The sequence below is a fragment of the Grampus griseus genome, assembly GCF_964374135.1.
Source record: "Grampus griseus genome assembly, chromosome: 8".
Lineage (NCBI taxonomy): Eukaryota > Metazoa > Chordata > Mammalia > Artiodactyla > Delphinidae > Grampus > Grampus griseus.
This window is the reverse complement of record NC_139002.1, coordinates 104,985,478-105,053,779: the sequence shown is the minus strand read 5'-3', so window position 1 is coordinate 105,053,779 and position 68,302 is coordinate 104,985,478. Positions and strand designations below refer to the sequence as shown.

The window sequence follows — 68,302 nt, the reverse complement described above, 5'->3', positions numbered from 1 at the left end:
CCTGTGATAACCTGGTTATATTTTATTATAGCACGTCACATTGCTGCAACAATACATTTCATTGTCTCCACTGCTGGAGGGTATTTTATCCTTGTCACCAGTGTAACTAGCACAGGGATTGCTACATAGTAATAAGCACTCAAAGCTGAAAGAACCTTCCCACTTCACTCACACCTACTGTTTGATTGGTTGGTCCTGTCCAGCCTGTGAGAACCATTTATGTACCAGTTATGAAGGTCAGGCCTAAACTCCAGTGAAATTTGATCTCCATCTAAGTCACTTCTGGGGGTTGTGTGGCCTTGATGGCAGGAGCCATCTTTTCCTAGAGCCTTCTCGTCAAGGAAGGCATCAAGGCTGTCTGTCAACTTCAGAAGCAGGATCCTGTTCCATTCCTATTTTGAAGCCTGTGCCGCCACTGGGCCAGCCTGCTGAGCGTTTATCTGAGGTCCTCTCACATGAGAGTGGAGACAGTCATCCTATCCAGAGTGTGGAGGAGAATCCAGCCAACTTTTCTACATGCTCTCAAGAGCATGGCCGCCCAGGATCCTACATTACCTCCCACAATACTGGCGTGTAAACTGGTACAATCCCAAAGACACCAATTTGGCATTATTTACCAAAATTACAAATGCACATATCCCTTTCAGTTCCTATGTAGAAATGTATCCTACAGATACTCTTGTATGTATAAAATAACATTATAGCACTGTTTGTAATAGCAAAGACTATAAATAGCCTAAATGTCTCTCAGTAAGGCAACCAGAACGTAAGTTGTAGTAAATGATGGATGCTGTGCTGTGAAAAAGTTTGAGGAAGCTCTTTATGTATTGGTGCAGAATGGGATGACCTGTGAAATATACAGTTAAGTGTAAAAAAGGATTCACAGAACACTGTGCACACTCTGCTATAACTTAGGTTAAAAGGTGTGTATTCACTTGTTTCATGCATACAATATCTCTGAAAAGACACCCAAGAACTTGATACCACCAGTTGCCTTTGAGAGGAAGGTAACTTGGTGGCTTGGAAATAGGAATGAGGGGAAATTTTTCATTGAATAAGACTTTTGAACTTTGAACTATGTAACTATATTACCTATTTAATCAATCAATAAGAAAAAAACTCTCATCCATGTTGATGCACTTATTTAACAAGTATTAAAAATAATAGAAACAATACCACTAGGGTATTGGATTATTGTATCATGCATCGCGATGGCTTTGTGCATATCCCTGCACTCATGATGCTGCACTCTTTTTACTATATTCCTCTGGGAGAAAAGGGTCTTCTACCTGTCTGTATGGTGGAATCCTGGCAGTGGGAAAGTCCAGGACTCATTCCCTCTAGAAGGCCCATCTCCTCTTTTACTAGACCTCTGCCAGGCCCCTGGCACTGCCCTACACTGGGACAAGAGTCAACTTGTCACAGGGACAGGTTTCACAAGAGTGCAAACATGATGAGTCCAGTATAAAAGTCCAACCAGTTCATTCATTTATTCATCTAACAAATACAGATGGGGCATCTGTTACTGTGAGTAGTATGTGGAATATATGGCTTGGGTCGCAAACCTTAAAGTTTTTCCAGTCTACCCTTAAATACATGAAAAGTTGCACAACTTCACTCCAAATAAGACTGGCAAATGCTAAAACATTTGGACAGTACACTCTGTTGGCAAGGCTTGGGGGAAACATGCAGGAGTACAGAATGGCACAGCCTCTATGGAGAGGAATTGGTGACACTGATAAGATGACAGCATTTACTTTTGACCCAGCAATCCCACTGCTAGGAATTTACCCTGAAAATTTACTTCCACAAACATAAAACAACATATGCATAAGTGTATTCACTGTGGCATTATTTGTAAAAGCAGAATATTGGAAACACCCTAAATTCTTGTCCACGGATTAAATAAACCTGCCCAAGGGAATACTGTGTAGCCATTTTTAAAAATGAGGAAGATTTCCATTAGCTGATATGGAGCGATTACCAGGACAAATTGTTAAGTACGTAGTATACTACCTTTGTGTAAGAAAGAAGGGGAAATGAGATATATATTCCAAAAAGGGAACACTGGGAAGAATAAACTAGAAACGAATAAAACGGTTACTGTTGGGGGTAGGTAAGAACGGAGTGGATGAGACAGGATAGGAAGGATATTTCTCTAAGTATATTTTCTTATATAGTTTCGGCTCTTGAACCACATAAACATTTTACATATTCAAAAATATATCGAAAGAGATTTTCAAAAATCCTAAAATTGAATATAAACGGTAACAAATCAACCCAACTGTATGTCAAATTAATAATATAACCTCACAGAAAAAGAATATAAGGATTCAAGTAACTTTTGAACACAGTTCATGGACTTCGGAAGAACAAAAGAACCACACACACAAAAAAACTTGAACTTTACTTAGTAGGTTTGTTGTTGATAATGGTATTGGTGTACTAATTCTAAAACTGTTTTGCTGTTTTTGTATTAAAAATAGAAAATAATGAATAAACATATAAATGTTGGGAACCAGAGATTGCACTGTGAAAAAAGGGAGATAAAATATGGAATGGGGGGGAATTCCCTGGAGGTCCAGTGGTTAGGACCCCACGCTTCCACTGCAGGGGACACGGGTTCGATCCCTGGTCAGGGAACTAAGATCCCACAAGCCGCGAGGAGGGGCCAAAAAAAAAAGGAATGGGGGAAGGTGAGGAAGAGTCCTGAAGTGCTGGATTTGAATTAGAGGTATCAGTATGCTGATTTCTTTTTAAATTAACTTTTTGAAGTATCACTTATCTACAATAAAACTACAGATCTTATTTTATTTATTTATTCTGGCCATGCCACCAAAATAATAGTTATACACCAGTGTAACTACCAACCCAATTAAGATCTAGAACATTTCCATCAGCCCAGAAAGTTCCCTCACTCTCCTTTGCATCCAATCTCTCCCTCCTCTCCCATCCTAGGCAATTTGATTCCTATAATCAAAGATTTGTTTTGCCTGTTCTAGAACTCATACAAATGCCACCATTCAGCACATCTGACTTATTTCACTCAGTACAGTGTCTGTGAGATCCATTCATGTTGTATATCAGCACTTCACTCATCTTTGTTGCTGAGTAATATTCCATTGTATGAATATACTAAAATGTAGTTATCCATTTATCAATGGATGAACATCTGGGTTATTTCTAGTTTTGGACTCTAATGAATCAAGCTGTTATGAATATTTAGGTACAAGTCTCTGTGTAGGCATTTAGTTTCATTTCTCTTGTGTAGATGCCAGGGAGTCGAATTGCTGGAAGGTGTAACATAATATACATTCAATTTTACAAGAAACTGCTAATCTGTTTTCCAAAGTGGTTCTACTTTTTCTTTTTTTTGATTATTTAAAGATCATTTTATTGAGGATTGACAACTATGCTATCATCAAAGTGGTTCTACCCTTTTACATTCCCATCAGCAATGCATGAAAGTTTTTGTTGCCCCATATCCTACCAGCACTTGTTATTGTTAGTCTTTTGAATTCTAACCGTTTAATGAGTGTAAAGTGGTACGTCATTGTGGGGTTTTTTTTCCACATCTTTATTGGAGTATAAATGCTTTACAATATTGTGTTAGTTTCTGCTGTACAACAAAGTGAATCAGCTATATGTATACATATATCCCTATATCCCCTCTCTCTTGAGCCTCCCTCCCACCCTCCCAATCTCATCCCTCTAGGTCATCACAAAGCACCGAGCTGATCTCCCTGGTGCTATGCAGCAGCTTCCCACTAGCCATCCATTGTGGTTTTAATTTGCATTTTCCTAATGTTGAGCATCTTTCATGGATTTATTTGCCATTTGTATATTTCCTTTGGTGAAGTGTCTTTTCAAATATTTTGTCCATTTTAACATCAGGTTATTTGGCTTCTTATTATTGAGTGGTAAAAGTTGTTTATATATTCTGGATACATGACTTTTGTTAAATATATGTATTGTGAATATTTTCTCCCAGTTTGTAGCTTGCTTTTTCATTTTCTTAATAGCGTTGTTTGAAGAACCAAAGTTTTTTTTTTTTTTGAACCAAAGTTTTTAATTTGATGAAATTTGATTTATCAATTTTTTCTTTTATGATTAGTGCTTTTTATATCCTAAGAAATATTTACTTACCCCAAAGTAATAAATATCTTCTCCTATGCTTTTTTCTAGATGTTTTATTGTTTTAGTTTTTACTTTAGGTCTAAGATCTATTTTGAATTAATTTTCACCCTTTTGCCCCTGATAATTGGTAATTTGTATCTTCCTTCTTCTTTTCCTTAATCAGTCTTACTAGGGGTTTATCAATTTATTAATATTTTCAAAGAACCAACTTTTGGCTTTGCTAACTTTCTCTGTTCTTTGTATATTTTCTATACAAAAGCATTAGTGAAGAGCATTAATTTCTGCTCTTCACTATCTCTTCCTTCCTTTGGGTTTAACTTGGTCTTTTACTAATTTATTGTTGAGATAGTATTCACATAACATAAAATCCACCACTTAAAAGTGTACAATTCAATGGTTTTTAGTATATTCACTATGTTGTGCAATCACTGCCACCATCTAATTCCAGAACTTTCCCATTACCCTATTATCAGTCAGTCCCAGTTCTCCCCGCCAACCACTAGTCTACTTTCTGTCTCCATGGATTTGCCTATTCTGAATATTTCATGTAAATGGAATCACACAATATGTGGACTTTTGTGTCTGGCTTCTTTCATTTAGCATAAGGTTTTCAAGAATCATACATGCTGTAATTACTTCATTCCTTTTTATGGCTGAATAGTATTCCATTGTGTGGATATATCATATCTTGTTTATCCATTCATTAGTTGGTGGACATTTGAGTTGTTTCTACTTTTTGGCTATATGACTAACGTTGCTATGAACATCCATGTACAACTTTTTATATGAACATATGTGGGGTATATATTTAGGAGTAGGATTGATGGATCATATGGTAATTCTGTTTAACTTTTTGAGACACCACCAAACTTTTTCTGGCGCTTTTTAAAAAAAATATATCTATTTTGGCTGCGTTGGGTCTTCGTTGCTGCATGCGAACTTTCTCTAGTTGTGGCAAGCAGGGGCTACTCTTCATTGCAGTGTGCGGGCTTCTCATTGCAGTGGCTGCTCTTGTTGTGGAGCACGGGCCCTAGGCGCGCAGACTTCAGTAGTTGTGGCTCGCAGGCTCAGTAGTTGTGGCTCGCAGGCTGTAGAGCGCAGGCTCAGTAGTTGTGGCGCACGGGCTTAGTTGCTCCGCAGCATGTGGGAACTTCCTGGACCAGGGCTCGAACCCATGTCCCCTGCTTTAGTAGGTGGATTCTTAACCACTGTACCACCAGGGAAGTCCCTTTTTCTGGCTTCTTAAGGTAGAAATGTAGAATATTGATTTTAAACCTTTGTCTTTTTTTTCTGATATAGGCATTTAAAGTTATATTTTCCTCTAAGTACTTTTTAAAATTTTTATTTATTTATTTTTGGCTGTGTTGGGTCTTTGTTGCTGTGCGCGGGCTTTCTCTAGCTGCGGAGAGCAGGGGCTACTCTTCGTTGCGGTGTGCGGGCTTCTCATTGCGTTGTCTTCTCTTGTTGCAGAGCATGGGCTCTAGGCATGCGGGCTTCAGTAGTTGTGGCACAGGGGCTCTAGAGCACAGGCTAAGTAGTTGTGGCGCACGGGCTTAGCTGCTCCATGGCATGTGGGATCTTCCCAGACCAGGGCTCGAACCCGTGTCCCCTGCATTGGCAGGTGGATTCTTTTTTTTTTTTTTTTTTGCGGTATGCGGGCCTCTCACTGTTGTGGCCTCTTCCGTTGCAGAGCACAGGCTCCGGACGCACAGGCTCAGCGACCATGGCTCACGGGCCCAGCCGCTCCGCGGCATGTGTGATCTTCCCAGACCGGGGCACGAACCCGTGTCCCCTGCATCGGCAGGCAGACACTCAACCACTGCGCCACCAGGGAAGCCCGGCAGGCAGATTCTTAACCTCTGTGCCACCAGGGAAGTCCCTCTCTAAGTACTTCTTTAGCTGCACTACACAAATTTTGATATTCTGTGCTTTCATTGTTGTTCAGCTTAAAATATATTTTCTAATTTCATTTGTTTTCTTCTTTGACTCATTAGTTATATAGAAATACATTCTTTAATTTCTAACCATCTGTGGATTTTCCAGATATATATTTTTTCTAATTTAATTCCATGGTGATTAGAGAGCATATTCTATGAGATTTTAATCTTTTGAAATTTATTGAGATTTATCTTATGGCCCAGGATATAATCTAGCTTAGTGAATATTACATGTGTACTTGAAAAAAAAAAGTTCTGCAATTATGGGGTGGAGTTTTTTAATGTCAATTATATCAAGTTGGTTGATTGTATTCTTCTGATTTTCTAAATCTTATCGCTTTTTTGCCTAGATATTCTACCAATTATCAGTAGAGGAGTTTTCAAATCTCTGACTGTAAGTGTGCATTTGTCTGTTTTTTCCCTTTAGTTCTGTCAGCTTTTTATTGTATTTTATTTATTTTTTATACAGCAGGTTCTTATTAGTCATCCATTTTATACACATCAGTGTATACATGTCAATCCCAATCTCCAAATTCATCCCACCATCCCCCACCCCCTGCCGCTTTCCCCCCTTGGTGTCCATACGTTTGTTCTCTACATCTGTGTCTCTATTTCTGCCCTGCAAACCGGTTCATCTGTACCATTTTCTAGGTTCCACATATATGCGTTAATATACGATATTTGTTTTTCTCTTTCTGACTTACCTCACTCTGTATGACAGTCTCTAGATCTACCCACGTCTCTACAAATGACCCAATTTCGTTCCTTTTTATGGCTGAGTAATACTCCATTGTATGTATGTACCACATCTTCTTTATCCATTCATCTGTCGATGGGCATTTAGGTTGCTTCCATGACCTGGCTATTGTAAACAGTGCTGAAATGAACATTGGGGTGCATGTGTCTTTTTGAATTATGGTTTTATCTGGGTATATGCCCAGTAGTGGGATTGCTGGGTCATATGGTAATTCTATTTTTAGTTTTTTAAGGAACCTCCATATTGTTCTCCATAGTGGCTGTATCAATTTACATTCCCACCAACAATGCAAGAGGGTTCCCTTTTCTCCACACCCTCTCCAGCATTTGTTGTTTGTAGATTTTCTGATGATGTCCATTCTAATCTGTGTGAGGTGATACCTCATTGTAGTTTTGATTTGCATTTCTCTAATAATTAATGATGTTGAGCAGCTTTTCATGTGCTTCTTGGCCATCTGTATGTCTTCTTTGGAGAAATGTCTATTTAGGTCTTCTGCCCATTTTTTTTTTTTTTTAGTAAATTTATTTATTTATTTATTATTTTTGGCTGCGTTGGGTCTTCGTTGCTGTGTGAGGGCTTTCTCTAGTTGTGGTGAGCGGGGGCTATTCTTTGTTGCGGTGCACAGGCTTCTCATTGCGGTGGCTTCTCTTGTTGTGGAGCACGGGCTCTAGGCATGCAGGCTTCAGTAGTTGTGGCATGCAGGCTTGGTAGTTGTGGCGCACGGGCTTAGTTACTCCACGGCATGAGGGATCTTCCTGGACCAGGGCTTGAACCCGTGTCCCCTGCATTGGCAGGTGGATTCCTAACCACTGCACCACCCGGAAAGCCCTTCTGCCCATTTTTTGATTGGATTGTTTATTTTTTTAATATTGAGCTGCATGAGCTGTTTATATATTTTGGAGATTAATTCTTTGTCCGTTGATCCGTTTGCAAATATTTTCTCCCATTCTGACTGTTGTCTTTTCGTCTTGTTTGTGGTTTCCTTTGCTTTGCAAATGCTTTGAAGTTTCATTAGGTCCCATTTGTTTATTTTTGTTTTTATTTCCTTTTCTCTAGGAGGTGGATCTAAAAAGATCTTGCTGTGATTTATGTCAAGGAGTGTTCTTCCTATGTTTTCCTCTAAGTGTTTTATAGTGTCTGGTTTTACATTTAGGTCTCTAATCCATTTTGAGTTTATTTTTGTGTATGATGTTAGGGAGTGTTCTAATTTCATTCTTTTACATGTAGCTGCCCAGTTTTCCCAGCACCACTTATTGAAGAGACTGTCTTTTCTCCATTGTATACCCTTGCCTCCTTTGTCATAGATTAGTTGACCATAGGTGCATGGGTTTATCTCTGGGCTTTCTATCCTGTTCCATTGATCTATATTTCTGTTTTTGTGCCAGTACCATATTGTCTTGATTACTGTACTTCGTAGTATAGTCTGAAGTCAGGGAGTCTGATTCCTTCAGCTCCTTTTTTTTCCCTCAAGACTGCTTTGGCTATTCGGGGTCTTTTGTGTCTCCATACAAATTTTAAGATTTTTTGTTCTAGTTCTGTAAAAAATGCCACTGGTAATTTGATAGGGGTTGCACTGAATCTGTAGATTGCTTTGGGTAGTATAGTCATTTTCACAATATTGATTCTTCCAATCCAAGAACATGGTATATCTCTCCATCTGTTTGTGTCATCTTTGATTTCTTTCATCAGTGTCTTATAGTTTTCTGAGTACAGGTCTTTTGCCTCCTTAGGTAGGTTTATTCCTAGGTATTTTATTCTTTTTGTTGCAAGGGTGAATGGGATTGTTTCCTTAATTTCTCTTTCCGATCTTTCGTTGTTAGTATATAGGAATGATAGAGATTTCTATGCATTAATTTTGTATCCTGCAACTTTACCAGATTCATTGATTAGTTCTAGTAGTTTTTCTGGTGGCATCTTTAGGATTCTCTAGGTATAGTATCATGTCATCTGCAAACGGTGACAGTTTTACTTCTTCTTTTGCAATTTGTATTCCTTTTATTTCTTTTTCTTTTCTGATTGCCGTGGCTAGGACTTCCAAAACCAAGTTGAATAATAGTGGCGAGAGTGGACATCCTTGCCCTATTCCTGATCTTAGAGGAAATGCTTTCAGTTTTTCACCATTGAGAATGATGTTTGCTGTGGGTTTGTCACATATGGCCTTTATTATGTTGAGGTAAGTTCCCTCTATGCTCACTCTCTGGAGAGATTTTTATCATAAATGGGTGTTGAATTTTGTCAAAAGCTTTCTCTGCATCTATGGAGATGATGGTATCGTTTTTATTCTTCAATTTGTTAATATGGTGTATCACACTGATTGATTTGCATATATTGAAGAATCCTTGCATCCCTGGGATAAATCCCACTTGATTGTGGTGTATGATCCTTTTAATGTGTTTTTGGATTCTGTTTGCTAGTATTTTGTTGAGGATTTGTGCATCTATATTCATCAGTGATATTGGTCTGTAATTTTCTTTTTTTGTACTACCTTTGTCTTGTTTTGGTATCAGGGTGATGGTGGCTTCATAGAATGAGTTTGGAGTGTTCCTTCCTCTGCAATTTTTTGGAAGAGTTTGAGAAGGATGTGTGTTAGCTCTTCTCTAAATGTTTGATAGAATTCACGTGTGAAGCCATCTGGTCCTGGACTTTTGTTTGTTGGAAGATTTTTAATCACAGTTTCAATTTCATTACTTGTGATTGGTCTGTTCATATTTTCTATTTCTTCCTGGTTCAGTCTTGGAAGGTTATACCTTTCTAAGAATTTGTCCATTTCTTCCAGGTTGTCCATTTTATTGGCATAGAGTTGCTTGTAGTAGTCTCTTAGGATGCTTTGTATTTCTGTGGTGTCCATTGTAACTTCTCCTTTTCCATTTCTAATTTTATTGATTTGAGCCCTCTCCCTCTTCTTCTTGATGAGTCTGGCTAAAGGTTTATCAATTTTGTTTATCTTCTCAAAGAACCATCTTTTAGTTTCATTGATCTTTGCTATTGTTTTCTTTGTTTCTATTTCATTTATTTCTGCTCTGATCTTTATGATTTCTTTCCTTCTACTAACTTTGGGGGTTTTTTTGTTCTTCTTTCTCTAGTTCCTTTAGGTGTAATGTTAGATTGTTTATTTGAGATTTTTCTTGTTTCTTGAGGTAGGCTTGTATTGCTATAAACTTCCCTCTTAGAACAGCTTTTGCTGCATCCCATAGGTTTTGGATCATCATGTTTTTGTTGTCATTTGTCTCTAGGTATTTTTTGATTTCCTCTTTGATTTCTTCAGTGATCTCTTGGTTATTTAGTAATGTATTGTTTAGCCTCCATGTGTTTATGTTTTTTACGTTTTTTTTCCCTGTAATTGATTTCTAATCTCATGGTGTTGTGGTTGGAAAAGATGCTTGATATGATTTCAATTTTCTTAAATTTACTGAGGCTTGATTTGTGACCCAGGATGTGATCTATCCTGGAGAATGTTCTGTGTGCACTTGAGAAGAAAGTGTAATCTTCTGTTTTTGGATGGAATGTCTTATAAATAGCAGTTAAATCTATCTGGTCTATTGTGTCATTTAAAGCTTGTGTTTCCTTATTAATTTTCTGCCTGGATGATCTGTCCATTGGTGTAAGGAGGTGTTGAAGTCCCCCAGTATTATTGTGTTACTGTCGATTTCCTCTTTTATAGCTGTTAGCAGTTGCCTTATGTATTGAGGTGTTCCTATGTTGGGTGCATATATATTTATAATGTTATATCTTCTTCTTGGATTGATCCCTTGTTTATTATGTAGTGTCCTTCCTTGTCTCTTGTAACATTCTTTATTTTAAAGTCTATTTTATCTGATATGAGTATTGTTACTCCAGTTTTCTTTTGATTACCTTTTGCACAGAATATCTTTTTCCATCCCCTCACTTTCAGTCTGTATGTGTCCCTAGGTCTGAAGTGGGTCTCTGGTAGACAGCATATACATGGGTCTTGTTTTTGTATCCATTCAGCGAGACTGTGTCTTTTGGTTGGAGTATTTAATCCATTCACGTTTAAGGAAATTATCGATATATATGTTCCTATTACCTTTATCTTAATTGTTATGGGTTTGTTTTTGTAGGTCTTTTTCTTCTTCTTTTTTTTTTTTTTTTTTTTTGCGGTACGCGGGCCTCTCACTGTTGTGGCCTCTCTCCCATTGTGGAGCACAGGCTCCGGACACGCAGGCTCAGCGGCCATGGTTCGTGGGCCCAGACACTCTGCAGCATGTGGGATACTCCCGGACGAGAGCACGAACCCATGTCCCCTGCATCGGCAGGTGGACTCTCAACCACTGCACCACCAGGGAAGCCCTGATTGTCTGTAAAGCTTTTGATTTCTCCATCGAATCTGAATGAGATCCTTGCCGGGTAGAGTAATCTTGGTTGTAGTTTCTTCCCTTTCATCACTTTAATTATATCATGCCACTCCCTTCTGGCTTGTAGAGTTTCTGCTGAGAAATCAGCTGTTAACCTTATGGGAGTTCCCTTGTATGTTATTTGTCATTTTTCCCTTGTTGCTTTCAATAATTTTTCTTTGTCTTTAATTTTTGTCAGTTTGATTACTATGTGTCTTGGCATGTTTCTCCTTGGGTTTATCCTGCCTGGGACTCTCTGCTCTTCCTGGACTTGGGTGGCTATTTCCTTTCCCACGTTCGGGAAATTTTCGACTATAATCTCTTCAAATATTTTCTCGGGTGCTTTCTGTCTCTCTTCTCCTTCTGGGACCCCTATAATGTGAATGTTGTTGCATTTAATGTTGTCCCAGAGGTCTCTTAGGCTGTCTTCATTCTTTTCATTCTTTTTTCTTTATTCTGTTCCACAGCAGTGAATTCCACCATTCTGTCTTCCAGGTCACTTATCCATTCTTCTGCCTCAGTTATTCTGCTATTGATTCCTTCTAGTGTATTTTTCATTTCATCTCAGTTATTGTATTGTTCATCTCTGTTTGTTTGTTCTTTGATTCTTCAGGTGTTTGTTCTTTAATTCTTCTAGGTCTTTGTTAAACATTTCTTGCATCTTCTCGATCTTTGCCTCCATTCTTTTTCCGAGGTCCTGGATCATCTTCACTATCATTATTCTGAATTCTTTTTCTGGAAGGTTGCCTATCTCTACTTCATTTAGTTGTTTTTCTGGGGTTTTATCTTGTTCCTTCATCTGGTACAAAGTCCTCTGCCTTTTCATTTTGTCTGTCTTTCTGTGAATGTGGTTTTCCTTCCACAGGCTGCAGAATTGTAGTTCTTCTTGCTTCTGCTGTCTGCCCTCTGGTGGATGAGGCTATCTAAGAGGTTTGTCAGTTCTGTCAGCTTTTATTTCATTTTCTGTAGCTCTGTTATTGGGTGCATATACATTTAGGATTATATCTTCCTTCCTCAATCGACCCTTTTTTGATTATGAAATGTCTCTCTTTTTCTCTGCTAATTCTCCTTGTCGTGACATTTCTTTGTCCAATATTAATATAGCCATACCAGCTTTCTATGTGCATAGAATATCTTTTTTCATCCTTTTACATTGTGTCTATATGTTAAAATTATACCTCTTTTAGATATATACAGGTTGAACAACACAGGTTTGAACTGCAGGTCCATTTATACACGGATTTTTTTTCAATAAATATGTACTACAGTACTAAACGATCATCAGTTGGTTGAATCCGTTGATGCAGAACTGTGGATAGGGAGGGCCAGCTGTAAAGTTATACTCACATTTTCCACTGCAGGGAAGGTTGGTGCCCCTTACCCCTGCATTGTCCAAGGGTCAACTACAGTTGGGTTTTGACTTTTTATTCTGACCAGCTCTGTTTTTTAATTGGAGCATTTCTATTTAATGGAATTATTAATACAGTTGGGTTTAAGTCTGTGTTAGTTTACAAGGGCTGCCATAACAAAGTACCATGGACTGGGTGGCTTAAACAACAGAAATTTATTTACTCATAGTTCTGGAAGGAAGAAGTCTGAGATTATGGTGTTGGCAGGGTTGGTTCCTTCTGAGGGCTATGAGGAAAGGATCTATTCCAGGCCTCAATCTTTGGCTTGCAGACAACCATCTTCTCCCTGTGCCTTCACATCATTTTCTCTCTGTACACGTCTGTGTCCCAATTTCCTCTTCTTATAAGGACACCAGTTATATTGGATTAGGGTCTACCCTAATGACCTCATTTTAACATAATACTTCTGTAAAGACTCTATCTCCTTGGAAAAGTAGGATATAATAACCAAGGACAGCGTTTATTAAAATAAAGATGTAATTAGTATTAAAAAAATTGTTATAACAGCAGAGATTGGCACAACATTGTAAATCAACTATACTTCAATAAAAAGAAAATAAAATCAGAAAAAAGATTATATATCTATCTATATGTATATGTATCTGTATATCTGTATGAAATAAAGGAGCTTATCTTTAATGAAGCTAAAAAAAAAAACAACAACAAAGATTCTATCTCCAAAAAAATAAAATAAAATAAAATTTTAAAGACAAAAAAAACAAGACCTGTCTCCAAATAAGTCACATTCAGAGGTGCAGGATTTCAATATATGCTTTGGTGGGGGACACAATTCAACCCATAACAAAGTCTATCATCTTGCTATTTGTCTTCTATTTGCCCCATATGTTCTTTATTATTATATTTTTAAAATTAATTTATTTATTTACTTTTGGCTGCATTGGTTCTTTGTTGCTGCACGCGGGCTTTCTCTAGTTGCCGCGAGTGGGGGCTACTCTTTGTTGCGGTGCGCGGGCTTCTCATTGCAGTGGCTTCTCTCGTTGCGGAGCACAGGCTCTAGGTGCGTGGGCTTCAGTAGTTGTGGCACGCGGGCTCAGTAGTTGTGGCTCGTGGGCTGTAGAGCATAGGCTCAGTAGTTGTGGAGCACGGGCTTAGCTGCTCCACGGCATGTGGGATCTTCCCAGACCAGGGATCGAATCCATGTGCCCTGCATTGGCAGGCGGATTCTTAACCACTGTGCCACCAGGGAAGGTCTGCCCTATATGTTCTTTTGTTCCTCAGTTCTTTTCCTGACTTCTTTTGAGGAACTGAATATATTTATATTAATATTATAAATGTAATAGTATTAATTATTAATATAGATATAATTGTCACACATTATAATTCAATATTTAATATAATTAATATTATACTTTGTTTCATCTCTTTGCATTTTAGCTATATCTTTTTATTATTTTTAATGCTCTAGAAATTATAAATATGTATCACTAATTTCTCACAGTGTAATTGAACTCCACATTTCACAAAAGAAAAAACTATAATATAATCTACTCTCCCATATTTTGTACTATTATCATATATTTTATTCCTACGTATGTCATAAACTGCATCTTACAATTATATTACTTTCGCTGTAAACAATCATTTGTCTTTTATGGAAATTAAGAGAAGAAAAAAGCCATGCTTTTATAATTACCCAGAATTATCAATTCTGTGGCTCTTCCTTCCTATAGATCCAAGTTTCCAAATTTCCTTTCAGCCTAAATAACTTCATTTAGCATTTCTCACAGTGCAAGTCTGCTGGCAATAAATTCTCTTATCTTTCATTTTTCTGAAAAAGTCTTTATTTCTCTTTCATTTTGAAGGATATTTTCATTGGCTATAGAATTCTGGACTGAAACTCTCCCTTTGTCAGCAATTTAAAGGTGTGATTCCATTATCTTCTATCCCCCTTTTCTTCCTATCGTTGTACCCCTATATGTAAGGTGTCTTAGTGGTTCAGCATCAACACTAATGAGATAAAGCAATATTAAATGATTGAAACAACGCAAGAGAGAGCGTGTCCCTTATGTAGTATTCTTGCAAAAAGGTTTAACCTGAATCTAATTGTGAGGAAACATTCAAAGAAATTCCAACTGAGATATTTTACCAGAAAACTAGCTTGGATTCTTCAAAAGTATCAATGTCATGAAAAACAAAAAGGCAAGAGGACTAGTCTAGATTTTAGGGATATGTAGAGAAATGTAATTATGGTCTAATTATTCTAGATAATAATACTGCACTGTGAAATTTCTTGGTCGCCATGGAAAATAGTTTGCCAGTTCCTCATAAAGTTAAACATAGACTTAGCATATGACCAAGCAATTCCACTTCTAGGTATATACCTGAAAGAATTGAAAGCAGGGACTCAAACAGATACTTGCACACCCGTGCTCCTAGAAGCATTGTTCACAACAGCCAAAAGGTGGAAACAACCCAAGTGTCCATCAACAGATGAGTAGCTAAACAAAATGTGATATATACATACAACAGAATATTATTCAACCTTTAAAAGGAATGAAATTCTGACAATGCTACAACATGGGTGAACCTTGAAGACATTATGCTAAATGAAATAAGCCAGACACAAAAGGACAAATATTGCATGATTCCACTTACATGAACTACCTAGAACAGGCAACTTCATAGAGACAGAAAGTAGAACAGAGGTTACCAGGGGAGGATGGGATATTTACTGGGTACAGTTTCTTTTCAGGATGATGAAAAAGTTCTGGAAGTGGATAGTGGTGATGGTTGCATAACACTGTGAATGTACTTAATGCCACAGTTGTATACATGTTTTTTTTTTTTTAACATCTTTATCGGAGTATAATTGCTTTACAATGTTGTGTTAAGTTTCTGCTGTATAACAAAGTGAATCAGCTATATGCAACGCAACTGTATACTTAAAATGGTTAAAATAGTAAATTTCACGTTATGTATATTTTACCACAAATTTTTAAAAAGGATATTGTGGTTACGTGAGAAAATGTCCTCATTTTTAGGAGATATGGGCCAAAATATTTAGGGGTGAAGTGTCTTAATGCCTGCAACTTATTTTTAGTGGATCTAGGGAAAAAGAGAAAGAAATGTGGCAAAAGGTTAACAACTGGTGAATCTAGATACATGTTCATTGTACTACTCTTTCAACTTTTCTGTAAGTCTGAAGATGTTCAAAATACAAAGAAGGTGCTCAATAAATATTTTAAAATGAGTAAATGAATGTGAGAGAGGACCCTTCCAGATAGAGAGAAAAGCAGGAGCAAAGGTTAAGAGGAAGAAAAAGTGCTTTCAAGAAACACTGAGTAATCTAGTTTGATTTGAGTCAAAGGTGCATGCTAGGACGTTCTGGAAGATAAAGCCAGAAAGGTAGGTAGGCTGTGTGCCAAACTGGGAAAGGTCCTGAGCTAAAGAACAGAGAGGCTGTACTGTTCCTGGCTAGCAACAGAGAGCACCACGGAAGGCAATAAACATGGTGGTAACAATTCTTCTGCAGGATTAATCTAGTCATGATGCCCTGGACAGACCAAAGGGCATCACAGCTAGGAGGCTATTACAGTAGTCTAGGCATGGGAGCAGGGACTTGGGCTAGGTGGAGGAAGTGGGAATAAAAGGCAACTGTTTTATGAAGGACCTTCAGAATCTGATAACTGAGTAAACGTGGAAAGTGCGGGTTATCACCCTGAGGTTTACACCCGGGTGTCGGAGAACACAGGAAATTGGAAAGTCAGCAGGAGAGGCTAGTTTGCAGCTCAAGGCTCAAAGACATGAACTATAAGAAACAGGAGTAGGTTTGGTTTTATCCCTGCCTTCCTGTCAAATGGATCCTTCACAGGCCCTCAGGCTGTCAGACAGGGTCCAATCAGAACCAGAATTCTCCACTGGACCCACCTCACCTGGCCCCACAACCCATGCCCGGGACCAGCAGGCCCTTAGGGCTGACTGGTACCCTGAGTCCTTCTCTGGCAGTGTCTCTTCAGCATCTCCCCTGAAGATCCCCAGCATCTTAGCCCTCACGTAGTTCGGTCTTCTTGCCCTAACTTCCCCTCTTTTCAGAGTCCTTTTTCCTCAGTAAGAGGAGAGGAATCAAGTATCTGCACCAGTCCTGCAGCATGCAGGCCAAGACCGGCACTTCTAAGCAGTTCAGGTGTGGGTGGGCCAGGGGTGGAGGGAGAGATGGAAGAGATGACAGAGCGGGGCTGAGGGAGAGGCCAGCACAGGGTGGTGCTGGGGGCAGCAGGGACCGCCTGCGGCATATCTGGCTGCAGGGAGACCCAGTAGGCCTTGCTCCATCCAGCCCCACCTGCCATACAGGACACCCAGCAGTACTGGGGTTGGCGCAGGGGGGTCTCTGCTTACCAGCTCAGTCATCCCACCAATCCTCAGATAATTCCATTTGTTGCCCCTAAACCACTTACTCTATCCCCATGGCACTCAGCCCTCCTCTCCCAGTTTCCCATTTCTGTGTAGAAAATAAAAGCTCGAGGTCGGCAGGAGTGTGGACATTCTGATGAGGCAGAGCTCAGCCTAGCACGGGAACATTTAGGACATGGAGACAATCAGACTGGGGACAGGGCTGGAGGAGGCATCTAGCTGAGCCACCAGTGAGGGTGGAAGCTGCCAGAAAGTCAGAGGCCTTGGAGTCAGTCCACCAAACCAAGAGGTGAGCTGCACAGCAGAGCGCGGCCCACAGAGGCAGGTGGCTGCTGTCCTGGGCACAGCTGCCCAGCTCCACGCCTTCCCAGGCCGCATGAAGATCAATTACATGGGGTGCATATAATCAGCTCCTTCTCCTTGCCCCAGCCTCCAGGGAGGGGCAGCTTCCTTCACCCAACCTGTCGTCTGCCACCACGGTTATGTCCGGCCTGAGTCAGGCTGGCACGTGGGGTCTTGCGCTAGCCTGGGCTTGCTCTGGGTGACCCTCCCTGCCACACCTGCCTCTGCAGCTCTACCTCCCAGGCTCACTGATCTGCCATCAGGGGTGCCGGGGGCTGGGGGGTGGTGTCACGACCCAGGCCAGGGAATCCCACTGGGCAGCCTTTGCCAACTTGCCTCCCTACCCACTGGGAAAACAGCTTTTGTATTCTTGGTCCTCAAGCCCAGATACAGAATCCCCTAAAGTGTGCCAGCTCTCCAGGGCGTCTGCCTGGGAATGAGCAAACCTGGCAGAGGAAGGGGAGAAGTATCAGCTCTGGTGTGACCTGCTGCCATGGAAACAAGTCAGTGACTAGCAAGGGCGTGAGAGTGAGAGGCTCTGGTCAAATATGTCCAGCGACAGAAAAACTGGGCTGGAAAACTGAGGGAAATGGGCAGGGAAATCTGGCTGAAATGGGAAGGAAGGAAAGTCCTGGTTTAACTGCAGGTTAGCCTTACCGGGAGGCAGATGGCGCACCTTTAGTGACAGCCAAGGCAGTGGAAAAATTACTGGTCTAAGTGCCACCACTGGCTCTTTGACCTAAACCTAAAAATTCATATCTCTCAGAAGGGAAAGTTCAAGTCGCAACATAAGACTTTCCAGCTGTTGTAAATTGCAATGGATCACCACGCCCCTGAAGTAGGCTGATGTAGGCCTCCCCCACAGGCCCTGAGCTGCACCAGGTCTGGAGTAATTAAGGCTTCCCGGGGCACTTCGCTACACAGGAGTCCTGACACACCCAGCAGGCACTTACCTGCAGCCAGTGGAGTAGAAGCAAACTGGAGAGGCAGGACAGAGAAGAAGCGCAGGATTCCGGGGTGGGAGCACAGGCTGCCAGGAAGAGGGTGTAACAGCTCACCTTGGGTCACATCTCCAGGAAAAGGAGCAATTGTGGCCCCCAGAAGTCCTGCACCATCCCACATCTAGGGACAAAATAGACAGTCAGTTGTGTCCCATTCCTTCCTTCGTTGTACTCACTTAACCTCTCCCCAGCTTCCTTGTTCTGAGGATGACTGCACCCTCTGTGAGCAACAGAGGGTCCCAGAGGACGTCTAAACAGGACTTGGGAGGCTTTGCCCTGTCCTCAAGCCACTCTCCCTTCAATCTTCTCTGCTCTGCCTTCCTCAAGTAACAGCTCCGTCCCAGCTCCTAACACTCCCCAGGTCATGGGACAACTGCTCTGAGTGGTCTGCTTCAGCGCTAGCTCCTGGCACAAGTTCAGCCCTAGGCAGGCCTGTGGAAGGGCAGGGCCTCGAAGTCAGCCTGAGGATGGTGCTGCGAGCCAGCTTCATTCCCTTGCAGCAGCTGCAGGCCTCGGCAGTCTGTTGCTGTGGTGCACACAGTTTCCCACTCCCAGGTGGGTCACAGCTGGGACAGAAATGTCTCGGGGGAAGAGTGGGCCATTGAAAAAGAAGAGCCAAGAACAGACACAAATGCCACAACAGCCAGAGGAGTGTCCATCATCGGTCCTCAAGATTGCTTCATGCTCCTGTGCTGTACTTTCCTCCCCCTGCAGCTGTTCAGCTCAGTTCCAGACAAGGAGACTCACAAAACCCTTCTACCCATTCACGAGACCCTGTTCACTCTGCTCCCAGTTGGCTGGTCCTGCACCAAACATGCCAACGATATGGCCCTTGCCCCATAACCATCTGCCTCTTCACATTCTTCCCCTGGAAAAGTGGCTGTAAGAAGCATGTGAGCCTAATAAAAGGGCCTCAGGGTAATAGAGAGACCACATCTCGCTTCCCCTCTGCAGGAAACTCACAGCTCCCGTTCATTCACTATTACTTACTGTGTGCCATCCATGTGCCAAGCTGGGAATAAAAGCACTGACCAAAACCCACTCCCTGTCTTCTAAGAGCTCAGTATCTACAGACATTTCTCCCTCATGTCTCAGGGCTGTGGGGAGGGTGCCCAGAATATCTTTTCCCTACTTCTTAGCATATCCACATTCTCCACATCCTTCACAGCCCAGCACAAATGCTGTCTGCTCCTTGGCTCTCATCATATAGCCACTTCGCAGTGGTGTCTCCTGCCTCTGAATGTTCACAGCACAGTTACCTGCACCTCTCTCAAGACATGTCACTTTCTACTTATATGTGTTTTGTATGCATAGTTGATCTTCTCTACTAGACTCCATGTTTCTTGAGGGCAAATATCATCTTACACATCTTTGTATCCTTGGGAGTCTCCCCCCCCCCAAAATACCACATGCATAACAGGTGCTCAAATAATACTCATGGAATACGGCTTCCACATAAGGATGCCGGTTGGATGAGTGAAGTCTTGTTTGTGAAGCTATTGGGAGTTCTCAGATTTAAAAATAATACATTTTCATCACTAATTAAAAACTCCTTATTAGAATTTTCCCAATTAATAGAAAGCTTGAACTCAATGTAGGTAACATAGGATTCTTATGTATCCCTTATAACTGTATACATATCCAGTCTTATGTAAATGGTATATTATGTAAATATTATAATTCAATAGTCAGCTGTTTCTGCACTATAACATGTAAGTGCTCACATCCTGTGTGTATCTTATGCAAGGGAAAGTATCTTCTGCACTAGGTGGTGTCCAGCTTTTCACTCTTCCTAATGCTGTGTGGTAGTGATATAACCCAGACTACAGCTGAACGGAAGAGATACCCTGGCCATGAGCACCCAGCCTTGGGTAAGCAGGCTCAGGTTTCCCCATCAGAATCAGCCTATAAAACCATCCTTCCTAGGAGGACAGATTTGCCCATCAACAGAGGAAGTGGGGACTTCCCTGGTGGTCCAGTGGGTAAGACTCCGCGCTCCCAATGCAGGGGGCCCCGGTTCTATCCCTGGTCGGGGAACTAGATCCTGCCTGCATGTCACAACTAAGAAGTCCGCATGCCACAACTAAAGATGCTGCATGCCACAACTAAGACATGGTGCAGCCTAAATAAATAAATTAAATAGAGGACGAGACTCCAAAAGTTAAGAAAAGTTCTCACAGTGGCTAAGGGATGTTTTTGAAAATATCAGAACTGATGGCTGGGACTGGGATAGCGCTTATCACGGGCAGGCTAAAAACTTACTCCATTTAACCATCAAAAACCTGAGGTGGTTCTATCATTACCCCCAGCTTTGCAAATGAGGAAACTGAGGCTCAAGAGATGTAATCACTTTGCCCAAAGTCACATACCCAAGTGTCTCTGACTCTAGATCTTGAGCTGAGATTCTTGCTCAAACCATCCAGTTCCCTTTTTTTCTTTTTGCACTTGGTGTGCAATGAGGGACAACGACCCCATATCCCCTAGAAGAGACCTTAGGGATCATCTGCTTCAACCTCCTTACTTTACAGACAGGAAACGTGGGCTCAGAGAGATAAAGGGACATGTCCCTTAGGTCACACAGAGCCAGGGGCTTTTCTGCAACGGAATCGCAAGGTGCACAAGAGTACCAGTCCAAACTCCATTTTACAGAGGAGGAAGTGAAGCCCAGAGCGCTAAGCGCAGGTCCCGGGTCCACCACGGGCAGAGCCGTATCCAACCCTGGGAGCGCTCGTTATCCTGCCCGGCGCTACCAGCACCTTCACCTGGGGCGCCAACCATCAACTCACCGGCCAGCGCCTCGGGAGCACTTGTCGGCGGCGCGCAGGCCCTCGGCCGGGAGTGACAAAGCGCTGACGTGGAACGAGCGGGGCCGCGCAGGCCAGAGCCGGACATGGCCTCGCTAACCCGGGCCTCCCCTGGCCCCTTCGCCTCAGAAGGCCGAGGCCCCAGGAGGGCGCGAACGCCCGGACGCCGAGCAGAATTCGGAAGCGCTAGCCTCGGAGGGAGGCAGGGTCGCCTGGCCTCCTCTCCTCAGGCTCCTACTTTGCCCCCTCAACAGTCTGTAGACCCGGTCCTGGCGCCGGGACACCTGACGGGGAGCAACGGCTCGACCCTCCGCAGGGTCTAGCCACCTGGACCGAGGAGGGCTAGGTTGCCCTGGAAACGGGAAAAAAAAAGCTCTTTGCGCCTGCGCGGACGCGCTAGGCACAATGGGAAATGTGGTTTCCGGGCTGTCATCTGGTGGCCAGAGGAACGGACGCAAGATGGCGCTCCAGCGTCGCGGTCCGTTCAGAGACGCAGGGCTACCCGGCCGCCCTGGGCCCTTTTTGGGCGCTGCCGGCGTAGGAGAGGCCGCCGGGGCCTGAAAGGTAGTTTCTCTTGAGGGGACGCCCTGGCTCGTGACTCGTCCCAGGCCGGGTCGAGCCGGCCCCGACGGAGGGAGAACGTTGTGGAGGTGGGAGCTGGCCCAGGAGGGACCGGCTGCCCGAGGGACCCGAGCTCCTCGTCGCACAAGTGTTCTAGTCGGGCCGGCCCCTAAGAGGCTCCTATATCGGGTGGGAGTTAAACTGGGACCCCGTGAGCAGGGCCTGTCCTGACCATCCCTCCGGCTTCCCCTGCCCAGTGCGTTGACTGACCTGGAACCACCTTCTCCATTCCCGAGTTAGGCCTCTGGACTGAGATCTAGAAACCTAATTCAGGCTCTGTCGTAGACCCAGTTACTTCTCTGAGCCTCAGTTTCCTTATTTCTAAAACGGTAGTAATTGTAATGGCTCCCCTTTCTCCTCTGAGAGTGTTGCAAGGTTCATATGAGGTGACTGATGTGCAGGTTGGACAGTCCTATAAGAACATAAACAGGCATTCCCATTCGTTGTAAATTAGTGCAACTTCTTACAAGGAAATTAGGCAGTGCCCTTCAGAATTAAAAACGAAGAATGAATTTGCTTCGGCAATTCTAGAAATATGTCCTACGGAATTAGTGGCCATGTGTGCACAAGAAAGTATATACAAGGGTACTTAAGCATTACTTGAAATGGAAAAAAAAAAACCAACCCCAGAACAATATAAATGTCCATCAGTAGATGACCACTTAAATCATGATGGGTTCCATAAAAGAGAATATGTGCTTATTTTAAAAATTAGACAGAGCTTTCTGTACTGATGTACAGCTCTTCTGTGATATGAAAAAAATTTTCAAAATGCAGAATAGTACGTTACTATGCTTTAATTTATACTTAAAAAAGAATACACAAATGTATTTGATGACTTAAGCATGGAATGTCTTTGGAGGGCCTTAGAAGAAGCTGGTAACAACGGTTGCCTGTGAAGGATTGGAGGACAAGATCGGAGGGAGACGCTCTTTTCATTTTATATCTTTTTTTTTTAAAACTGTGTTTTTTGCCCCTTTAGCAATTTGTATGAGCTTTGTCTATACATACAGTTCTTTTTCATTTCTTTTCTTTTTTGGCCATGCCACGCCTTGAGGGACCTCAGTTCCCCAACCAGGGATTGAACCCTTGGCCACAGCAGTGAAAGCCCGGAATCCTAACCACTAGGCCACCAGGGAACTCCCAGTGTTCATATAGTTCTTAATCATTTGTCTGTATTTTTTTTTTTTTTTTTTTGCGGTACGCAGGCCTCCTCTCCCATTGCTGAGCACAGGCTCCAGACGCACAGGCTCAGCGGCCATGGCTCACGGGCCCAGCCGCTCCACGGCATGTGGGATCTTCCCGGACCGGGCACGAACCCGTGTCCCCTGCATCGGCAGGCGGACTCTCAACCACTGCGCCACCAGGGAAGCCCCTTGTCTGTATTTTTGATGCAGATAATTTCCCCTCCAATTTTTGTTTTTCCTCGTGCTGAATTCTTCTCAGAATACTCCGTAGATTCTAGTGGGCCCCACAGCTCTGAGTTCATGATTGGATCCTGCCTTCCCAGCTGCACGGACTGCAGGAGGGCAGGGCCCGACCTTGGCTTCCCTCCTGACAGTCACCGCCACTGTCCCCAAGCCCCGGCCCAGAACTGCTGAAAGGGCAGTCTGGGTGGGACTCATGGGTGGCTGTAGATGGCAGGCAGCCCTCTCGCTGCTCAGCAGGGTGGACCAGCCAAATGGATCAAGAATCACATCTGGCTTCTCTGTACCCCACCTTGTGATCCTGGGCCTGCTATCCACAGACAGGTACAAATGATTCCTCTTCTAGAGAGCATGTTGAGGCTGAATTCTGTCAGTGTACAGAGGACACATACTGTTAAAATATCAAAGCAGGAGGTGGGGTCTAGGGATTTCCTGGTTTAATCCTTTTGTCTTACAGAAAGAAACAGAGACTTAAGATGAAGTAACTTGTAAGTGATACAGCTGGGGCTAGAACCCAAGTGTCCTGCTCCTCCGTCCACTAGGGTTAGAGCAGTGCTGGGGGTCCCACCAGGGTCTGGGTGAGAGATTCATTCCTAAAACTGAGCGTGAGGTCTCAATCAACAAGAACATTTGCTGCCAGCTCCTATCTGAGGCCTGCTTTGAGGGAAGGAGCTGCACTCACCCACTCCCAACCCCCAACCAAACTAGAGTGTTACAGGGCAGAGCATATGATCTTGGGAAGAGGGGAGAGAAGTGACAAAGATGGACCCACTTACTCTTCTTGAACATTGTAACTGAGCAGAAGGAACCCCTAGGCAGAGGGGAGGGCCCACCGAGGGTCCTTCCCTGGCAGTGATAGGCTGGCTTGGAAAGTCAGGCTGTCTTGCGTTGCAGCAAGAAGATTCTTGGGACCCAAAGTGTGCTCAAGAACTAGCATCAAGTGCCCAAAAGGAGAATTAGCTTCTGGGACGGGCTTGGTCCTGTCCACATAGGCATCGACAGCTTCCATTTCCTCATGGGTAACTCCCTTCCGCTGCCCCGACAGAGCCCAGCACCTGCTGTCCAGTGTAGACTTGTTCCCCTGCCGACCTGCCTGAGGGGGGCGGGGCAGCTAGCATTTACCCAGGCCCTGCCCCTGGAGATGAGGGAGATAGCGCCCACCTCCCCTCTTCTCTTCCCCATTCTTCCTCCCACCCCACCCCAAACACACCACTCCCCAATCGGGCCTGTCGCAAGATAACCTGGGAACTATGAAGAGACTGGAAGGGGTAAGGAGAGGCCACACTCCTTGTGCAACCAGAGAAAGAGTGGACCGACAAGCTTTATCATAAAATTGAAAACAATATGAAAATGTTTTTTCTTTCTAAGTACAAAGCCAGACACTATTAAGACTATGAAAAACTGGCCAGAGGCCATGAAGCTGAGAAAGAAGACTCTTTGGCGTAGTGCCCTGTGCTCCAGTGCAGTGCAGGTGGAGGGTGCTGGGGGCAGCAGCAGAAGACTCAGGCTGCTTATGGGGGGTGTGAGGGAGGCTGACCGGCCAGCCCCATCAGAGGGCTCTGGCTCCCCACTCCTCAGAAACTCCCACGTTTGGGGACAGAGGTTACTCTCGGCCTTTGGGGGCCACTGGTTCTCTGCAGAGCCCCAGGAGTGAAATGGGGTCGGGGGGATGAGGCAGACAGGAGTAGGGGAGGGAGGGAGCATTAGCCTTTCTGCACTGAGAAACTCTGTTTTTTATTCCATGGCTGCAAGTGTGTGTTTCAGGCAGCAGGTGAGAATGAAGCTAGGGTACTGTTGCCTGCAAAGGCACCTTCAGTCTCTCTACGACATCCCCAAATGTGGAGGAAATCTTGAGCCCTTGGACAGGTGGACATGGGTCTGAGACTTAAGGCTGTAGGTGCTGAGGCTGTAGTGACGGGAGTCTGGGGCCTCCTGGGGAGGAGCTAAGAGGAACGTGGACAGGCCGACAGGAGTGAGGGGTGCTCATCCCAGGAGCTGTGTCCTGGCACCTCTGTTTGTGTCTAGGGGGGCATGGGAATGTGTGTGGGCTCACACCTCGCCCTCCTCGCCACTGTCATCCACGCTGGGCTGCCTCACCACCTTCTGGTGCCTGGGTGTGGACGGACAGCCAGCCTTCCGCTGCTCCTGGAAGGCCCGGGTCCGGCTGGCCACCAGGGCGGCGCTGTTGAGGGCAACCACAGACTGGCGGGACTTCAGGGCAGGCCAAGGCCCCTTGCGGGCCTGGTGGCCTCCCTTGGCGCTTGAGAGCTGAGGGAAGGGCTGTGGAGGGTCTTCATCTGAAAACTCCTCTGGAGAGAAAACCTGGAAGGATGAGAGTATAAAGAAGATCACGGCGAAGTCGTTCCAAGGCAGGGGCACAGAGCACAGAGCCTAGAAAAGGGTAGATGCAGAGCATCTGTTGAGTGAATACAGAAAAAGCTACTACAGGTACTCACAGGTCAGAGAAGGGAAGGCAGCGCCCCAGCCCTACTGCCACTGCTCCTCAGCCCTCACCTGTCTGGCCCCCAGATGCCCTCCTTAGCTCCCCTGCGCCCGCCACGTCCTTGGGGTCCTCTCCTCCTCCTCTTGCCCCCCACTGCTTTGTACAGTCAGTCCCATGAGCCACAAGGGAAACATCTTCCGGGTGCCGGGCCCTGGGCTGGGTGCTGAGTGAGGACACCCTGCCTTTAGGAACACACACACCCACCCATCAACCATCTGTTCCTCCCTCCAGCCTTCCACACCCAGTGCCACCTCCTCCAGGAAGCCTTTCCCAAATGTTCCCGTCCTCTGTGAGGTGAGCTCTCCCTCCGGGTCAGCTACCTTGGACTCAAGTCACATGGGGGGCCTGATTTCCTAAGGCAAGGGCCAGGTCTTACACTTGTGCCCTGCAGCGCTTAGCACAGAGAGGCTGCTTAGCTACTCAGCCAGCACTTCAGTTGTGTGAGTGCGATGACCCCTCTGCACGCCATCCTTCGATGGGTTGCCCTTCCGATTGGGGAGGGGGTGCTGAGATCATCTTATCTACACCCATCTGGGGTCAACAGTTGGTTGTGCAGCTCCTGGCCTGGGGAGGATGCTCCTTCCAAGGCTGGGCAGCCCTGCCGCTTAGGTAGCAAGTCCTTGCGTCAGGCTGAGAGCTGCCTGCAGCCGCCAGCCTAGGGCTGGTTTGGCCATGGAGCCCACCAGATGGCCCTGTCCCGTGACTGCTCTCTAGCTCCCGTGGAAGGCAGCGCTCGCCTGTCCTCATCGGTTCTCCTCAGCTACTCTGAGGGGATGAAAAGGAGCTGCCCAGGGTGTGGTCCCCCTGCTCAGGTGCCCCCCGCTCAGGGCCAAGCCGAGCCCCAGTCCTGGACTTTCTCCATCCTCCAGCCACCTGCCCCCTCCTCATTTTGGCCCCCCCTCTGCCTCAACCTGGGCTGCTTCCTTAGCCCCAGCCTCACCTCTGGCAGGTCACCGTCCCCTGAGGTGCTTTCCAGCTCTGAGGATGGCTCCAGGAGGCTGATGGACCTCATAACCCCGCGGAGGTTGATACGGGGCCGTGACCCAGGCTCTTCTTTTGGGGCTGCCTGGCTCTCCTCCAACCCCACCACATTCAGCTCCCCACTGCCCCCGGGTTCTGGCTGAAGAGGTGGGAACGGTGTAGAGACCTCGGGGGCCAGGGGCTCCTCTGGGGAGGCCCCACCCACTTTCTGCTCCCAGACATGGCTCTGCCGGCTGCGAGGGGGTGGCCCTGAGTCAGCTTCCAGTGACCCAGCCACAACCTCCAGCACCCACCCCCACCCACCCCCTTCCCCTTGTCCCCCACTCCGTACCTAGCAGTCAGGATGCCCTGGTAGGTCTGCAGCTGGCGCAGAAAGCCGGGGTTGGGGCGTGCGATGGGCCGTAGCTCCTGCACGTGGCGCAGAGCCTGCTCCAGGCTCCAGCCGTACTGCTTCATGGCGTAGGCGATCACTGTGGCGGCCGAGCGGCTGACGCCCATCTTGCAGTGGACCAGCACCCGGGTGCCCTGCGCTCTGTGGAGGCCCAACCGGGTCAGCTTCCCCTCCCTCTCCCCCGCCCCCTTGCCATGCTGTCAGTGTCGGGGAAAGGCAGGTAGGTAGGTGGTGGGCTCACCTCCCAGAGCAGAGGGGAAAGGAGGTTAAGGACCCTGAGGGCCAGAAAAGCTGAGGGCAGAGCAGGCAGGAGGAGGGCATGGGCCCCGGACGGCAGGAAGCTGGGATGGGGCGGGCGGAGGGGTGGGACGGCCCGACCTTGCAGCCTCCACAAAGCGGTGCGTCTCCTTCCAGTGGGGCAGCAGCTGGGCCGACTCCTCATCCCAGAGGCGCACGTTGTGGTAGGTGAAGCGCTCGGGGTAGAAGTTGTCAATCTCGCGGGCCATGTTCAAGATGTGGCTCACCCTGCAGCACGGGGCACAAGGCCAGGCTGACGTGGCCACGGGCACCAGGCCCGTTGGCCAGCGGAGCCGGCGGACCTGGGTGTTAGTTTTCTGGTTCTGAGGGTCCGGTGGGGGCGGCACAGTTGTGGTGGGAGGAGGAGATGACGGTGACCTTGAGCAAATCGGTTCACCCCACTGGGCTTGAGTACTGTCCCCCCTGGCCCGTCCCCACCCCACTTCCAGGTAGCTGCTGGGCGGCCTGCAACATGCGCCCTTCTGTTATCGTCAGAAGTCAGTTAGAGCAGGGCTTCGGAGTTCAGCTGAGATGGGGTGGATCTGCAGCAGCTGGATGACAAGGGTCACAGCAGGTTTCCCGAAAGCCCATGGTGGACAAGTGACAGGAGCCGTTGGGAGCGGGCAGCCAGGTCTCCTACGGGAGAGGGGCTCTCCCTTCTCCCAGAGACGTGGTCAGGCGAAGAGGGGCTTTTCCGCTTTACAGCTGGGGGAGGTTAAGAGGGGGCCAGGGAGCTGCCAGCAGACCAGCAGGGTAGCTTATTCTCCTGTCCCCACCTGAGCCCATATGAGGGGAACGGCCCCAGGGGCAGAGCTGGAAGCAGAGCTAGCTGCTGCTGAGAGGGTTCTGGGGGTTTCTGGCCAGGTTTCCCCACGGGGGAGGACAGAGGGCGGGCAGTCCTGGGAGGGCTCGAAACCCTACCTGTTTCTCTGCAGCTCCTCCAGGTTCGCTGCGTTCCACTCTGAGCCCTGTGAGCACGGAGAGGGCGTCACTGGCCCTCTCCCCCAGCTGCAGCAGGCCCCACCTCCCAGCCCTCAGCCTGCAGCTCACCAGGTAGAGGTGGGGGAAGATGCGGGACGCCCGGTCTTGCTGGGCCATGAGGAGCAGCATCTGGTTGTCGATGAAGTCGCGGTATTGTTGGAGAGGGCATCCCAGGCGCAGCTCCAGGGCCTGGCGGATCTGCAGGCAGGAGGGTGAGGAGAGGCTGGGGGTGCATTGTGAGGCTCCCGATGCCCCAGCCTTCCCTGGGGGAGGGAAGGGCCTTTGAGGACAATACTCTGTCCCATCAAGGCAGAGAAGCTGAGGCCAGGCACGTGGGAACAGCTTGGACAGCAGGAAAGCTAAAGTGGGAGGCTCCAAGGAGAGGCCGCTCTGGGGCCCAGCCGGAGGCCCCACAACCAGGACCTCGCTCCCGCCCTGGTCCCCGGCACCCTGCCCACCTCTTTGGAAGTGATGCTCTCCAGGTCACTGGAGTCCAACACCTCCCACAGCTCAGCCCGGATCGCCTGCTCCATCTGCTCCTGTCCTGAGGGCCTGGGAACCGAGCCCATCAGTCCAGGGGCCCCTTCCCCGCTCTGCCGTGGCACAGCCCCCTCTCCTCCCCTCCCTGTACTGACCGGCCGGGCTCGATGCTGGGAGGCCGCAGAGACTCCAGGTCAGCCATGACCATCCACTCGTTGAGGCAGCTCTGGTCAGAGCTCAGTCTGTCCTGGTAGTGGCTGGCCCAGGCGAGGGCACTGCCCCCTGGCACAAGACCACTGCCTAGAGCCGCCTCACATGCCTGGTGCAACACCTGGAGTGTGGCCCTGGGACAGAGGAGAGGCTGGGTCACGCTGTCCTCCCTGCTGCCCCTACCCAGACCCTGAGCCATCTTCAAGACCCAGCCCCTTACCACATGGTCTGGATGCAGACTGGCTTGAAGATTCGACTCTGCCCACCAGATGTCACACTGAAGCCCCTGTGGGAGATCAGGTGGGGGTGGAACCCAGCTCCTGGCTCTGGGACAGGGCCGCCTGAGAGGCCTACCCACTAGCCACCTAAGGCTGGTCCTCAAAATATATACACATCATCTAAACTTCAAAATAAGCCCTGTTGCCAGATATGGGGCAGCTGAGGCCCAGAGCAGTTAGGTGACTTGCCCAGGATCACACGGTGAATCTCAAGTGGAGCTGAGAGTAGGCCCAGCCTAGAGTTCTGCAGTTGCTCCCCAGTACCCACCACACCCCTGCACACCCCCCCCATACATCACACTTAGTTATTCCACCCTCTGGCCCCTCTCCTTTCCCTTCCCTCCAGTTGCCATCTCTTACCCGTCTCCATCTAGGTACACCTGGGTGTCACTCCAGAGAGGCAAGACCAGGCCTAGGGTGCAGCTGGGGGAGCTGGCAGGGACAGAGGGAAAGCTGTTGTCACCCAGCACCTCCCTTCCTTGCCCTCCTCCCTTCCTCTCCCTGCTCCCACCTGCTATCAGGGAAATCCACGCCCAGAAGGACTGTCTCATCCTGGCTCAGACGTTCTCTTGTGGAAACTACCAGCAGGTAGCGGAGCCTGGCGGGCCGGGCCGCCTCCAGCTGGGCTGCCTGGGGAAGATGGGAAGGGAAAAGCCCGGGGTCACAGTGACCCAGAGGACCCTGCTCCCCCCACCCCTACCTGACACACAGCCGGGTCTAGAACAGACCTGCCACCTGCTCCCTCCGCACCCATCCCTGTCTTCCCAGATACCAGATCAGTGGTTACAATCTAGTGGTTCCCAACTTTGGGATCTCATGGTCCAATAAAATGTTTAGAAAGATTCTTCTCAGAGAGGGTGTGTGTGAACAAAAGGGGAGAATGGGCATGACAGATTGCCCTTTTTTTTTTCTGCCTAGGAAGGAGGTTTAAGAAACACCTTTCCACTTGCCATTACCATAATTTGATTCAAGGAATGTTTTTCACCAAAGAACTATTAAGAACACAGTTTCACAAGAAAGGACGGTGCTTCTGTGGAATTAATTCTGCCTTACAAAAAACTGACTGCATCTTGTTTTTCCCATTGCTGCAGTGAGATTGTTCCACAGGCATCTGGGAACTGGTCCTCACTTTCCCGCCTGTGTCCCATTCCCGCACGGGCCCCTCCAGCACATGAGCCCACGGTGGGTGCTCAGCAGGCCCCCCTGAGCACCAGTTTATTTGTGGGCAACTCACATAGTAAGGAAGGTCTTGTGCTGGTTGAACAGAAACCCGCCTCTGGGTAATTCCCAGCTCTTGGACCTAATCTGACCCTACAGGCTCACATCGGACAAACCTCCCCATCCTTTCCCAGCTCTCCAGAGACCCGAAGACATGGCCGGATCGCCCTGTTAAGACAACGCTAGCCGAAACAGCAGAGTCATCGGGGTTTGGGTAACCGCTATGCTCCCCAGGGGGCCCCCTGCTCTCACACCACTGCTCCCCAAACACACACACACTGGCCCCATTCCACCCTCTCCTCCCACCTGGGGAGTGGCTCTCTCCCCTTTCAGAGGGCCAGAGGGCTCTGGACGGGGCCCTCACCAGGCGGATGTCGTCTTGTGGCCTTAGCAGCCCCACCATGAGGCGCAGGTGCTGACTCTGTTCCTGCTTCCTGAGACTCTGGGGCCCATGCCCGTCGTCTGTCTGGTCCCCGTGGGGCTGCTCCTCCCCGGGGGGGTCCTCCACTGGCTCAGAGCTGGCCTTGGCTGCATCTCCATCATCGCCTCCATCCTGCAGTCCCAGGACAGCCCCGCCGAGTACTGCAAAGCTCTGCCTGGCAGGGGAGCAGGGAAACCATGATGGCCCATCGTAGCTCTTAGGACAGGGGTGTGTCAGAATCACCTGGAGGGCTTGTTAAAACGTGCTGGACCCCATCCCCAGAGACTCAGTGGACCTGGAGTGGAGGCCTGAGAATGTGCATTTCTAACCAGTTCCCAGGTAATGCTGCCCCAGCACTTTGGGAAGCACTGCCTTGGGGGCTCTCAAGCCTCCAGCCCACCTGTTCTTGTCTGAGGAGGGGTGGAGGCTGCTTCCTTTTCCTTCCCACCTGCCTAACTCAGTAGATACTGTGAACCTGGTGGGGACTCAGGAGTCCTCAGGCCCTGCCATCACATGCTGCCCACTGGCTCGTGACCACTGGCCACAGCCAGGTCCAGGACAGTGGGTGAAGGAGCTCCAACTGACCAGGGGGAAGATGAAAGCAAAGGCAGCCAGCTGTGCCCACCAGCTGTGCCTACTGGCAACACTGCCCCACATAGTACGTAGTGGGCTTTGGCTGCAAGTCCTCCAGGATGGCTGTGGCCAAGGCTGGCGGCTGGACAGAGGTGCGTGTGTTGGGAAGAGGTGCTCACCTTCGCTGGAGCCGGCTTCTGCGCTGGGACACCTGGTCCTGCTGAGAAAGCAGCCCCCAGAGTAGAGTGAAGAGGCAGGGAAGGATTCTCCTCTCCCCTGTCTCAGGGCTGCTGTGGTGGATGGTGGAGGGATCGCGCCCCCTCCGCGCACACCGCCCCTCCCCGCAGTGGGGAATGGAACCAGAAAGGGGGTCAGGTCCCCTTGGCGCTGCAGTCCACTCTCCACGTGGAGGCACTGGGGGAGCCCGGGCCCAGGTTCCGGTCCACCGGCCGGAGGTAAGGGGGCGGGGGGGGGAGGGGTGCGGGCGGTCGCGGCTGGAGCGCCTGAGGCTTTGGCCCCTGTCTGGGCCCAGAGCGGGGTAGGGCCTCCGCAGGCGGTCACGGCTCCGGATCTCGCCTTGGTCCGAGTTCCTGATTGCCTCAAGATTCCCCCCCAACCCCTCCCCCCCACAGCCTGAGACTTGAAGTCCCCCTCCGCACACCCCCAGGCTTCAGGGGAGGCTGCCCGTGGACAGCAAACACTCCCCCAGGCCCAACTGGCAGCCAGCTGCGTGGGCAGGACCACAGCAGAGCCAGACTCACCGTGGGCCCCACAGGCGTGGAGTGGCCGCCGGCCGGGGGCGAGCGGCTTACTGTGACCAGGGCCATGGGACCAGACCGGGGGCACCTGGGCCGGCAGGGACACAGCACCCTCCCGCAGCCCCACGGACAGTCCCTGCCCCGCAGGACCAGGAAGGAGAGTCCGGAGCCACCAGGGCCTGGCACCTCCTCGAGGGCGGACCTTAAAGGGCCAGACACCCGTCCAGCCTGACCTGAGGAGCCCGCAAACAGTGGCCACCGCCCCTCCCTTCGTGTCTCCACAGGTTCGGTCCGCCTCGTCCCCGCCCCCCGAAACACGTTGGGGGCGGGGCGCAGGTGCGGAGCCCGGCAACGGCGGCGGGAAGGGGCAGCCTACGTTGGGTTCAGGGTTCGGTCCCTCCTCACAGGAGGCGCCCCTGCCCCTGTCCTCCCTGCTCCGCCCAGTTAGGTCACCTGAGCTGTGCTCTGGGCCTCAACCGTTCTGCTAGCAGCAGAGATGGGACCTAGGGAGGAAGGACTGAGGACCCGGGTCTTGGAGAGGACCAGAACCCGTGGGTCTTAAGTGGGGAGCACCCCAAACTTCTTTCTCCTCGCCGGTTGGCCCTGGCGCTTCCACTCAGCATGAATCACTGAGAGACACTCGAAGCTTCAGGGGATATCAGGGTGGGTTTAGAACTAACCCCTGAGGCTCACAGCAGGTCCTCAGGGCCACCTCGGAGGTGAGCAGGGCAGGGCTGAGCAGGTTCACAGCGGCGGCAGAGGGAAGTGACTTGTCTAATGTCACTGCAGTAGAACCTGCCGGAGTCAGGTCAGGAACGCAGGCCTGGGGCGCAGGGCCTCCTCTGACCCGGCAGAGTCCGGAGAACCAGCCTCTCCCCGTCCCTGACACAAGCAGGGGTGGGTTCCCGGAAAGCCTGGCTGTGTGGCCGGAAGAAACGGGGTCTCCAGTAGGTGGGATAGGGCTCGGGGGAACTGACGTTCAGGGAGCACCTACTAGGGCACCTGACACCTGTTGGCTCATTTTACCCTCCCAGAAGCCCTGGGGGTGGGAGGCGGTCTCATTTACAGCTGAGGACACTGAGGCTCAGAGGGGCTAAGGGGACCACGGTCAGGATTCAAACCCAAGTCTAAGGCCATTGCCCACAGTGTCTCCCCTCGGTGCCCCCCAGCACTCCCCCCCCAGCCCCCCCCAATGAGCGGAGCAAGCCTGCTGCTGAGGGTCTCTTTATTTCCATCTCAGTCTCCAATGCACGCCCAGCCGCAGGGCTCCAGGCCCCAAGCCCAGCAGCAGCAGAGTGTCTATAAATAAATAAGTTACAAAAGTAGGAGGCGGTGCAGCCCCGGGCAGCCCTCCTGAGGGCTGGGCTCAGAGCTCCGTGAGCGAGCGCTGTAGGGTCCGCTGTAGGTCCTCCTCCTCCCGCCGCCCCCGCCGCTCCCACTCCGCCTGCTCCCGCGCAGACAGCTCCAGGGCCAGGCGAAGCTGCTCCTCAAAGCTCGGGGGCGCCCTGAGAGGGGCCCCCGGACCCTCAGGCTCTGTGGACATCTGCAGGCTTTCCTGGAGGGCCCTTCCAGGCGAGGCATGAGAGGGGAGAGCAGACCCGTGAGCGCTAAGGCTGGGGAGGAGGCCGAGGGCTGGGACATGGCTGCAGAGGCCGAAGATAAGGACAGGGAGGCTGGGACCCCAGGACCGGAGACAAGAGACAAGGCCGGGCCCTGTCTCCCCATCCCTCGTGCCGCCCTCGCTGGTGGGCAGCACGGAAGATGGAGGGTGGCCTCAAAGAGGGTGTGGGGTCCTGGGGCCAGCACCTCCCTGCTACTTGACCCCACCAGCCAAGAACCCCCCCAGCCGGCAGGGTCCTCGAGGCAGGGCGGGGCTGAGACATGGACCTGGCAGGTCCCGGAGGGCCTCACCGCTCCAGCTGAAGCTGCTCCTCGTAAGCCGTGACCTGGGGAAGGTGGGCACCAGGCCGGGTGTTGGTCAGGGCTTCCCAGACAGTCACCTGCAGCAGCCAGAGCCCGGAGCTGTCACCTCTGCCACCCCTGCCCACGCCCGGGGCCCAGGTCCTGCCCGCACCCCACCTGCTCCGCCTCCGTGCCCGCCTCCAGCAGGCTCTGCTGGATGGCAAACTGCAGCAGGTCGTCGTCCTCGTCGCGAAGGGGCTCGCTGCGCTCTGCGCCCAGCACGCTGTACCCGTCGGGCACCTCAAACACGGCGGGGTCCACCTCACAGGGGAAGGGGCTCGCTGGGTGCAGCAGAGGGGTCGTGCTCAGCCCCTGGTGCACAGAGACCAGCGAACCTCACGGCCCCGCGCCCGCCCACGGCGGTACCTGAAGCTGCGATGGCAGAGCCGGGCGCCGGCACCCACACCGAGCTCAGGGGCTCGTCACAGCCACACAGGTTGCTGAAGGTGATGCGGGCGTTGAGCACGTGGAAAAGGGGGATCTCTGTGAGGAGATGTCGAGCCTGAGCCAGCCCTGCAGCCCGTGCCCACCCCACTCCGGGGGCCCTCCTGCTGCCCGGCCCACCCTCTCACCAATCTTGACCGGGAAGCCGGGCGGGAGGCGCAGGGTGATGAAGTCCCGCAGCTTGGCAAAGTGAGCGTTGCTGATGGCCATCAGGTCGATGATGGGCATCACCTGGTCACCCAGGGAGAGCGGGTGCTCCTCGCTCAGCCACAGTGTTGCCTTGAACCTGCCCGGCCAACCGCAGGACGTGGGTCAAGGAACCTCTGGTGGCCCCTCTGCTAAGGCGCACCTACTGTGGACATCTGCCTCTACTGCTCTCCACCTGGCCTGAGGGACCCTCTTCTCTGCTCAGCTGCTCCTGCCTGCCTCCCCCAGGAGCTCATGTCCTTCTGGCCCTACAGCCTGAGCTGCCCCCCGGCCCTGGGCTCAGGCTGGGCCCCGGGCGCTCTGTGCCAGCTCAGCTCTCCTGGACGAGGAGGGCAGGGCTGAGCTCCTGGCTTCAGTCCCGCCTCGTCCACAGCCCTGCCCTCCTCCTCGGCCCACAGCCAGCCAGCACGTCGCACTTCACCGTACTCTGGGGTCCCGCACAGCCCGACAGTTCGGGACCGCACTGCTGGGGTCGCATCCCAGCCCCGCTGCTGCGTGGCTGAGGGAGTCCACGTGAGGTTCCTGGCACAGTGCTGGGCCCACCAGACACACTAGAAGTCACGGCTCATCAGAGCCTCACAGCACCTTTGTGAGCAGGTGGCCAAAGGCAACTGTTCTCGTTTTACTGAGGGGGAGGACAGACTCTCAGAGGGGAAGGTGATTCCTTGGGCCACGAAGCCAGGAGGTGTTAGAGCCGCGTGCCCTTCCTGTCTGCCACAAGCTGGCCCCCAGCAGGTGCTCGTTCAGTTGAACAGAAAACCATACATGGGTGGTGCTGCCCATTCATTCGTTCACCAAGAAGAGCGACCAGTCCTCTGAGCCAAGCCCCGAGCTGGGTGCCAAGGACCATGGCTAAAGCAGACCTGGCCCGGCCCCCAGGGAGTGAGTCGAGAAGGCAGCCAGCTGGGTGAGTGAGTCCCCCACTCCAGGGGGCCCTGTGTGTGACAGGGTCTGCAAGGGCTCGGGGGCACCAGGCAGGGTCCCCTGTCCCAGAGGGAAGCCCCCCGCCAGCCCCCAGACCTCACCTCTGTACTTTGCTGGACATCTCAATGGGGCGGCCGATGTTCCTCGACTCCAGGCTGAAGTTGGGGTCAAAGTACTCGTCGGGGGAAATGGCGGTGGGGTTTGTGGGGCTGGCTGCCTGCTGCACAGGAGCCTGGGTGGCCCCGGGACCAGGCTTAGCGCTGGGGAGGCGCCGGCCCGGCCCCGCCCAGTGGGCCCTGCCAGTCGGCCCCCAGCCCCCGGCCCCCAGTCCCGGCTCACCCCATTGTGGGAGGAGTGCTGCTGGGCCATCCCAAGGAAGGACTGGAATGGAGTCTTCCCCCCTAAGGAGAAGGGGTGGAGCCCATGAGGGGACCTGGGGCCACTGCCCCCAGACTGCCCACACCTAGCCTCCACCCTGGGAGCCTCCCCTGTGGTGGAAGGCGGAGCAGACGGGAACGGGGAAGCCTTCCAGCTGGTCCCAGATACTCTGGCCCTGACCCCAGATCAGGGTGACCACCCCGTACGGTGTGACTGGGCAGCAGGCAGGCGCACCTGGGTTTACCTTTGCTCCTCGACTTGTCCTGATCGGAGAGGTGCTCTGTGCGTGTGCGTGTCACCAGCTCCACATTGGTGGCGCTGTATACCTGGGGAGCAGGGGGGACACAGGGGGAGCTGGGGGCTCAGAGCCTGCTGCCCACACTCAGCCTCACCAGCACAGGACCCAAGTCCTCCTGTCCCCAGGGACAGATAGGATCTCACTCCCCACAGTGGAGGGGGTGGGGTCTGAACCCCGGGAAGTCACTAATGAGGGTAAAATGCTCCTGGCTTCATCTCGGTGATCCGGGTAGGGGCCCGTGCTGTGGGTAATCCCTGCGTGCTCAGCAGGGGCTGGGCACTCGGGCCCCACTGTTCCCATGGCCACACAGGGCATCCGGAGCCCACGGGCTGCTGGGTCTCCCTCCACACAGGGTGGATGTGGAGAAGGGGCAGATTTCCTGGGCCTCGTCTCCTACCCCAGCTCCCACCACTAGCCTCTCCTGCCTTGGCCTCGTAGCCGCTAACGGTTTCCATCTTCTCAGACCGCCAGCCCCAGATACCACATTTGTTCCTGAAACAGACCAAACAGGAGCTCATGAGGACCCACACCCCCCAACTCTGGCCAAAGTCGTCCCTTCCAAAGACCCCCTCCAATTTGCCTTCCTGCTGTGAAACACACAGGGGCCTTGAGGAGGCTGCCTGGACAGCTGGGGACAAATGAACAGAGGACTGAGGACTAGAAAGTACTGGGGAATTATTAATTTTTGCTAGGTGTGATAATGGCGTTGGGGCTTGGTTTAAAAACATCCTTATCTGTTAGAGTCACACGCAGAAGCATTTACTGTTGAAATGATACGACATCTGGGACGTGCTTTAAAATAGGTGGGGGAAAAAGAAAACAGGAAAAAAGTGGGGAAGGGTAGATTCAACAAGATGGGCAAAATGTTGGGAACTCCCTGGCGGTCGAGTGGTTAGGACTCAGCGGTTTCACTGCTGAGGGCCTGGGTTCGATCCCTGGTTGGGGAACTAAGATCCCACAAGCCGTTCGGCGTGGCCAAAAAAAAATTTAAAAAAAAGATTGGCAAAATGTTGATAAATGCTGAAGTTGGGTGATGAGAACATCACACTAGTCTCTCTTCTTTCATATGTGCTTGAAATTTTCCATAATAAAAATTTAAAAATAAAGCTATGTCTGATTCAACAATAATAGTTGGAGATTTCAGTACCCCATTTTCAATAATGGATAGAACAAGCAGACAGAAGATCAACAAGGAAACAGAAGACTTGAACACGCTACGAACTAGACTTGATAGACATCCTTAGATCACTCCACCCAACAACAGAATACATATTCTGCTCAAGGGCATGTGAAACATTCTTCAGGATAGACCGTGGGCTCGGCCATAAAAGAGACCTCAATACAACTGAAAGGACAGAAATCATACACAGAATGTTCTCCAATCACAACTGAATGAGGGCTTCCCTGGTGGCGCAGTGGTTGGGAATCCGCCTGCCACTGCGGGGGACACGGGTTCAAGCCCTGGTCCGGGAGGATCCCACGTGCCGCAGAGCCATCTGGACCCGCGAGCCACAACTACTGAGCCCACGTGCCACAACTACTGAGGCCTGCGCGCCTGAAGCCTGTGCTCAGCAACAAGAGAAGCCACCACAATGAGAAGCCCGCTCACTGCAGTGAAGAGCGGCCCCTGCTCACCGCAACTAGAGAGGGCCCGAGCGCAGCAGCAAAGAGGCAACGTGGCTAAAAATAAATAAATAAAATAAATAAATAACAACAACAACAAGAAAGCAACCTTAATTAAAAAAAAAAAAAAACTGGGCTTCCCTGGTGGCGCAGTGGTTGAGAGTCCACCTGCCGATGCAGGGGACACGGGTTTGTGCCCCAGTCCGGGAGGATCCCACATGCCACAGAGCGGCTGGGCCCGTGAGCCATGGCCGCTGAGCCTGCGCGTCTGGAGCCTGTGCTCCGCAACGGGAGAGGCCACAACAGTCAGAGGCCCGCGTACCGCAAAAAAATTAAAAAAAGACAACAACAAAAAAACTGAATGAAATCAGAATCAGTAACAGAAAAAAGATGACTTGGGAAATTCATGAATATGGGAAGAGTAAACAACATACTCCTAAATAACCAATGGATCAAAGAATAAATCAAAAGCAAAATCAGAAAATACTTTGAGATGAATGGAAACGAAGATACAACATACCAAAACTTATGGGACACAACTAAAGCAATGCTGAGAAAGAAACTTATAGCTGTAAATAACTATATTAAGAAAGAAGAAAGATCTTATATCAATAAGCTAAACTTCCATATTAAGACACTGGGAAAAGAGCAAAGTAAACCCACAGCAAGCAGAAGGAAGGCAATAATAAATATTAGAGTGAAAATTAATGAAATGGAGAATAGAAAAACAATAGAGAAAATCAATTCAACCAAAAGCTGGTTCTTTCAAAAGATCGATGGAATTGACAAAGAAGGAAGACTCAAACTACCAGAATCAGAAATGAAAGAGGGGGCATTACTACTGACATTACAGAAATAAAAAGGATTATAAATAAAAGAATATGATGAACAATTGTACCCCAACAAATCAGATAATTTAGATGAAGTAAACAAACCCTAGAGAGACATAAACTACCAATACTAACTCAAGAAGAAGTAGATAATCTAACAGACTTGTAACAAGTAATGGGACTGAAGCAGTAAAAACAAAACAAACCAAAAAGTACCCACAAAGAAAAGCCCAGGCCCAGATGGCTTCACCAAAGAATCCCACCAAACTTTTAAAGAAGAATTAATACCAGTTATTCACAAACTCTTGCAAAAAATAGACAAGGAGGTGACACTGCCTAACTCATTCAATGAGGCATTGTCCAGATACTAAAACCAGGCAAAGACATGACAAGAAAACGATAAACCATTACCTCTTAGGAATATGGACACAAAATAGTAGCCGACCAAATCTAGCAACACATGAAAAGAATGATACACCACGACAAAGTGAAATTTATCCCAGGGATACGGGGTTGGTTCAACATCTGAAAATTAACTGATAGCAACACATATCAATAGAATAAAAATAAAAGTCACGTGATCATATCGATAGACACAGAAAAGGCATTTGACAAAACCCAAACCCTTTCACAATAAAAACACTCAACAAACTAGGAACAGAAGGCAACTTCCTTGGCCTGATAAAGCATACCCACAACTAATGTCACACTTAATGATGAAAGACTGAATGCTTTCCCCCTTGTTTCTTTATCAGAAACAAGATAAAGATGTCTGTTCCTGCCACTCCTATTCAACATTCTACTGGAGGTTCCAGACAAAGCATTTAGACAAAAAAAAAGGAAATAAAAGGCATTCGGATTAGAAAGGAAGAAGTAAAACTATTAACAGATGACACGGTCTTACATATAAGAAATATGAGGAATCCACTAAAAACCCATTAGACCTAAAAAATGAGTTTGACAAGATTGCAGGATGTAAGATCAATATATAAAAATCAATTGTATTTTTATAGATTTGCAATGAACAGTTCAAAAATGTAATCAAGAAAACAATGCAATTTATAACAAAAAGAATAAAATACTTAGAATAAATGTATTTACTGTAAGTGTAAAACTTATACTCTGAAAACTACAAAACATCATTGAAAAAAAATTAAAGATCTAAAACGGAAAAATATCCAACGTTCATGGCAGAAGACTTAACATTATTAAAATGGCAACACTCCCCAAACTGTTTTACAGATTCAACACAAACACTATCAGAATCCCACCTGAATTCTTTGTAGAAATTGACAAGCTGAATCTGGAATTCATATGCAATTTCAAGGGACCCACCCAGAATACGTAAAATAATCCTGAGAAAGAAGAACAAAGTCGGAAGACTTATACTTTCCAATTTCAAAAACTTACGACAAAGCAACATGTGATTAAGACAGTGCACAAAGAGAGTCATACAGACCAGTGGAATAGAACTGAGAGTCTAGAAATAAACCCATACATCTCTGGTCAACTGATTTTTCCACAAGGGTGCCAAGACAATTCAATGGGAATTAACAGTCTTTTTAACAAACGGTGCTGGAACAAGTGGATAGTCACATGCAAAAGAATGAAGCTGAATCCTTACCTCCCACCATATACAAATATTAACTCAAAATAAATCAAAGAGCTAACTGTAAGAACTAAAACTACAAAACTTTCAGAACAAAACATAGGGGAAAATCTTCATGACTTTGGATTTGGCAAAGTATCGTTAGATATGACACTAAAAGCACGAGCAACAAAAGGAAAAATAGATAAAGTGGACTTCATGAAAACTAAAAACTTTTGTGCTTCAAAGGACACCATCAAGAAAGTGAAAAGACAACCCACAGAATGGGAGGAAATATTTGCAAATCATGTAGCTGATAAGGGATTTCTACCTAGAACATACAAAGAACTCTTGTAACTCAATAATAAAAGATAACCCAATTTTTAAAATGGGCAAAGGGGGACTTCCCTGGTGGCGCAGTGGTTGGGAATCCACCTGCCAATGTGGGGGACACGGGTTCAACCCCTGGTCCGGGAGGATCCCACATGCCGCGGAGCAGCTTATCCCGTGCGCCACAACTACTGAGCCCGCGCTCTGGAGCCGGCGAGCTGCGACTACTGGGCCTGTAGGCCACGACTACTGGGCCTGCGGGCCACGGCCCTCAGCGTGCACCTAGAGCCCGTGCTCCGCAACAAGAGAAGCCGCCGCAATGAGAAGCCCATGCACCGCGGTGAAGAGTGGCCCCCGCCCGCCGCGGCTGGAGGGGGCCCGCGCGCGGCAACAAAGACCCAATGCAGCCAAATTAATTAATTAATTTTTGAAAAAGATAAAATGGGCAAAGGATCTGAATAGACACTTCTCCAAAGAAGATATACAAACGGCCAATAAGCACATGAAAAGATGCTCAACATCATTAGTCATTAAGGAAATGTAAATCAAAACCACAGTGAATACCACTTCACACCTGCTAGGATGGTTATAACACCAAAATAAATAAATAAATAATGAGCAGTAAGTGTTGGTGAAGATGTGGAGAAATTAGAACCCTTATATACCGCTGACGGGAATGTAAAATGCTGCAGCCCCTTTGGTAAATAGTCTGGCAGCTCTTCAAACAATTAAACATCTGTGTTTAATTACCACATGTCACCACAGGACCTAGCAATTCCACTCGCAAGTAAATACCCAAGAGAAAGAAAATGTATGTCCACACTAAAACTTGTACACTAACGCTCAGAGCAGCATTCTTCATAGTCAAATAGTCAACAGTCAAAAGGTGGAAATAATCCTTATGTCCATCAATGGACGAATGAATAAACAAAATGTGGTATAGTCGTGCAGCGGACCTGGCCATAAAAAGGAATGTAGCAGTTACACGCTACAACTTGGCTGAACCTTGAACACATGACGCTAAGCAAAAGAGGCCAGTCACAAAAGACCACACATATTGTATTATTCTATTCATATAAAAATCCAGAACAGGAAAACCTATAGAGACAGAAAGTAGATTAGCTGGGGGGGAGGGGATTGTTGATTGTTAAAGGCAGTTGATTGGGAGTTGATTGTTAAAGGGTACAGGGTTTCTTTCTGAGGTGACGGAAATGTTCTAAAATTGGACGGTGGTACCGGTTACATATCTGTGAAGATACTGAAAACCACTGAACTGCATACTTTAAATAGGTGAACGGTACAGTATACAAAATTATATCTCAAGAAAGCTGTTTTTTGAAAAAAAGTGTTTCTGAAGTCTGTTATTGGAACTGGGGCACATGTTGTCAGAGAAATAACACCCTGCCGGAAGGGTGGGCTCCTAGGCTACCCACAAAGGACTCTGGCCCAGACACAGCTGCACCGCTGAGAAGCCGACCTTGCTGCAAACAGCTGCCCTGCACGGCAGCCTCAATCCTCGTTTTTATGGGAAACACGTGAGGTCAGAAGTCAGGAAACTGGGGACTCCCTGACCCAGCCTCCTCCCAGGGAGACAGCTGCCAGTATAGACAGGCGTGCAGGAGGTGGAAGGTGCCACAGGACCCAGGACCAGCAGGTGGTCCAGAAGAGACACCGGGTCTGCAGGGACCCCCCTCCCCCTCCCGAGCAGCCTCTGCGAGGGGCTCAGCCTCCCAGAAGCCTGAACTAGAGGCTCGAGGGCACTACCCACGGTGTGGCCAGGGCCCAACTAACCTCTCGAAGGCCACATTGCGAGTGTCCAGGTGGGTGGAGACGATGGGAGAGGTGAGGCGACTGGCCACATGCTCCTCACTGGGCCGCATGGTGGCCAGCAGCGCTTCAGGCTCGTGCAGCGTGAGCCCCAGTGTCTCCGTGTGCACCAAGTGCCGGTCGTGGTCAACTTCCATCACCAAGGCTCCCGCCTCTGCCAGCCGGCGCGGGGGTGTGAGGGGGACGAATAAGTGCCAGGACCAGACAGTGGCCAGAGGGCTATCGTGGTGCCCTCAGCCACCTCCTGCCACGGGGTGTGGCCTCAGCCTCTGGACGCCCTCCACCCCGACCTCCATTTACACATCTGGAGACAGAGACAGAGGACAGCACTGTCCTCACAAGCCACGGGAGAACCTGGGGGCCCTGGTCTGCTGCGTGCCTGCAGGGAGCCCCCCAGAGCTCACCCTGGCCCTTGAAGATGAAGCTCCTCCGGCCGCGTTGCCAGGTCATGTGCTCAAAGCCCAGGAGGCTGGTGTCCACCCGCAGGTTCTCACCCCGCTTCCACACGCGATACACGTCACTCGGGCACATCTTGGACACGAGGGGCACTGCAGGAGGCACAGAGGTCACCAAGGTTCTTTCCCAACGGCCCCAGCCCAGGCCCCTGAGAGCCAAGAGGTCCCCACTCACCCCAGCTGGTGAACTCCCACTTCATCTCCACGTAGAAATCGGGGGCCTGAGATAGACCAGAGCACCGATCAGGGCCCTGCCTGCAGCAGGGCCCAGCGGGCCTGGGAAGGCCCTCGTCCACAGGCCCCCTTCTTGAAGCCCAGCCCTTCCCCAACCAGGGATCAAACCCAGCCCCCCACAGTGAAAGCACGGAGTGCCAACCAGGGAATTCCCTCAGTGAGGTGTGATGTGCCGCCGTGGTCCAGCTTTGCCCCCAACCCAGCCAAACCCCACCCAGTAAAGGGTGGGCCAAGTGGGGCCTGAAAGGTCTGCAAGTCATCAGGCTATAAGCATCTGCAAGCCTGGGGCCAGGCTCAACCTGGCCACTAGCCCACTGGGGGTCCCTGGGGGAGCTTCTGCCCCCTCTGGATCCCAGAGTCCTCATCTGCAAAGGGGGCATAGTGACCCCCTGGGGCCCTGCCCCCGGGGTGGAGGGCACAAGGCAGTGTGCTCTCCCAGTGGGGGCCCCCTACCCACCCACTGTGTGCTTTGAGAAGGGTGGACAGGAGTCCAGGCCGCATCTGCTAAGTTGGATGAAATCCGCCTTTCAGTAAATCTGCATTAACCAGGAGACCCATGATCTAAAGCTCTGTTGAGATTTCTAGCACTAGAGGACCCTCTATGCTGGCAAAAGGCTTTCTCTCCAAAGGGAGAAAAGCCTCATCCACGTGGGCCTGGTTGCCTCTCTTTCCTACATCACCCTGGGTTGGGGTCAAGAGAGAGGGACCTCACTGACAGTGTCAGGAAAGCATGGTGCACAGGCTGGGTGCCCTTCCAAGGCCAGGCCCGGCAGGGTTACCCCACATAGTCTGTCACGGTCCCCTCCATGGCGCCCCACACCCCCCTTACTGGCCACACCTCTACGTCCTGCTGTACCTGGCGGAGTTTGTTGAGCAATTCCGGAATGCCAGCCAGCCTCTGCGTGGCCCTCTGGTAGTCCCGATACTGAAGTACCAGCTGCACCATCTCAGGGTCCCCAGTGCTGACTGCCTCCTGCAGGACTGGGGGCACTGGGCTGCTGATGGGAGCTCTCTAGATGGCTCCAGGCCTGGCCATTCACTCCCACACACCACCACCACCACCCCCCGCTGCCAGCCTCAGGGGAGCCCCTTTGCCCTCTGCAGTACCTGCCCAGCCCTGGCAGCTCTCTTTGCCCACGTTGGCATTGTGTCGAAGGAGGACTCTCACGGACTCCAGGTTCCCCAGGGACACGGCCAGCTCCAGGGGGGTGCGCCCCCGGGGGTCTTCCTGTTCGATGTCGTGCTGGGGGAGATGAGACACTCAGCACAGGGCAAGTAAGGAGAGGCCAAGGCAAGAAGGCCACTGGGATGAACAGGGTTGGGAGTCACTGCAGGAAATAAGGACAGCACACAGGTGGTGGAAATGGCAAAGGGTGGCCTGAGTGTCCTGGCAAAGGAGGAGAGGGGGTAGGTGGGAAGGGCCTGCCCACCTCTCCTGCCCTCTGCGAGGGACAGAGCTGGGGGCCCGGTGGTGGTGGGCAGGGGTGGGGGTGGGGGTGGGGTGGGGGGAGGGCCTGGTCTGGTAGAGGTGCAGCTGCCGATGTCAAGAGTTTGGACTGACTTGGGGACCAGGACCGGGCTGCTTTTCTCAGACTGGCTTAGGGGCGGTGCGGCGCGAGTTCGGAGGCTGGATGCAGTGTGAAGTGGGGAGACCGACAGGGCAAGGCCCAGCGCTGGGAGCCGAGGTCAGAAGCCCAAGCTCGAGGGGCAGGTGACCTCTCTTCTGGGCCGGGAAGAGGGAGCCGGGCAGGCGGCCTCCCGATGCAGACCACAGATTTGGGTGGGGGACCAGGAGGACGGCCCGGTCGCCCGATGGGCCTCACCTGGCGGCTGTGCAGCGCGGCCTCCAGTTCGCGGTGCCGGTTCGCCCAGACTAGCCGATGCAGCGGGAAGGTGGGGCCCGGGCCTGCCATGCTGGGCCTCAGCGCCTCATCCCGGGCGGGCCGGCGGGCGCGGCGGGGGCGGCCCGGCTCCGCCTCGGCTTCGGGCCTGGCGCGGGCCCTTCGCCTCCCGTCCGCGCCGAGCCGGAGCAGTGCCCACCGCAGCCCCCGCGCCCCCGCGGCAGTGGCGGCAGCGGCGGCGGCGCAGGCAGAAGGGAGGGCGGGTTCGGCGGGCTCGGCGGGCGGGGCTGCGCCGAGGCGGGGCGGGGCGTCGGGCCTGGCGCGCCCTTGCTTCGCAGCCGCAGAAACCTCAGCCCGGCCGGCACTCGCCGGGGGCGGGCGAGGGGTGCTGCCCAGCAGCCCTGGTGACCACGTGCGCCAGGGCAGAAGCCAGGACCTGCGTCTCAGCCCGGGTCTCAGCCGGGAAGGGTCTGCGGAGGGCGTTCCGGAGGGCGGGGCCTGGATGCAGCTCCGCCAGCGCCCGGCAGGGGGCGTCTCAGACACGGCGCAGACCCATCCTGGCGGGTCCGGAAGGGGAAGGAGGGAGTCCGGAGACTGGGCGGTTCGGCGAGGGGCGGGGCCGGGGTCCCCGGGACGTGAGCGCGAGTGTGCGCGTGCGTGCTCAGCGGGCCGCGGGCCGGTGGCTCTTGGGGTACGCGCGTTTCCCCGGCAGTTCCTTGCCTGTGACCCCGTGTTCTTACCCAGACCCCGCGGTTACAGACCAGGCCTGTGTGTGCGGGTGGGATGCGAGGTGCGGGCTTGCCTCCCCATCGGAGATGCCCCTAAGTGCTCGGAGATGCCCCTAAGTGCTGACCAGCTTAGCCTGAAGCACCTTTCTCAGGGACCTGGGCCAGTGTATGCTGCCGGCACACCACAGGCTGGACCTTGCCCTGGGGTGGGGGGTGCACTGGAGTCAGGAATGGGGGTACGGGGGGGTGGGGGAGCAGGCCTGGCTAGCTCTAGGTCTTCTGGAGGGCTGTTCACCGTGAGTGGCTGCTTTCATCCATCGCGTACATCCCTTTTGCAGAGGCTGCACTTTGCTGCCAGTGTCAGGAGAGGAAGGAGAGTTTCGAAATCAGGGCCAGCCCCTCCACCCACACCGGAACCAGGGTGCAGGCCTCCTCCGTTGGTTGAGCTCCGGTGTCCTTACCCTGGCCTTAGCCTGGGTTTTGGTGAGGCAGTGGCCAGGCTTGGCCAAGGCTGACCTTCTGGTTTCAGTCTCCCTATTTAAAAAATGACCAGATAGTTTGATGTAGATGTTTGAGCTGCGTCTCTGGGCTGGGAGGCCCTAGTTGCCATTTTCACCCTGCCCTCTCACTGTGGCCAGGTGGCTCCTGTGCTCTCTGGGATCACTTTGCTACCCTACGCTGTGGTGTCATCAGGTCATTGTAATGTCCTTGGGTCTAGGACAGCTTAAAGGCCTCTGAATGTCCAGAACTCTAAAATCAGTCCCTGCCGGCTGGCTCTGCTGCAGCCTTCTCTAGCCTCCATCTTCCTTAAAAGAGGCTACCCTGTCTCCAAGCCCTCTTCACCCCAAATCTAACGGGACTGTCTCAGGCCCAGCCTCTCCTGATTTCTGCGGCCTTGGACATAACTCCCCCCCCCCCAGCCCTTGACTCCTAATTCCACTGTCTTCTCAACCCTTTCCCGGGGCCCCTGTTGTCCCTCCCCGACTCCCAGTCTGGCTTCTCCCAGCTGAAAGCCTGTCTGTTCCCACTGTCACCCTGATGCCACCTCCAGGACCACATTTCAGCTCCCTCTGGGACACCTTTGTGCCTGATGTCCCATGCAATCCATCAGCAGTTTCCAAACCAGATGCAGCCACATTCACCCTCTTCCCTTCCGGCCAGCTCTGCTCCCTGGCTGTCGTGACTCTGAGTGATAGCACAGGCCTCCTGCTGTGCCATTTTGGACTCCCACTTCTGTCTCGTCCCCAGGTCCCGCCCATTCCCACTGGGCCACGTTCTTCCCATCTGACCCCTTTGCATCTCTTCCTTTACCACCACCATCATTATGACATCTCTTCCCTGGACAGAATCAGTGGCCCTTCACCCGTCTCCCTGCCTCCTGTCCTTCACCTCCTTCCACACGTCCTGCCTGTGGTAACAAGCAACTTGTTCTACAGCCAGCTCTCATCATGCAGCCCCGGTCCAGAGCCTGCAAGGACTCCCCAGAGCCTATCCAGGTTCGGGCTGCATCTCCATTGCCATCTTCGTCGTGCAGTCACTAAGTGCCCCTGGGCTCTGGGGTGGGTTCAGCCTGCATTCAGGGCCTCCCAGGCCTGGCTCCTTCCCACAGTGCTCCTGCCAACCTGAGCCACTCCTGACTGCCGGGCCCTTCCCTGCATCGGAAATGCATCCCCACCTCCTCCACCCCAGTGCTGGAGGCCCAGCTGAAAAGCCATTTCCTCAGAGGCTCCGTGGAGCTGAGTCCTTGCCAGCAGAGTCCTGCATGGAGCGGGCAGCAGCGACATCACCCGTGTGGGCCTGGACGGCAGGGACTTGGGGAAAAGAAAGTTGAACAGAGCCTCTGGGTACATGAGGTCTGGTGCTGGGGTATCCCTCAGGCTCAGGCTTCAGGGACCTCTACTGGAGGCTGCACAGCAAGGCCGGAGGTAAGACCAAAGCCAGAGAAGGCGAAGGCCAGAGACTGCGGTGTGGCCCCAAGGGCAGAGGTGCTCATCTGTCCACAGGGGTGTCCTCAGCATGGGTCCTGGAGGGCCAGGTGGGCTCGGTCGGTCCAAACATGACACCAGGCACCAAAGGGCAGGCACCTCCTCCTGCTTCCCTGGCAGTGGGCGGAAGACCCCTTCTGCTCCCACAGGGTAGGAGGGGCGGAGTGGGAGCCCCTCCCCGCCCCGGGGTGCTTGGGCCTGGGCTGGCCGTGGATGCCGGCTGTGGAGGTGGAGGGGATCTGGCACCACCAAGACCCTCTCCTCAGGCCCCAGCCCCGTGGAGACTGAAAATGACCATCGGGCACAAAAGAGTCTGACACAGCCAAGGAGTCAGGCACCATTTTTTATAAAAACGCGTATATCATTTTTCACTCTTTAAAATCACATTCAAAAATCGGCAAAGAGACACCCCGGGGGGGTGGGGTGAGTAGATGGGAGTGGAGGGCCCGCTGACGCAGCCCTGGGGGAGAGGGCGCGACACCACACACGGCAGCGACTGGCATGAGGGGGCATGCTGCGGGCGAGGTGGCGCCCTGTGGGCAGTGGCACTGACGGGACACGGGGCTCTGGAGCTGGACGGCCGGGGGCACGCACGGAGCGGCCTGGCGTGGGGAGGGCTGCCCCACCCGGCCCCCTCTCACTGTGCTGCCCGGCCAGCCCAGGCCGGCCCCCTGTGGTCCTGGGCAGAAGAGGCCCTGCCCAGCCCAGGGAAGGGGGGCTCGGGGCCAGGCGAGGCCAGCGTGGCACAATCCACAGGTGCCTTTTCTGTGGTCCCTGAGCCTGGGCGCTTGGGGTGGGAAGAAGAGGGGGCTTCGGTGAGGGCAGCAGCAGCCGCTGCCAACACCACCCTCCTGGCCAAGCCCCACGGTGTCCAGGGAAGGTGGGAACGGGGGACCCTTCCCAAGAAAGGGTGCAGGAGCCTAAGTCACGCGGGAGGCCCTGGGGTCAGGGAGACAACGGGCCCCCTTGTCTACCGACTAGCTGGAGGGCAGGTCAGTGCAGGGCTATGTCCCTGTTACAGGAGGGGCCGCGGTGGGAAAATTCAAGTAGCATCCCTGCCCTGCGGCCTCCCCTGGGCTGGGGAATGCCGGGCCACCCAGCTGGGCTGTGGGCACAGAGCTGGAGGTGGCCCAACTCCACGTGGCACCATCCCTGGGGAAGGGGCAGGAGGGCCGCTGGGGGCGGCTGCTCTCCCTGCACGGGAAGACACCGGGGGTGGGTGGCCCCTGGGGGCGGGGCCGAGGGTGGCTGGACAGTGGCTGGGTGGGCGGCAGCGGGAGCCAAGGCAAGCGGGCCCCTCCCTGGGGGCTGGGCCAGGCTGGGGCCACAGGAAATCACAATAATTACAAAATAAAACCTTTTCCGCTTGGCGGGAAACCAAATAATAAAAATTCAACAAAATAAATTAGAGGTTTATAAAAGGCGGGCGGGCAGGAGGGCGGCCGGGCGGGTGGCGGCAGCAGGTCAGAGGCCGTTGGCGCTGCCGCGCTGCACCAGCGGCACCTTGCTCAGCTCCACGACAGGCGAGCGCGGCTTGTTCTTCATCTTGGGCACCCGCTGCACCAGCTGCTGGGCCTCGCGGTAGGCGTCACGCAGCTCCTTCTTCCATTGCACCAGCTCGGGGTCGCTCTGCACACACCCCGAGGTCTGTCAGGGGGGGCCCGAAGGCCACTCTGGCCCCGCCCCCGCCCACCGCCCCGGGCCCCCACTCACGTCGCACTGCAGGACGAACTGCTTGCCGCCGCGGATCTTGAGGAGGAGGCACTTTCGCTCCTTGATCTGTGTCTCCTCCACCGACTGGATCTCCTCCATGGTCAGCAGGCTCTGCTGCAGGGCGGGGAGTGGGCGGTGAGGGCGCGGGACAGGCCCCGCCAGCCGCCAACCCCAGGGGCTCCCGGCCCCGGCCCGCTCCTTACCGGGGCCTCGCCCTCGCCCCGCCACTCGAGCCGGTTGGGGAACAGGTAGAAGTACCGCCGCTGCCACTGGGTCAGGAAGGGGTTGCCCATCTTGGACATGTAGCCGTGCATGATGCAGTCCTTGCCCAGGGCGTAGTCTGATGCAAGAGAGTAAGAGAGGGGGACTCAGCCGGGCCCGCTCCGCCCGGGTTTGAATCCTGGGTCGGCTGCTCTCTGGCTGTGACCTTGGCTGAAACCTGAGCCTGTTTCCGATCTTTAAGGTGGGCACTGGGCGCCCACAGCAGCCGCCAACCCTCACCTTCCTCGTGGCCCAGCTGCTTGTTTTTGGTTTTCTTGCGGGCCTCCAGCCGGTCTGTCTCAGCGTTGATGGTGTCGAAGACAGTCTCTGCCACCTCCTGCTGCCACCGCTCCGAGATGGTGAGGGGGAAGTTGCGGTAGAGCTCCTGGTCGCTGTCCAGTAACTTCACCGCAGGGCCAGGGAAGAGACATCCATCGGCCACAGGCCTGCCTGGCCGCAGGGCCCCAGGGCAGGGTGGTCTGGTCCAACTGCCGCCCCCAGGGATGTTTGGGGAGGAGAAGCCTGAGGCCCAACAGGCAGACGGGGCTGGCATGGGGGTCTCACAGGGCAGAGGAGGGAGGAGGATGCCAGCCGGGCTGGGCTTAGAACTCAGGGCTGAGAGGCCAGGCAAGGCCCAGTACCTTGATTCCTTTTGTGTCCTCCTCATCAAAGGAGCCAATGTCGAAGGCGTCTGCCGCATTCACCTCCCCTCGTGGGGGCATTAGCGGGGGAGGGTACTGCAGCAGAACAGGGGCTGAGCATCAGCTCGGGGCAGGGGCTACAGAGGGCCCCACCCGGCCCCGGCCCCGGCCCCCAGGCTGTTACCTTCTGCAGGAAGACCATCTGCCAGTCCAGGGAACGGAAGAAGGGGCTCTCCTTCACTTCCTGGGCCCTGCAGGGAGAGCGGGTCATTGGGGCTTGGCACCACCCAGGCCAGGGAGCAAAGCCTGGGCTGTGGGGCAGGTGGCCCAGGTTAACTCCTGGTTCAGCCACTCTCTGGCTCTGCGACCTTGGGCAAGTCCTTTAAACCTCATCCGGTTTCCCCATCTCTAAAACGGGGAGAACAGCAGTTCCCACATCGTAGGGCTGCCGTGAGTTTTAATATTGTGAATCTTGCAACATCATGCCCAGCGCTTAGTGTATGTTTAATAAACATAAAAGGCTGCTGCCCTCATCATCTGTGTTACAAGGCCCCTCGGGAAGCTGGTCCACACCCACCTCCAGCAGCTGCACCGCAGGCAGCCCTCCCCCTGAGAACACTGGGCAGGGCTGGCCACGCCCCAGCTTGTGAACTCTTCAAAGGAGGCTGGGACCATGGATGAGGCTCCAGTGACAGGACACAGGCCTTGTCTTCTTAGGGGCACAGGCAGAGGCTTGGGCAGACTGGCCCAGCAGCCCACTGCAGAGGCCTAGACACAGCAGCGTGGACACCACCCAGGGCCCAGCAGGGAGGGAAGGCCTGGGACAATGGCCCTGGTCTCAGGCACTCACCCTCGGCCCAAGCAGCCTAGCCTCCTGTTGACGTCTCTCTGTAGCAGCCCCTCCAGCAAGGAGCGGAGCTCAGGGGAAAAGGAGTCGGGCAGCTCCACAGCCTGCAGGGAGGAGTAGGGGGACGTCGGCAGAGGCCCGGGCCCCATCCCAGCTCTGGGGCTCCTGAGGCTGCTTGGGGCAGGGGCAGGAGGGTCCAGGCCCCCAGCAGAGGGAGAGCTTCCTAACTGGCCCCTAGCAGGCATCTCTGCTCTGACGACAGAGAGACGAGAGCCTACAGGGAAGGAGGCCAGAGTGGGGTTAAGCGGCTGGAGATGGCTGCTGGCGGGTGAGACCCTGATGCCCGCAGGAGACTCCAGCCTCACTGTGGCCCCCCGTGGACTCCGCCCAGCCTCCCCGGGCTGGGACCCTCCACGCACCATGGTCAATGTCATTCTGTCGATCTCATGCTTGTCTTTGGTCTTGTGCTGCCGGAAAGGGCTATGCCTGGGCAAGAAAGGCCGAAGTCCAAGGTCAGAGGACGGGAATGGGGAAACTGAGGCAGGCAGCGTGGACGATCCTTGCCGGCCCGGGGAAGAGCCTGTCTCTGTCCCGCCACCCCCCACCCCCGCCCCGCTCTGGATGGCCTGGGGAAGAGCCTGTCTCTGTCCCGCCCCCCCCACCGCCCCGGGACGGCCGCTCACCCTCGCAGCAGCTTGAAGAGCATGCAGCCCAGGGAGAACCAGTCGGCGCTGCTATCGTAGGCCACGCCCTTCTGCAGAACCTCGGGGGCCATGTACCCGTGGGTGCCCCTGTGGGAGCGAGGAGGCCATGAGTGGGTCTGGTGGAGGGTGCGGGAAGGGAGAGGGGGCTGGGGCACTCACACGCTGGCGTGGGGCTTCTTCTTGGAAAAGTCGCAGGCCAGGCCCAGGTCTGAGATGCGCACGTGGCCATGCTCGTCCAGCAGGATGTTGGCCGGCTGTGGAGGAAGCCCAGTGAGCCGTCCCCCGAGCAGCTCAGGACAGGGCCCGGCCGGGCAAGACGCCAGCTGGGGCGCTGTCTTTGCTCTAGAGGGTATGGGTGTCCAGGGACAGGGCCCTGGGTCGGGGGCGCGCAGGCGAGGAGCCGGGCCGGGCCTGTCTTGGGAACGGGGGCAGCCCGTGCTGGGAGGAGGGCGGGGCGCCTCACCTTCAGGTCCCGGTAGACGACAAAGCGGTTGTGCATGTGCTCCAGGCCCAGGATGATCTCGGCCGCATAGAAGCGCATGTCGGCCTCAGAGAAGACCCCGTGCTGGGACAGGTGGTAGTGCAGGTCCCCGCCTGAGGGAAGCAGCCGAGCAGGGGGGTGCTCAGCTCCCACCCCGGCCCCCAGCCCCGAGGTCCACCTGGGGCCAGGCCGGGCACTCACCGTTCATGAGATCCAGGATGAAGCTGAGCTTGTCTGGCGTGTGGAACGCGTACGACATGCAGACGATGAACGGGCAGTCCTAGGAAGGGGTGGGAGAGGAGGTCAGCAGAAGCTGTGCCAGGTTCGGAGCCAAAGGCTGAGCTGGTGGCCTGCTGCCCGCTCACCCCGGTGCTGACGAGGGAGAGCATGATGCGCTCGTTCAGGGCCAGTGTCTCCCCTTGCTTCATCTTGATGCGCTTCTTGTCCAGACACTTCATGGCATACCTGCAGGGGAGGGGCTGGTTGGTCAGGCGGTCTGCTGGCACCTGCAGTGCAGGGCCCCAGGGGTGAGGTGGGGTGGGCAGTCCTCAGGGCCCTTGTGGGGAAGACTAGACACCACGACAAGCGTATGACACAGAGACAGAGAGAGGGCAGAAGTGCTGGTGGGCCGGGGCTCCAGGGGCCACGGCAGGTAACAGAGCAAGAACCGTGTGTGGCCCTCTGCGGACACCTGCCCATTCAGGGCACCCCTCCGTGGCCCTCCTCTCCCTCAGGCATGCCACCAAGTGCTCACATCTTGCCCGTGTCGGCCTTCCGGCACCCGTAGACCTCGCCGAAGCCCCCTCGCCCGATGATACGGTGCACGCTGAAGTCGTTCATGGTCAGCTGCGGGGACGGCAGCAACGGGGTCACTGCAGGATGCCTGGGCCCCGCCCTGGGGCCACCGTCGCCATGTGCTTCCCTGCCTTGAGCTGTCCCCGCTGGGCTCCTGCACCAACCCCACAGCCAGCCCCTGGGCGTTGAAGGGTCGACTCCCCTGGCCTCCCCGGCCCTGGCCCAGCCCTGGGGCCCGGGTCCCTGGGGAGGGGCAGCAGGGAGGGGGCTCTCCACGCCCACCCAGCCCACTCACATGGATGTTGAGCTCCACATTCTTCCACTGGCAAAATCGTGTGAATTTATCGCTGCGAGAGAAGAAACCAGGCTCAGTTGAGCCTTAGAAAGTGAGTGAAATGATGCTGGGGTGAGCCGGCCTCACCCACTACCATCCCCTGGACTCCCGAGCCGCAGTGCCCTCTTCTGGGGTTGCCCAGGAAGACTGCCAGCCCGAGCTGCCCCCAGCCCCCACAATGCTGGCGCTGCTGTCTGTCTGTGGGTTCCTGTTGGGATGAGATAAGCTTAGAGGTGAGGTCTTCCAGTCTGACCCCGACTTCCTGCTACCACATCCACAACAATGCTCACCCCATCCCTGCTTGCATACTTCCAGGGACACACCACTCATTCCCTGTGAAGCCCCCACTCCACGACTAAGCAGCTGGGACATTAAGAAAGCTGTTCCCTGCGTGGAGCTGAAATCTGCCTACAACTCCCATGCACCGTGAAGGCCACACTGGGCAGCGGGGTGGCAGTGTGTCCTCTCGGGCCCATCCCTACCACCAGCCTGATGCTTCTCAACCCCGACGGGCCCAGCAAGGGGCTAGACAGTCCATGGGAGGGAAGATGCGTGGGTGGTCCCTCGCTCCCTTTCGACCCTCCCTGGACAGGCTTGGAGGTGCCTGGTGCTGGGAAGGGTGGGGCGGGAGTGTCGGGGAGTGTCGGGGAGGTGACGACCTCTTAGGAGCCCCCGCGCTGGCGTGTAGACAGCCCCAGGGGCCCGCGCGTTGGGGACTAAAGCAGGCTGGCTTCTCTCCTCCGCGCCATCCACGCCCCTTCTCAGAGCGGCCCTTCCCCACCTTCTGCTGCCGCTCACAGCCCGCTCTCACCTCTCAATGAATTTCTGGAACACATCTCCTCGGAGGTTCTGACAGATCTCTTCGATGTATGGCTACAGGAGGAAGCGGGAGGTTGGTGGCTGAGCCAGAGTGGGAGCTGACCAGGCTCTGGGACCTGTGCTGCCCAAGGGGGACCCCGGCCGGGCTGGGCAGCAGCGGGGAAAAGGCCAGCACACACCTGGAAGAGATCCGGAGGCACCTGCTTCTTCGCCAGATGGCCCTGGACGTGCTCGATGGCGCTTTTCGAGAAGGGCTGGGGAAGACAGAGGTGTGTTCGTTCTCCACGGGGCCACCCCTCCCGTCCCCACGCCCCTGCCAGCACGCGGGCCCGGGCACTCACGTGTGAGCAGGCCAGCAGCTCCTTCATGATGTACGTGTCAAAGATCTCCCGGCTGCAGGCCAGGCGCTCCTCCTCTGTCTCCAGCTTCTCGTATTTCTTGATCTAGAGGACAAGATCCCCACAGGTGAGCTTTGGCCCAGCGGGGCGCGGGGGTGTCTTACAGATTCAGCGAAAGCAGCCCCAGCCCTGCCCCTTTCTCCATGCGCAGCAGGGCCAGGCTAGCCCAGCCTTACCCCCTCGTAGAACTCCACCAAGGGCTTGGCCTCCTCCAGGTGCTTCAGGCAGAAGTCTCGGAAGAGCAGGTACCCTGAAAGCAAGCATCGTGCATCACGCCGAGCCACACACCCCGCAGAGCCCTGCCCATCATGGAGGGTGGGGTGGGCTTGGGGCTTCCTGGGCAGAACTGGCCGAGGAGGTGGCAGAGGTGATCTCTGCCCCAGGCAGAGGCTGGGCAAGGTGGCCTCGGAGGCTGTCGCCAACCAAAGATTCTTGGATTCGGGGTCGGGGCGCCTGCATCTCTACCCCTCTCAGAATCTGCTTCCTCAGATGATGGCTAGAAAGTGACAGGTGCCCTGGTGAGGCAGAGGTGGGGAGTAGACTCTGGCGCCCGGGTCCCCCACCCTCTCACTGCAGTCTGGGGCCTGTAGCTCCTCAAGGAGGGCGACACACCCACCGGTCAGGCTGTGCAGGGTCAGTGAGGTCCACCCAGCCCAGGCCAGGGCTGCTGCGTGGGGGCAGGAAGGCAGCCTCCGGGTGGGGGCGGGGGGGTGTCCCTCTCCCTGGGCCTTACACCCCCCTCTGTCATCTGGCTGATTTTCACAGCAGCCATGAGAAACTGGCAGACAGGGAGGGCAGGTCCAGCTGGGGAAACCGAGGCTCAGGGAGACCTGTCAGGCAGGCGGTGTGCGGCAGCATGGGTAGAACTCAGGGCCCTTCTGTCCAGTGGCAGGTCCTGGGAAGGACAGGCCAGAGAGTGTGGCCTTGGTGCAGGGGGCCTCACAGGGCATGGGCCTCTGGGGAAGGGAAGAGGTGAGCCGGGCTGCAGGAAGGGCTCACGGGAGACCTTGCGTGGGCTAGGCCTCATCCTCCCCAGGGACGGGGGCCGGAAGCCTGGCCCCAGAGCAGCCCTGGAGGGCAAAGCAGAAGGAAGGGTGGTCTCTACTCCCTCCAGCCCAACACGCGTGACCAGGCTCGAGCTGGGTGACTTTCCACACCTCTTGGGGGCACCGTCCCCACTGCCTGGGCACCTCCACCTCTGCCAGAGCTCGCGGCCAGCACTTCTGGTAAGGGCAGACTGGCCTTTCGAGAGTGTGCCTTTAGTAACTTGTGACCAGGGCTTCCCATGGGCCAGGGGCTTTCACTGCCACCGCCTCACCTGGCCCTCCAACAGTCTTCGGCAGCGGGGCTCCTGAGTCCTAGCTCCCAGGTGAGACTCAGAGAGGTGAAGCAATGTGCCAGGTCACACAGCACAGGCAGGGGACCCACACGGCGTGCTTCCCGACACACTGACTCGCTAAGCCTGACCTCCAACGCCCCGACCCTGCCAGGCCGGGCCACTCCCATTTCAGAGCCGGAGCTGTGTGTGGCCGGAGCCTGCTTCCCTGTGCCCCGCCTCACCCTTCCCTGTGTGCCAGGTCCGTGGGGTGGACCCACGAAGCCTCTAAGACACGGGCACTGAGGACGAGGAACGGAGGGGCCGGCCAAAGCAGGCTGCTCACAAAGAAGGCCCGTGGGGGTGGCGGGGGCGACCACAGCCTGGCGGGCGCCACAGGAAGGGCCCCGCCCCTTCCTGTCAGTTCTACCAACGGCCCCGAGCAGCTGTGCCTGCACCAAGGGGAAGCTGCAACTCTCAAAAACAAACCCCAAAGGAGGAACTTCCCTGGCGGCCCTGGGAGACTGCTGGCCCCGCCCCTTCAGGGGGCTCCGGGGCTGACGGCCAGGGGCTGGGAGGGCACTACGTCACCGCCCTGCCTGCTGTCACCGAGGGAGGCGGGGGGCTCGCTGGCTGCCCTGCCCCCTGCCCCGGTGGTTGGGAGGCCAAACCTCCTGGGAGAGGGGAGCACAGCCCAGTCGGCTGGGATGGGGGCAGGAAGGCGGCCCCGGCGTCATCCTGCCCACACCCCCCCAGGCCTGGGCAGCAGGACAAGTGGCAGAAGCCCCAGGGCCGGCAGAGCCCCCACCGTACTCACCCAGCTTCTGGGAGAAGACCTTCTCAAAGGTCACCTCGCCCCGGTCCTCCAGGTACTTCTGCATGACGCTGCGGATGCTGAAAGACACAGGGGCCGGGGTGACCTGGAGCCCCCAAGGCTCCTGTCAGGCCTGCTGGCCCTGCTTCCCTGGAAGGTCGCTGCTTCCTCTCCCAGAATCCAGAGTGGAGGGCACTGCTGGTGGGTGTCATCGCTCCCTCCAAGAAGGCAGCCACCCCTGTTGGACCTGACCGTGGCCACACCAGAGGGACCTGAGCAATGCTGTGCCTGCCTACCAAGGCTCTGTCCCCCACAGCTAGGGTGACCAGCAGGTGGCTGCTCAGAAGCCTGGTCCCAGCGCTGCCTTGTCTGGCTTTAGGAACTTGGCCAAACCTCAAAAGCCAGGACTCACCCATCAGCAAATGATGGGTCACGAAAATATGGCCCATCCTGACAATGGGATACTACTTGGCCAGGAAGTGGAGTGAAGTGCTGGTGTGCGTGTGCGCAGGGTATGGATAAACCTAAGAGGATTCTGCTACGTGAACGGACAGTCACTAAAGGCCACATGTTATATGATTCCATTTATACCACCTGTCCAGAACAGGCAAGTCTACAGACAGAAAGCAGGCTAGTGAGTGTCAGGCTGGAGAAGAAAAGGGGAATAACTTCTAATGGGCACAGGGTTTCTTTATAAGGTGATGGAAATGTTCTGGAATCAGGCAGTGGTGAAGGTTGCACAACACAGTAAATGTGTTGAATTGTACACTTTAACATGATGAATTTTATGTTATGTGAATTATATCTCAATATTGAAAAAGAAAAGCCAAGCCTCAGCTCCCGTGTCCCTGATACCCGAAGTAAAACCCCCTGCCCCTGGGTCGCCTGGGAGGGCAGCAGAGCAGAGGCCACTGTTGTGACCACGGAAGCCCAAGCCCACACTCCCCGCCCCCGGCTATCTCCCCCCACTGCCGAGTGCTGTCTGGGAAAGCCACACCTGGCCACGCTTCACGCCTCAGTCACTTCTTGCTGTCCCTTCCTCTCCTTTCCTGGGCCACCTGCAGTCCCACCCTGCCAACCAGCTGTGGTCCCATTTGGACCTCACTAGCCTGGGTTCCAGCTGCCCATACGGAGGGCCGTGCTGGGCAGTCACACCTGAGCCTGTACGATGCTCACAGGCCTCAGGATACGTGGGGCTGCCAGCAGGCCACGGATGAAGAGGACTCTGTGTGCCCACCTCTCTGTATCCCCGTACCCCTGTTGGAGCCCAGCACAGGGTCCTGCTGCCCATCACCTAGTGGAAGGTGCCATGCAACCCTGCCCCCCCCAGGCAGGCCCTCCCAGTCCTGCACTGGTGGTTCTGTGACATAAGACAGCATGAGACAAAGCCTGAGTGGGGCCCTGTCATCTGGAGGAGACTCAGACAGGAAAGAATGTTCTGGGTCATTGGGAGAGGCCGTGTGGAGAAGGCAGAACCTCACTGGGTTCCTCAAATGCAAACAGGATGTCACAGGTGACAAAGTCCAGGGCAGGTGGGTGGGCATGGGGGCAGGCAGGGAAGACCCAGCCAGGGATGAGCCACGGGGCAGGGCAGAGGCTCAGCAGACAACACTTGGGAAGCTCGGTCCAGGGCGGCGGGTGAGCGGGCAGACTCTGCTGGGGGTAGGTACCACAGGAGGAAGCCCAGGTAGCTGATGACACTGGGCCAGGAAGGAGGGGAAGAAACAAGGTGGGGTAGGAGCAGGCTCGTCTGTTGGATGGATGGATGGAAGGACAGAAGAAGAGCTGACGAGGCCCTCTGGGGGTCTTGAGGCCCTGGGCCCCATCAGAGAGGGGGCCTGAGGAGAGAAGGCTCCAGGCAGGGCCAGTGCAGCCAGCAGACGCCGCCCAACCCCTGGCCTGGGCTCGCAGGTGGGGCGACTCCTGCCCTGTCCTGCTCAGCACTTTCCTTCTCAGGTGGTCTGGGTGGAGGCCCAGGCCCTCCCGGGCCCTCGTCCGCATTCGGGCCACGCAAGACAACATGGGAGCGTGCAGAGCCGGCGTGAGCAGTCCTGGAGCTGTGACCCCTCCCCCCAGACACTCAGAGATGCCGTGACCTCCTCCGAAAACTGTCTCCAACAGGAAGAAGGGTGCCGATGACCTGGACAGCCCTCCTGTGTCGCCATCCTGTGACTCCAGCCGACAAGGGAAGAGCCCCAGCTGAGGGCCAACGGCCCAGTGGCCCTGAACTACCACGTCAGAGCCGGTTCCCTCCCAGAAAGTGAGGACGCCCTCCACAACCACAGGGACTCCAAGGCCGGGACGTGGCCCTCAGCCACGCTGGCACACTCTCCCCTCCTGGGGGCCACACACCTGCTCACATCCACCAGCCACCGTCAAGGACACATCTCCCTGGCCCCGTGGGACTCCCAGGGACTCAGGAGGTGAGACCAGCCCCCAAGTCCCTCATGCACTTCACACACATCAGAAGCTAAAAAATCTGTGACACTGAGCAAGACACAGCCCCCACCCTGGGGCCTGCGGACTGGAGACAGGGAGCCCAGGGAGTCTGTGGGGCGCATTCTGCGCCGATCTCTCAGGGCTCCCAGCTCTGCGAGGGACAGCTTGGGGCCTCCCGTTCGGACAGGGAAACAGGCCGGGGGGTGTGCTGGGTGAAGCACAGCGGGGTGGGCCCAGTCCAAGGTAGCGAAGGCTTGGCAGGGTCACGAGACCAGGCAGCCGGGAGGTAGAGGTGTGGAGCCCGGGGACCCTGCGAGGGCCAGATTTCTCCTGGGAGGTGGACAAAGCAATAAAGAGGGAAGAAATATCACAAGATGTCGATCTTCCATGGGGCTGGATAGTCAGAGGGAACGTCCAGACAGGCAGATGCAGGTGACAGGCAGGGTGACTCCGGCCTGTCAGATGACCCTACGGGGCAGCTGGGCATAGCCCCTGCAGTAGTCACTGGGAAGCCCCTGCCCCTGAACCAGCAAGACTGGCGCCAGCTCAGCCAAGGCGGCGCGATGGGAATGCCCAGCCCAGAGCAGTGCCGCCACTTCCCGCCGCAGGCTCGTGGGCTGGACGTGCAAAGGCCGGGAAACACGCTCGCAGAGGGCCTGCCCGCGAGAGAGCGGAGCCGCCAGCTCCTCTCCAGGCATGGCACCCGGCGCGGGCCTTCTGCCCTCCTGGGGGCTCTGCCACCGGCTCGGCCCAGGGCGCGGAGGAAAGGCCCGGGCTCCGCGCTGCTCAGTGGCCAGACCCTGCCTCCCTCGGAAGGCTGCACAGGGTGGATGGCCACAGCATTCTTCCCAGCCCGCAGCACTTCCACTTTCTTCCTTAAAAAGAAAAAATGTTTTCTAAATAAAATAAACACACCCCCCCAACCAAACACGAGGTCAGACTCGGCGGAGTCCTTGAAGGAGAGGCCCCCAAGGCTGCAACGTTAGGGTTTCCTGTCCATTCCCACAGGGCTGGAGCCCAGGGAGCTGGCAGGTTAGACAAGTGTGTTATGGGGGATGCTCCCGCCAGGGTGGCAAGTACAGGCTGGCACAGGAGGCGGTGGCGGCCTCCTGGGCTGGGTCACCTTCATCTCCTACCCCCTCTCCCTGATACTGGCGGAGTCTGAGTGGCGAAGGCCCCAGAGCAGCATTCCTGTCCCCGCCCAGGTCAACAACTCTGATATCCAGGAGCACGTGGTCCCCAGATGGACTCCAGGTTGTCCAGAGAGCCCAGTATCTGCACCCTCCCCGCCCCAGCCCCACCCCCAGCCCCCGAAGGACCCAGTCCCTCCAGGGAACGGCCTCAGTGGCCTTAGTTGCTGCAGTCGGACGGGTACCCAGGCCTGGGCTCCAAATGGCCCTCCCCACCTCCCTCCCTGAGGCCAGGCCAAGTCACAGACTTTAAATGTCCAGTTTCCCCACTTGTAAAATGAGGATGTCAACAAATGCTGAATTGCCAACACTGAGCTGGCCACTGAAAAAGGCGGAGAGGACACAGCAAGAGAACGCAGCCCTGCTGCGAGGGCCGTCAGCTCCCTCCCTCTCCTGAAGGGAGCCCTCCTGCTGGAACCCCCAGCAAGCGCCTCCTTCTGGAATGTGACCAGAAGCCACCCGGTCTTGCTGGGGTCTCAGCCCCACACCTGCTGTGTCCTCAGAGGGTGGGGCTCTGACTGGCAAGCCTGCCCCGCGGCTGGGCCCATGAGCACCCCACCCCCGAACCTGAGCCTGAGCGGCTGCCACTCCACTCTGCTCACAGACCAGCCTCAGGCACTCGTGCCGCACAGTCTGGGGGCCCCAGTGGGCAGAGCCCGATACCTGCCCTGCCAAAGGAGCAAGGGCTCCCTGGCAGGAGCTGCCCGGCCCCGCTGCCCGACAGCCAGGGCTGCTCACTCTGCTCCAGCTGCTCTGAGGAGCAGGCCCAGCCTGACACCAGGGGAGAGAGCACTTCCGCCCTCCCAGCCCAGAGCGCGGGCTGGGGTGATGGGACGGCAGGGAGGGGGTTAGGGCTGAAGGGGAGGACTTCCGGCACCTTCCGGCACCACATGGTTCAAAGGGAAAGCTAAGTCCTTCACTCTGTGGTACACGGGCCTCACAGATGACACCCACTCAGGGTCACAAACCGTAGCTTGTATGGACCGGGAGGGACCGCAGGGTCAGAAGCAAACACACTCATCTTGATGGTGAGGAAATCAAGGCCAGAAGAAGCTGAGTAGCTCACCCTGAGTCCCAACCAAGTTAGCGGCAAGAAAAAGTCCAGCCCTCCCTGAGAAAGGGCCTCCCACCAGGCAAGGGCCTAGCCCAGCCTCTGCCGGAGAGCTGGGTGCAGAGTCCCAGGGGACCCCGGACTCTTGCCCTGCCCGCCTTGCCCTCCACCCACTGCCAGTGGCTGCGGGAGCCCATCAGGCTGGGGGCAGCCTTGGCCGGCACCTGGCCGGCCAAGGGCCATGGCTCCTGTGCTCCCGTGTGACAGGAATGCCAGAACCACGAAACCGAGGACGGTGCAAGCTGGCCCAGGGACTCCGGGCCTGGCGGGCATGGTGCAGCCACGCCGGGAACCGTCACGCTCTGGGAGGCGACGGCGGTTAAGCCAGCAGATCAGAGGCTGCAGCCGTGGCTGGGACGCTCCTCCATGGCATTTCCAGGAAACCTGGCACCGAGGTGGCAGCAGCATGAGGAAGTCCCCTGGGGCTTCTTATTAATATTTCTCAATGACTCTCCTTGGGGCTGACAACATCCTCTGAGCTCGAGGACAGGGCCACACATCAAATGGGGAAGACCAACCCAAACGGCCAACTCTGGAGCAAGTCCTGGGCCAGAGAAGAGAAAATGACAGCACGGGGCACCACACACGAGCCCACCACGAGTGTCCGCAGCGACCCAGGTTCCCCAGGGCACGGTGGCCACAAAGTGACAGCTTGCAGGATGTGCGGGAAAAGGCACTCCGGCGGCCTTGTCACACATCACGACCTCTACACCCCGCAATTCACTGCTGCCATCACCTCAGAACAGCTTCCAGGGCTCCCTGCCCTGCAGCTCCCAGAAAGGGGGCCATCCCCGACCCCAAACCCAGAATGGCCTCCAGAGTCAGAGAACCCCCTGCTCAGAGAACAGAGCTGCTAACACATTCACACCTGAAAACCCACTTCTGAAACCCCGCTCTTTGGCCCGCGGAGACACTACCCTCCCTGTCAGCAGCGATGCAGAGAGGGCAGGTTATTGTTTTAGAAAAGGCTGCAGCCAAACGCCTCATTTTTCCTGTTTGAAACAGGTTAGTGAGAACTCGAGTGTGACTCTGTCTTATGTGTCCAGCAGAGGACACTGGCCCCTCGGGGCCACAGGAACAAAGGGCAGGTGTGCTGGAGGCTGTGCGCTCCTCAAAGACTCTCACGTGCTCGTGGCTTCTGCTGTCTGTTCTGAGGCGGGAGCGTGGTATCCTGGAAGCACCAGCCGTGTGCACGCAGACCCACCCCACCGGCCCCCAGGTGCTCGGCCCCCCTGCAGAGCCTCCCTGGGTGCCCGGGGCAGGCAGGAAACACCGCTGCAGAGCCTGCCTACACCTGATGTCACCGGGAGTTTACTACTAGGAATTAATCGTGCATTAATAGGACACGTTTTTCCCGGGTTGACAGAGCCCAGATTCCCCGACACGGATTCCAACCTGTCATGCTCACGCGCCCTTCAAATCCTTTTACTGAGGGAACAGCAGGCGGGCGAGCAACTTAATGGCAAAAATGTGAAACCCCATGATCTGGAAAGGAGAACAGATGGGAAAAGATGTCCCGGAGACCCATTCCTGGGGAACGCGGGGGCTTCAAAGGCCCAGAGGGAATGACTGCCCAAAAGAGGATCTTGTTTTGTGGGGGGAGGCGGGGGCGGAGAACGCTGCTACTGGAGTGGAAAGTTCTGGGTAAGGGATAAAGGCTGAAAACAGCAGGGTTTCTCCTGGTGATGCAGAACTGGAAGGAGAAGGAAGGGAGAAAACCACTCCCTGCACCTCTTCCCGCTCCACAAATCAAGGGCAGGAAGTCCTGGGAGCAAAGAGTTAACAGGAATGAAGAAGCAGCGGAGGAAGAGCTGCGGGTCTGGGAGACGGGGAAGCCAGAAAAGGGCAGGAAGGAGGAAATCCACGGTGGGGGAGGGACCAGGAAAGGAAGAGCCGAGAGAATGGGAGGCTGCAAGAGGCACCGGGCTCTGACATCTGCCGCTGGGGCTGCCACTGTCACCAGGGAAGGCAGGGACATCTCCTGGGACCGCCCAGGCCGGTCTCCTCCGCCAGGAGCCCAGAGATTAATTACACGAGGCCTCCGTGGTCACATGAAGCAAATGACGCTAATTGCAGGACTGCTGCCGCTGCCGGGAAAGCGAGACAGCGGCTCCTTCAGGGAGAGGCCCAGACCACAGACCCCGAGGGCCGAAGGAGCGGAGAGGTCACCGGTGAAGGGCAGCCCCTCGTTTTACCGAGGTGGAAACGGAGGCAGGCTGGGCCAGCATAAGGGACATGCTGGTGCCCATGTGAGCTGGGACTGCGGTGGGATTAGAAGCCGGTCTCCTGATTCCAGCTGCACTGCTGCCTCCCTCCATGAGAAGTGCGAGAAATGGGTCTGTTTCCTCGGGTTCTATAGGGTGACAGAAGGGAAAGCCCGCGTGCCAACTGAGTGGCACTGTGCCCAACAGCTCCTGTTCCGCAGCGCTCAGAAGTCAGAGCTGTGATGGCAGCTCCAGCTCCCGGCCAAGCCACAACCTGGGCACCAGCCGCAGGGAGGCTGCCAAGAGGGACCACCCCACGATGGGAACGGCTCCAAATGGCACCTTGTCATAGACAAACCGCGGCCTTCGTCCCTGGCCCTGACCCCAGGCGTGGAGCCATCTCCTCCGTGCACTAGCTTTGCCACAGCAGCTCAGCTCTATCCCAGCCGGCGGCGAGGGGCTGGGCCTTGATGGTGCCGGGGGCTGCCCTTGTGCTTCCGGGCCAGGGGTGCCAGCTGCCACATTCCACAAAACAAGGACCGGGCTGAGAGCAGAGGTACAGAGGGGTGTGTGGAAGAAATGATGCATAGCAGGAGTCCAGAGACCCCAAGTTCAAGTGCCACCTCGCCTCTGGGACCAAGTCTCTTCCCCTCTCCCAGCCTCAGTTGCTTCAACTATTAAGTGGGAAAATACCACCTGCCATGCCTGTTTCCCACAGTCGTGAAAAGGATAAAATGGAGTAAAAAGCACTTTGCAAACTAGGAAGTGCCAGGCAGACGTAAGATACAGTCATAATGATCTTCAGGGCAGGAGACATCTGACACAGGGGGTGGGCGAAGCATAAAGCAAAGAGTGGCATATCCTCCGAGGCGGGAGGCCTGGATTCCTAGGCCCTTCCCCAGCCTCAGCTCACTAACAGTCACTGCTCCTCTAGTCCATCTCACAGGTGTGGGCAATTTGCCCAATGCGGTGCCGCCAGACGGTGACCCTACCTGAGAGCCCTTGACACCTGGCTCTCGGTCTCCTCCTGTGTTCCCCTAAAACTCACAGCTCACCTGGTTTCAGACACTATACACAGTCCTGATGTTTCTTGAGCAACTACTACATGCAAGGCATGGCCTTGCCAACCTCACAGGTTAGTTTTTGGATCGACTGAGATGACAAAGGTCAAAAATAAATAATTATAATTTCCACCATTACTCCTATCACCACCATCAATATCACGGATGTAAAGGGGACAGGAAAAGAGGAACATCTTGTTGCTCACGGTTCTAACACCTGCAGAGCCAACCCAAGGCGGGGCCCCATCAGGAGCAATGCATTCTGGGGCGAGATTACCCAAACAGAGAGAGTTCCAGAAAAGGCCCCGCCTCATACTTTGCAGAAGTCCAACCTGCCAGAGGGTCTCGAGGCCAAGGCCACCAAGGAGAGCCGCTGTGAGACCCAGAGGGTGACTCCCCCATTTCCTCCCTCGTGGCTTTGTCATTTCTGAACTCATTTCTGTTCTAACTGTCGCCGCTCCCTGGACAGCCCGCAGCTGACAGTCAGTCTGGTTCCCGTTTTGAGAAATCTGATTGCAAATGTCTTAGAAAAAAAGGGCCCTAACGGCCTTTTCAAAACGCAGGCCAATTTTCCTCTCCCAGGCCTGGTGTTCAGTCAATCTGAAACCCAGAGAACGGGTCACAGAGGAGGGCACCAGAGACATGGGCACCGTACCCCCTCCCCACCACCGCAGCCTTGGGCCCTGCTTCAAACTCAGGATGCCACAGAGTCACAGTCCTTATTTCACACCATCCACATTTCACAGATGAGAAAACCGAGGCCCAGAAATGGGAAGGGACTTGCCCAAAGTCACATGATAAGACCAGGAGAGCTAGGACGGGCCCAGGCTCCTGGGCTGGCAGGGCACCAGCATGGCAACTCTTAGGCAGGGATGGAGGAGCTTCTGGGGCTGGCCTCACCACGCAGCATGAGAGATCGTGGTGGGCACATGGCTCCTGTAGATGCAGAATGGCCAGGCCCCCCTGGCTCAGGCCACAGTGGTGGACACAGTGTGGAACCAGAAGCCGGAAGCCCCGATCTGGTGGCCAGCCACCACCCTGGATGCCGGTGACACTGGGCAGGCCACTCACCTCTGGGCCTTCAGCTTCCCCACCTGTTCCATGGGGACAAAACCACACCTGACCTACCCGCCCATGGGCTGCTGTGAGGCTCAGGCAATGGGAAAATACTCTAGAAGCCGTAAAATGCTGGACAGCCTCAGCTATTGTCCGTATCCTGTCCACTCCTGTGCCCAAATCCTGAACAGATGAAACTTGGATATCAGGTGCAATGGTATCAGTTACCTCACAGAAAGGTGGCAGCTGTGGTCCAGCTGCTGCAGGGGTGCTGGGACGTCCCCTGGCAAACAGTACCCACGGGGCACCACAGGCGGGCCTCACCAGAGGAGGGATTCGAGGGGAGAGGGACTGAGGGATGTGGCGCACACCATACCCTGATCCCCACGCTACCCCGGCCCCCAAAGCACTCTCAATCCCCACCCCAGGCCGGTGACCCGCCAGAAGAATGGGGAAGATCCGGGAAGACTTGTCTGCCCCAAACCTCACAGAAGTGTCCACCCGAGGGGGACCAGGGGCGGGGGGGGGGTGTGGAACCCCAAGGCGGGGATGCCGAGAGTAGGGGCGGCGAAAGGATGGGCGATATAGTCAGGCCAGGTAGATGGGCAGGCAGAGGAGGGGACTCCACGGGACCCGGGGCCACCCGGAGGAGGAAAAAGGGGAGCACGGAGGCTCTGGGGGAGAAGGCAAGGGCGAGGGGCTGACGGAGAAGGGGGCCAGGCGGAGTGTGTGAAGGGAAAGGCAGCAGGGTAGGGCAGGGGCACTGAGCGGGTCGGGGAGCCAGTGCAACTGGAAAGCCCCGGCGTTGGGGTGCTCCGGGTTCAGGTGCACAGGGCCTGGGGCGCAGGGGTCCGGTCAGGGCTGCGGGACGCGGAGAGCTGGCGGGGCAGAGGGGGTCTCGGGGCCAGTGCCCGGGTGGTCTGGGGCTGCGGGGTCGGGGCTCGGGGAGCGGGGCCGAGGGGCCGGCGGGCCGGGGCCGGCGCCCGCCTCACCTGGGCTCGGGCAGCAGAATCTTCTTGCTGGCGCGCGCGGCCGGCGTGGCCTTGCTCTTCTCCATGGCCATCAGGTAGCTCACATCGGCCAGCACCGCCTCCAGGTCCGCCATCTTGGCGGCGGCGGCGGCCTCTCCCGCCGCTCGGCTCCGCTCCGCTCGGCGCGCTCGGCCCGGCCCGGCCGCTCCGTCGGCCTCGGGCGCCGCCGCCTGCCTGGCCCCGCTGGGCGCCCGCGGCTCCGCTCGCCGCGGCTCACAGGCGGCGCCGCCCCATGGCGCCGGCTCAGGCCCGGCCCGGCTCGCTCGGCTCCCGCCGGGACTGCAGTCGGGCCGCCGCCGCCGCCGCCGCCGCCGCCGTCGCCGCCGCCGCCACCGCCGCCGCCGCCGCCACCGCCGCCGCCCGCGCCCCGGAGCCGCCGCCGCCTCCGACCCCGCCTGCCGCGCACAGCGCCAGCGAGCCCGCGAGGGGCCGGGCGGGCGGGCGGGCGGGCGGCGGCGCCCCCTGGAGGCCGCGCGGGCTGGACCGAGCCTGACCCCCGCGGCACCAAGACCCCGCCTCAGCCCCCAACCAGGTCCTCCGCTCTCTGACCCCGACCCCCAGCCATGACTCTGACCTCAGACTTGGAACACGACAGGGACCCTGGCCAGAAGAAGACCCTAGACCCAGACCTTGACCACAGCTCAGATCACAACTCGGATCCCAGGCTCCAAGACAGACCATGGCTGTGACCCCAGACTGCCATTGCAGAACGTGATCCCAGGGACTTGGATCTCCGACTGTAGCTATAACCCCTGACCCCTGACCTTGGACAGAGTCGGAAACCTGACGCCAGACCCGGATAACATTCCTGACCCCAGACTCCAAACAGGACCCCAGACCTAGACCTTGGACCACCACCTCAGACTCTGACCATGACCTCAGATCACCACCCTGGGCCCAACCCCCTTCAAACCCAGATCCTGACACTGACCCCCGACCTGCAACAGGACCCCAGATCCAGATTTTGGACCATGACCTCACTGATCCCAACCACAGACCACCACCTTGATCCCATCTTGGTTACTGACCCCAACCTTGATTCCACCCCCAGACTCAGACCACTATCATGACTCCAAACCCTGGACTTAGGGGCAGGGCCCAGACCTGGGCTTGGACCATCAATCCCAGACCAGGGTTCTAGACCCAACACCAAAAACTCTGGACACGGACCCAGGACCAAGACAT

General features: G+C 54.2%; 3 protein-coding genes across 6 annotated transcripts; all 3 read right to left on the bottom strand.

Moving 5' to 3' along the window:
• Nucleotides 1-24,461: 24,461 nt before the first annotated feature.
• Nucleotides 24,462-32,403, bottom strand: SSH3 (slingshot protein phosphatase 3). The gene is made up of 14 exons (XM_082659273.1): nt 32,253-32,403; nt 31,671-31,711; nt 30,862-31,093; nt 29,791-29,909; nt 29,640-29,711; nt 29,222-29,287; nt 28,947-29,135; nt 28,770-28,863; nt 28,381-28,509; nt 28,252-28,298; nt 27,412-27,558; nt 26,974-27,174; nt 26,602-26,875; nt 24,462-25,480 (listed from the first exon to the last, which is right to left on the bottom strand). The coding sequence occupies exons 1-14, from the start codon at nt 32,316-32,318 to the stop codon at nt 25,208-25,210; spliced, it is 1,950 nt and encodes a 649-aa protein (XP_082515399.1). The 5' UTR covers nt 32,319-32,403; the 3' UTR covers nt 24,462-25,207.
• Nucleotides 32,404-33,476: 1,073 nt separating this feature from the next.
• On the bottom strand, nt 33,477-45,418 carry ANKRD13D (ankyrin repeat domain 13D). Of its 3 annotated transcripts, none has more exons than XM_082660540.1 (15): nt 45,173-45,418; nt 44,457-44,592; nt 44,206-44,361; nt 43,291-43,336; nt 43,065-43,208; nt 42,625-42,814; nt 36,888-36,954; nt 36,409-36,490; nt 36,126-36,187; nt 35,888-36,018; nt 34,784-34,941; nt 34,578-34,694; nt 34,329-34,492; nt 34,161-34,249; nt 33,477-33,814 (listed from the first exon to the last, which is right to left on the bottom strand). In XM_082660540.1, the coding sequence occupies exons 2-15, from the start codon at nt 44,493-44,495 to the stop codon at nt 33,616-33,618; spliced, it is 1,644 nt and encodes a 547-aa protein (XP_082516666.1). In that variant the 5' UTR covers nt 44,496-44,592; nt 45,173-45,418; the 3' UTR covers nt 33,477-33,615. The 3 variants fall into 3 exon arrangements, with proteins under 3 accessions (XP_082516666.1, XP_082516664.1, XP_082516665.1); XM_082660538.1 differs by having other exon boundaries at nt 44,206-44,330; XM_082660539.1 differs by having other exon boundaries at nt 34,161-34,195; nt 44,206-44,330.
• A 3,936-nt stretch (nt 45,419-49,354) lies between these two features.
• On the bottom strand, nt 49,355-67,248 carry GRK2 (G protein-coupled receptor kinase 2). Of its 2 annotated transcripts, none has more exons than XM_082661290.1 (21): nt 67,079-67,248; nt 57,029-57,105; nt 55,073-55,146; nt 54,840-54,941; nt 54,678-54,752; nt 54,491-54,552; nt 53,641-53,692; nt 53,305-53,396; nt 52,916-53,015; nt 52,752-52,830; nt 52,533-52,663; nt 52,229-52,323; nt 52,049-52,156; nt 51,785-51,851; nt 51,369-51,469; nt 50,703-50,769; nt 50,519-50,614; nt 50,118-50,280; nt 49,820-49,956; nt 49,617-49,730; nt 49,355-49,532 (listed from the first exon to the last, which is right to left on the bottom strand). In XM_082661290.1, the coding sequence occupies exons 1-21, from the start codon at nt 67,189-67,191 to the stop codon at nt 49,368-49,370; spliced, it is 2,070 nt and encodes a 689-aa protein (XP_082517416.1). In that variant the 5' UTR covers nt 67,192-67,248; the 3' UTR covers nt 49,355-49,367. The 2 variants fall into 2 exon arrangements, with proteins under 2 accessions (XP_082517416.1, XP_082517417.1); XM_082661291.1 differs by having other exon boundaries at nt 49,617-49,727.
• Between the last annotated feature and the right edge of the window lie 1,054 nt (nt 67,249-68,302).

Excerpts from the sequence above, each read along its gene's own strand:
- SSH3 (XM_082659273.1), bottom strand. The coding sequence starts at position 32,318 with ATGGCCCTGGTCACAGTAAGCCGCTCGCCCCCGGCCGGCGGCCACTCC. Across the intron at positions 29,288-29,639 it reads GTGTACCTAGATGGAGACGG|GGGCTTCAGTGTGACATCTG; the intron begins GTAAGAGATGGC and ends GATCTCCCACAG. Across the intron at positions 28,864-28,946 it reads CCCAGCATCGAGCCCGGCCG|GCCCTCAGGACAGGAGCAGA; the intron begins GTCAGTACAGGG and ends CTCGGTTCCCAG.
- ANKRD13D (XM_082660538.1), bottom strand. The coding sequence starts at position 45,262 with ATGGCAGGCCCGGGCCCCACCTTCCCGCTGCATCGGCTAGTCTGGGCG. Across the intron at positions 44,593-45,172 it reads CCGCGCTGCACAGCCGCCAG|CACGACATCGAACAGGAAGA; the intron begins GTGAGGCCCATC and ends CATCTCCCCCAG. Across the intron at positions 36,188-36,408 it reads GGACAAGTCGAGGAGCAAAG|GGGGGAAGACTCCATTCCAG; the intron begins GTAAACCCAGGT and ends CCTTCTCCTTAG.
- GRK2 (XM_082661290.1), bottom strand. The coding sequence starts at position 67,191 with ATGGCGGACCTGGAGGCGGTGCTGGCCGATGTGAGCTACCTGATGGCC. Across the intron at positions 57,106-67,078 it reads ATTCTGCTGCCCGAGCCCAG|CATCCGCAGCGTCATGCAGA; the intron begins GTGAGGCGGGCG and ends TGTGTCTTTCAG. Across the intron at positions 55,147-57,028 it reads GGTCTTCTCCCAGAAGCTGG|GGTACCTGCTCTTCCGAGAC; the intron begins GTGAGTACGGTG and ends GCTTGCTTTCAG.